The 72089-nt window shown below is 33.7% G+C and overlaps 1 protein-coding gene across 1 annotated transcript; it reads right to left on the reverse strand.

Moving 5' to 3' along the window:
• Positions 1 to 2335: 2335 nt before the first annotated feature.
• On the reverse strand, positions 2336 to 60263 carry LOC145672103 (ly6/PLAUR domain-containing protein 6B-like). The gene is made up of 5 exons (XM_081741371.1): positions 59653 to 60263; positions 16060 to 16180; positions 13600 to 13680; positions 10438 to 10568; positions 2336 to 6432 (listed from the first exon to the last, which is right to left on the reverse strand). The coding sequence occupies exons 2-5, from the start codon at positions 16160 to 16162 to the stop codon at positions 6253 to 6255; spliced, it is 495 nt and encodes a 164-aa protein (XP_081597497.1). The 5' UTR covers positions 16163 to 16180; positions 59653 to 60263; the 3' UTR covers positions 2336 to 6252.
• Positions 60264 to 72089: the final 11826 nt, after the last annotated feature.

Consider the following 72089-nt stretch of genomic DNA (forward strand, 5'->3'; position numbering starts at 1 on the left):
TGTGATATGTAATGGAAGTCAAATTTATAAAACACAATATAAGCATAAAAGTTAAGTGCATGGTTGTGTATTTGTGTATTCAAACTCATGTGTAGTTCATGAGTGCATTTGTGTATTCATGTGTAGTTCATCCTAGTTCCATATGGTATACGTTTCTTAAAAGTTATAGTTATGGGTGGAAAAATTAAAAGATGTGATATTTAAATTAAAATCTTCGATGTTGTTAAGTGTGAAGCAAGTAAGTTAGCACAGTTTTCATATATTACGTACTTATTTAATCTGCAGCATTGGTAAGTTGTAAAATTTACATATTATATCGCTATTGTTTAAAATATTTAATTTGTAAGATAATTGGGACCAATTTGCATATATTTTTTTTCTTTTAAGTGAGATGTAGTAACCAGCCCTTCAGGCTTTTTGTAAGGTCCTATTTGAATAAGATAACGCCAAAGTTATTGTTGGATCTACTCAATTTTGATATTTAATCATATAAATTTGTTATTAAATCACACGGATATAGTTTTTCTTTTTCCTCAATTAGAATCCACTGTGTTTTTAGATTTATAGATATATTTATGTATAATAATCAATTCACTTTGCAGTCTCTACGAGAGAACGGAATTTTTCGTATTTGCGATAGTTTATGGGGATTGGTTAACCCAGTTAGAATATATATATTCCTTTTGATAGACCCATACTTGCCTTTATTATTAATTATAAAATATGGAGGGAGTTTTAAACGCTCCCTTTCCCAGGAACGATACCGAAGTCTGAACTTATATCGGGTAGTAGGTACGTTACAGTATATATGTCTAACTTACGAGTGATCCATTAGTTAATCTAATCTACTGAGTGTCTAATAATGAATGTACCTCTTTATTTGTTTTCAAGGTACTAGTGTGTGTGGAGAGAAGTGTCGGTGGTAAGGATTTCTGTTAGATACTCCAAGTTTTGTTTGAAATGCCCGCTATTCTTAAGACCATAAATTTTTCAAGATGGTGCCCATACGAAAACAGAAGGCATTTTTGTACTGAGGAATACGTAAAGACGAAGTCCGTTGTCACATTCAACGCAACTTTCGGCGACAGTTTGGTATCGATCCACCTGACAAGACTCTATTAAGCCTCAACTTACACAACTTATGGAAACAGGTTGCCTGTACAAAGGCAACAGCACCGGCCGTCTTTCGCATTCAGAGGAGACAGCGGATAGTAGGTAGAGTTCGGCAATCCTTCCAACGCAGCCCCAAGAAGTCAGTTCGGAAACCGGTCCGTTGGTTACCATTGTCTCGTTCAACAGTCAGGAATAATCTCTCGGTCTATTTTGTTCGTATTTTTCAAGCTCAAGTGTATTTTCAACTTAATTTTAGATATTTTACGTTGTAAAAAATGTTTGGCAATTTCTATTAAAAGGGAGAATTACTAAGAAAACTAATATTTACTGAAAAATAGGAATAGAAAATGTCAGCACGATACAGTGTAAGACCCAGTTTTTATTTTTTCATATGTTTTAATATGTTTTTCATAACTTTTTTGTTTTAAAAAAAGAAAACAAAAGTAAAACATAAAAGTTATTATTCTTGTGTCAAATGTTGGACATTCCAGGATATGGTAATTTATTAATTTATGCATGACATAAACAATTACATTCATGATTCTTGAAGGCATTATTAATTACTAGTTCAAGGATGTTAGCTTGTGTTGTGTTGTATGAATAATTAACAAAGCCTGATTTACAATTACATGTTTCGTTTTGAATAAACCAATATTATTACTAAGTACTTTACGTTTTGGCAGGCACTAGGATTAAAGAGGTATTTCTCTTTATTATTTTTAATTTAGATTTGAGCCTGTAAAGTTTCTCCCACTTTTCTCGATCTTCAGCTTCCTTTTTCAACTCCGAATACTATTATCATATATTTTTCAAATCATTAATCACTTGTGTTCTTCTTTCTACTTTTCGCTTTCCTTACACCTTTTCTTCTATTTCGGTAAGAAGAAGATAATTTCTTCGCAAGATGTGCCCAATCCAATTGGCCTTTCTACGAAACACGTAGGCTTGAAGTGTCCCCTTCTCTCCTACCCGTTTTAAAACATCTTCGTTTATTACTTTCTCTGCTCATTTTATCATCTCCATCTTCCTCCAACACCATATTTCGAAGCTCTCTAAATACTTGTATAACTAAAAGATGGTTGTATGAGAAGAAGGGACGAAGTAGCATTACATTTATTTATTTGTTTGTGTATGTCTTAATTTTATGATGTAGTTAATCGTGTCACAAAATATTAGTACTAGTACTCATATTACATTTACTGGATTAAAGTAAATGTACGCATTCTTTTTAAAATATTTTATTACAATAAATTAATACATCTCTGTTTATGTATATGCAGTATACTTTGAAACACGAGGTTTACTTGAAAAAAGTGACTAGACAAATGAAACAAAATTACATGCATTTATAATATTATTACTTTTACGAGATATAGGTGAACTGAAGTGACTAGGCAAAAAGACGTTTCGAATTAGAAACACTGAAATATTTACCGTTTATAGAAAACAAAGTAGACGTCTACGCATTTGGCTTCTTGAGGTAAAAATCATACACACACAATTTTAGGAGTTGAAATTAGTCAGATTTTCTATGACTAAACAAAGTGTGGTAATTATGCTAAGAAATTTAATGATATTAAATATTTCCTGTCGGCCATATTTTCAGATTAAAAACTCTTGAACACTTTTTGTCATGTATAGAGTGACTACAAAATTAAACACACTAGTTTGTCTTTTTATATAGACATATAATTTACACATAATATTCCGAATTTAAATGAACAGAAATTTAAAGTGAAATGTAAACCCTTGTTCAAAAATTCTTGACCATCCAACTTGATTTAGAAGGCGATTGTTTTGGCAAGTGTACACAGGAAATTCTAATAATTTGGCTAAAAATAAAAATTTAAATTGGCAAAAAGAAATATGTATTTATTTGATTTAATACCAACTGTAGGTAAGAATTCAGAACTTTCCTTGAAGAGGTGGGTGGACGGGTTCTTTTAAAAAGACAAGACTATACTTAAATAGCAATCACAAGGAACGTGACCTATTTGTTTTACCCGCCCTGCTTTCTAATACACACATTGGTGCATGCTCAGAAGTACAGTGTAGCCCAATAATTATGTACACCAATTTGACTGACTGTAGTATTTATAATTCTGGACATAGAGTTTGGATATGGCAACGCGTGAGAGTGGAGATAACGGTCACTGTTGACAGCAAGATGGAGCAGCCCCACACTATGCCATACTACGAGAGTGGCTAAACGAAATATTCCAGAACCGCTGGATCGATTGACGTGGGTTTGTGGATGGGCCAGTTCGATCTCCAGATTTCACGTCACTTGACTTTCTCTTACGGGGAGTATTTTAAAGGACAAAATGTATGAACATCACATACGCAATTTGGCCGAACTACGGTAAGCTTTCACAGAAGAGTTTCACAGGATAGCAGTACGGGTCTGTCAAGCTGCTTGTGACAATGTTTCTCTTTGTCTCCAGGCATCTATCGATTTGGATGGTGCATTGGTGTATAATACCATGGAGAACAGAGATTAAAATTCTTGTATGGAAAAGTATGAGAATAATGTGTTTATGTTCAATTGTATGTCCAAGTTATGTTGTTAGTTTCTTTATCGCAGTCTTTGAAACATCGTATACATAATTATGAGCCACCCTGTAATATAAGTAAGAAGGATTTTCTTATTAATTTTCTCGTGCTAGTGGTACAATACGTATATTTTTTTTAAATATACGGATAACATTGTATAAACATTATATTTAAAAACTATTTTTGGCACAAAAATACTATTCTGAGCAGTCATGCATACAAATAAATACATTTTCGCATTATCACATAATTTCACACTTAAATACTTCTCTGGTATTCCACTTTAAACTTATCATTCACTTACTTTTTAATCTTAAAAAGAAACTGGCGACCCTATTTTTGCGAGGTCTTTTGTTAAGTCTTCACTTGCACGCATAAAAACTCGCAAATATATAGATATAAATTGTTAGAAGATAAGCACACATTTTCACCATTAACACATTTCGATATTTGAGAACTCTTCCTTGAGTAGAAATTTACACAAGTTTGAGAAAGGAGTGAGACATTTGTACCGTTACCACACTTCATGAAACTACTACTTTAATGAGATATGTTGTTTATGTCTTCTGAAGACAAAGTTTCTTAATTCCTTAGAACGGAATGACGCTCTCTTTTAGAACAGCATTTGCTTTCCCATATTGAAATTGATCTCGTACGCTCTACCTTATTTATCTAAGGAGGATAATGACTGACCATCGACACATCTGATTGTCAATTCGATATATTAACATTGGTAAATATGATACAAATATGTATTTTTGTATAAATATATTGAAGGATGTGCCGTGAAAGTTTCAAACTTATCCCATCGATTAGTCATGTCCACCACAGCTATAATTCTCTACAAAGTTACGTAATACCAAAAATTTCATCAACTAGAACTTCAGTCTTTAGCACATTTTTTCTTTCGAACTAACAAACAACAGGCAGATGGATTATTAAATTATTACTAATTAATCACCTCTATCATCGAATTATGTCTGATGCAGTTTCTCATTATTATTTTCATAAAACTCGTATATGTAATGAATGAAAATTTGAAACTTTAAGCAAATATTCCTGTAAAACTAAGGCGTAAATAATCTCTCCACTAGAATAGATACTCACAAGTCACAAGGAAGTATGCCAATTACGTGGTAAATTTAGGTGGACTTCTTTTATACTAAGATTAAATATACATTCATGCATTTTGTATTCTATACATATTTTTTTTTAATATTTAAAGAATTTCTCATATGATTGAAAAAATAGTTTCAGGTTTAGAGTTACGAAAACATGGTTGACAACAGAGAACACGAAAGTGAAGAACCAAAATGGATATCATAAGAAGAAATTTAGCTATGACTGGCAGCTCGTTTTCAGTAAGTTAGGAGTTCCTGTATTCTAAAGTCCTTCGCTAATCTATTCATTTCGCAAAAGGTTTTTTATCTTCAACATTTCCATCAATTTTAATAATCTTTCCACCCTTGTAATGTTAATTTCTGAAACATATTTTTTATTACCTCTCTAACAAAGCAATTTGTTTACAAATAGTATTCTTAACAGTTATTTTTCTCTTTATTTAACCATTCCCCAAACTCTTCTAATACATCTTTGTAATTTTTTTGTTTCACGCAATAATTTTTCTTTAAAAACATTTCGAATTCCTGTTGTCATATGTTGAAGTAATGTAATGTCCATCTGCCTTAACCAGTACAAAAGCTCACAGGAAACGCTTGATGAGTCTTGTCCATCAACTTTTTATATAGCAAAACACAAAATAGTTGCCTCTTCTTCGCAGAGGCGTAAATCTGATTATAAGATAATTTAAATAATTGTCATTTATGAAAATGTGGGTAATGATTTCTTATTCCTTTGCTTATATCGTGTGATTGTATGCTCAAGTAATATTCTTTAAATTTATTAAAACAAATATTTGAATAAGAATAAACTTTCTAAGTTACATATTCGAGCAAACAATCAGTTTGATGCATCGATCTCAATTTTGTTCAGCTTAAATGTACTATATGAAAACAGATAGATACCGTATTCGTACAAGCTTCACCTTTACATATAAAAGTTCTTTGTTTTGCAAAGAATAAGCGTTGGCTAATGTGTCTGTTTTAAGTTTTCTGAACTATCAAATATGGCATCAAATGCTTATCCTATACACTCTTAAGACCTTTGGTACTGTTTGACTACGTTTCTCTGTGTTTTTCAATGCAGAAACATTAAGCTTCAGTGCTAACCATTGAATTAACGCTCTCCCTTATACATTGGTCCTCACTATAGGAATAGCAAGTAAAAGCAAACCTGATAATAACTAAACCCATTCTGGTAACACTATCACCATAACTCAGGTAAGTAAAAAGAATTTGTAAATGCTGATTCTATACAGAATTTTCGCTTTTCATTTGTATAGGTTGAACATTTCGGGAACTGACACAGATATTTTATCAGAAATATATTATAATACAATAGCAACAAATAAGCTATTTCTTTAGCAATGTGTGCGGGATCTGCAACGTTGAACACAAACAATTTCTTTCTTATAGTTTTTCGCGCTAGGCATGCTACTAAAATGATTAGGAACTAATGTCCCTATTGTCACGTCAACTCATATTGTCTCCGCATTGTCCATATGGCCAAAAAAGTACAGGAGAGAAGTAACCATATATCTATGTGTTTCTGCTGACTATGTGAGTGAGTATTAATCAAAATGGCGTTGGAAGAATCTGTAGGGACTTCTTCATTACAATACTGTTCATCACAGCAGGAGGTGCAAATCTGAAAACAAAAGCAAAATTCATTATAGCTAAAAATTAAATATAATTACACATTTTATATACTATACTTATATGTTTTCAAGACTGTCTCCTAATTTCAAAAATGGGCCCAAAATTTTGAAAAATGAGAAAATGAAATCTTTAAGTTCTAAGTCCCACAGTTATGTTGTATAAGCTGTTAGAGATGAAACTTCATTATTTACATGGCAGAAAATACGAAATTCATTAATTTAGATTTACACCGCAAATTTTGAAACATCACAATCGATATTTCGACAAAGATTCACAAAAATTGACAAAACATATATATTCCTAAAAGCGAATTTTCAAAATAAAACTAGATAGAACAGTCTAAAAATATTGAAAATCGACAGGAAATGTTTAGATTATATAAAAATATAAAATATAGCAGTAAAAAGTATATGATCAAGGGAGGGGCTAAACCATATTTTGCCGTTTTATCCTGTGTGACGCAAGATTGAAGCCCATTTTATCCAGTGTATACCTGAGCGTCAAGGGGGGTCTATAGCCCCTTAGATCCGCCACTATATATATATATATATATATATATATATATATATATATATATATATATATATATATATTAAAAATTGCAGAACATAGTTTCATCAATTTTCAAAGTTTCAGCGGGATTAAGTTAATAATAATAATAATAATAATAATAATAATTATAAATATAAATAATATATATATATATAATATATAAATAATATATAATAAATTTAATTATAATATATAATTATAATATTATATATTTATAATATTATATAATTATAAATATAATAATAATTATAAATATTATTATTATTATATTATAAATATTATTATAATATAATTATAAAATTATATTCTAACCTTCGTCTTAGCTTCAGCCAGCATTTCTCTTATATTAGTACAAGAATGTGCATTTTTTAAAAATAAATAGGAAGTTGCATTTAGCATTGATGAAGAAGCGTTCTAAGAAGATAATGCACAAATGTTTTCTGATTATTACTTCTATTGTTAGTACACATTGATATCTTCAACATTATGAACTTGTCTTTTTATTTATTAACTTTTTATTTAACAAACTTCCGCATCAAGTCTCTAAAGCACAGTGGAATTAATCACTTACGTAAGAATCAATCCATAGAACTACGAAGTAGTCCAATGAGAGTCGATTGATCATTTTTAACATTTTTATGTACTACTGCCATATTAACTGGAACCACCAGGCTTAAAGACAAAAATTATCTCAGCCCGTTTGTGAGTGATTTTTGTGGAGCATCACGTGCCAATTAATGACTTTCCAGATGTTAGAGTAAACTTAAATATCTGAGAACGGATTATTCGAAAAGATTGCAACAAACACAATTTTATTCAGAACTTTCTGCTCTTTAATTTGGTCTTAATATGTAAATCCTTAATAGATACAAACCCTAATAAGTGAAAATTGCTTCTTAATTTTAGTATCAAAATTTAACAGATTTTTCTTTTTAGAGCTGAAGTTTACAATGAAGAAACGAAATATCAGATTTGATCCTTTTTATTATAATTAAATAGGTACTGCACTCACTGTACTCGTAACTAGAGCAACAGCACTGATACATGCTTCCTATAATGTTTATATTACTTGTAAGTTGAAATTTTGTAATTTTAGCAAAGTTTTAAGCCTGATAGATCTGGTGGGAATAAGAAGTTGATTACTTTGCAGAATATACATCTACAGAAAAACTATAATACAAGTTTCAACTTTGATATTGGACTAGAACACGATTATTAATATTAATATTCAAATATTGCACGGAAAACTAATCTTTACGCTACTACTGACCATTTATTACAAAACTAAATACTTGATCAACTTAACTCATAAAACACATTTTTTAATTTGTTATTTCTATTTTAATGAAATGAAAGCTTTTATGCCCGTAAGGCTAAGGGAGACACTAACTAAAGCAAGTGAATGATGTTGGAAGAATTGGTGGAATGAAAAGTGGGAGGAAACGGGAGTGCCCGGAGAAATACCATGGAAACGATGTTGTCCACCATAAACTTAATTGGCCGGGATCGAACCAGGGACCCCACGCCCTGAGGTGAGCACTCTACCGCTTAGCCATCGTACTCCCGTCTTCTATTTTAATGTTGCATTACTTACATACTTTACGATGAACTTATAAAACTCAAATAAAAGAAGCTAATTTTGAAAAATTAAATAAAACCGATAAGCATTACAAATCAAAATAATATGTTAAAGCAATGAGAAATAAATATAGCATTGGAAAACATGAAAATGGTTATTGTAAGTGAATTAAGAATAAGTCCCACAAGTAAAGTACCATGTCTCTGTACGCTCATGGCTTCTCGGATGAAAGTGGTAGCCATAATAATAAACCTAAAAAAATATCAAACACTCGCAATCAAAAAACAGAATTTGGACTAGGAATTTTTGCCTCTTGCCATGGCAAGAATACCTGCGATACGGTAAGACGCACAACAAAGGATGAAATAAGTACTGCCAGCTTACAAAGAATTCTCAATGTAGAGAAAATATTCAATTTCTGAAAATAAAACATTAAAGTATTACTACTTTTCTCGTCACACAAGAATAAATTGTTACTAATATGGGAGAACTTAAAACCAGATTCAAAAACTCTCTGCGAGTCAAACTAAGAAGAAAATATTAAAACGTTCATTGTATTCAGACATATACGAATACAATCCTAACGAAATATTGACTTTTCATTGTCAATTTTGTGTAACAAATGGAAAACGTTCAAAAAGTGATTTAAGCTCTGGACTACGCACCAAAGAAAATATGTATTATTCCCTATATAAATTCGAATTGCAAATATGGATAAAGGAATTTGCAGTTGTCAGCATCAGATGAAATTGATCAAGGCATGATAAGGGATGCAACAAAAGCTCAGAAGGCTTGACTTTAACTTTACTATTCATGAATGAGAATAAGTAAAATGAAAGGACTCAAGTGCTTTGAGGCTGGAATTCAGTAAAGTTGAAGAGTCATAAGGCTCAATTTAAACGAAATTTATAGAATATGAATGCACACGATTTTTACGATTGAAATTTACGTAAATGCAAAAGACGTTCGGATATTAATGAATTGTTAAGCTTAGGCAAACAATTCCAGAGTCATTCTTAAATCTTTCTCAAGAATCAAAATATTGAATTATTATCTATGTGAACAACCATGAATGGAAATCTCTGATGTTGATTCCTCAAATTCTGTCTCATTTGTTCTCATTTTTATATACTGTATATGGATGAGAAGCTAAGAGATAATAGGTGTTAAGTGTTAGTGAGCTTGGAATATATACAAAAAACTTCTCGGAACTCTTCTAAGAAATAGGAACGTGGGGTAGATGGATAATTAAAGATATTTCCTAAATAAAGATGGTTGCAGAAGTAGGCAAACGGCGGAAGCTTCGTTGCAAGTGATGATGACCTTGCAATAACCTTTAGTAAAATTACTGCTTTAAATTTGTTGGTGAAATAATTCTTTCTGGCTTCAAGCGTTACGATTGTGCACTGTGCGAGCAAAAGGGTAGCAAATGTATGTGCTTAACCCCTTCCACTACGATTTATTTTCTGAATTTCCTGCCCCTCCTTCCGTTGCATCAAATTTCTTGAAATGTAAGTTATAAAAATGTATTCTAAATGGTTTATCATTATATAACTTTCAAAACATCAATATCGTAACCCTATGTGATGCTACAATATTTTAAATTTTATGACGAGTGTAGCTCGTCATTGTGCGATTTGGCACTGGGAAGCCATGACGAGCTAGACTCGTCATTTCAGTGAAAGGGGTTAAAGATAGTAGAAAGAGTTCAGTGAAGATCTTGAGAAGAAAACCTCCAGAGTACGATGTTGTCTATCATACGCACACACACACACTTGGATTGAACTGATTCAGGCAGTAGAAGAGAACACTGTAATCACTGAGATGTACCCCATATCCCTTCATTTGTTTTGAGAGACTTACCGTTTCATTTTTGGTTGATCTGCATCCAACAGTCTTCCACGTACACTCCGATGCGAGAGCACACCTTTTGTTTACAAACGTGCTTTGCCCTGATGTGTCCATCACATGCACGGTATGGCAGAAGGCTGTTCCTGAAAAATTGAATTCAAAATAATGCATTGTTAAATATTTCGAAATGAAGAATTTATTCATTTATGAAGATAATTTCACAGTTATATGATCATGTTATTTTACGAGATAACAAATTTGTGGAAAAGATAGGTACTGGTTTATATTAAAAGATAACATGTTATTTTCAGTAAAATACCGTTCATTCCTGTAAATACAATTTGAATTGTATAGAAAGATATGGGTATTCAGGCACAAACTTTATTGTCTTCAACGCTACCCTAATAGAATTTAGACAGACAGACAAAATGAAAATACTCCTAAAACGTGATATGCAGGATAAGGGAAATTCACTTACATTAGGAAACGAGCTACGAGTGTTTAGCAATTTCTTATTTTCGCTGTTAAACGGCTTCGTATCACAAATACTCAAAAGAAGACCGCGAATTCTACGCTAATCCTTGCATAATTTCATGAAGTTTAACCCGGTTTATCGAATACTGTATTTCTTTGATATGTTAATGTGCTATGCAACTACTCATTGGGAACTCTAGAGAACAGTCTATTTGAATCCCCTCATTACTGGTCTTCCATATTTGCAAAGACGTTGGATAACAAAACTCTCCGGCGAAGTATCTTCTGTGGCTTAAGCATTCTAACGCACACAATCACATGTATAAACGTGTAGAGAAAGAGATGTGACAGGGTAAAATATACGTTTGGGAGAAGAGGGATAAACTATGAATAACTAATTGAGCGCAGGAACACCTTCTTTTTTCTCTCTGTTTTTTATAAGATTCCCATTACACACACCATACGCGCACAGTAATTAAAGCTTCTGTGTTAACGAAAACTAAAATGTGGTTAAGAAATAGTTGGAAATAAATTATAGGCCTATTCGTTTTGAGAAACAAAAAATAGAAAGAAATCCTATATGTGTTCTATTTTGGAAAACTGTATATGTAATTATCTCTTTCGACAGCAACAACACCTTACCTAAATAAAACACACACGCACATATATACAATATCAGACTATATGTACAAAACCTACATAAACAACTGGTAAATTAAACAACTCGGTAGCTTTTTGAATGAAATACTATGAGGCCACATTCCATTGGAATTGAGTATGAGATATTTCCTCTCAACTGCCTTCAAAAGAACAACCGCTCCCCTTAATAATGGAGCAAAATGGTATTAGTTCATGTTTGGCAATGCTGTTTTTCATTTGTTTTTAAACTTTCCTTGCTAAAATACGTAGAAATAAAATTTATATTGAGACGTTATATTAACTTTTTCAGATTTTTTCAGTAACTGAATCTGGGACTCATACCAGACCGCCCACAGAATTTTTTCAAATGGGGAAAGACACAGTACCGATTCTAAGGAGAGCAAAAGATATCCCAAAGCGAAAAGAACTGATTCCAAGGGGGAAGGAAGACTGATCCAATGGGCAAAAGGACCTATTTCAAGGGGAGGAAAACCGATTCCAAGGGGAGGAAAACCGATTCCAAGGGGAAAAATACCAATTCCAAGGGGTAAAAGATCTATTCCAAGACAGTAAGACCGATTCTAAAGAAGGTAAAAGACCGATTCGAAAGGGAAAAAGACCGTTTCCTAAGGAGGAAAAGACCGATTCCAAACGGAGGAAAAACCGATTCCAAAGGGAAAGACCGATTCCTAGAGAGCAAAAGACCGATTTCAAAGGGGAAAAGACCGATTCCAAGAGGGCAAAAGACCGATTCCAAAGGGGTAAAAGATCAATTCCAAGTGGAGCAAAAGACCAATTTCAAAGGGGAAAGACCGATTTTAAATGGGGAAAAGACTGATTAAAGGGGTGGTAAAGACCAATTCCAAGGGGAAATTGACAATACCTGGAGAGTCAAAGCAGTATCCGGCTGTAGTCACATTTCTTTCTCATCGCTTAACTAATAAATGAAATTCATGATGAACGAAATCTGGAGATTGTGATGCGAACAAGTCTTTAACCATACAATGCACCGCCCGAAGTCCTCCCTCCCAATAAATGACTGAGATGTCAAAAGAGGGTGTAGAAGGTAAGAGAAACGTCAAAGAGTGTGCCGAATGAGGAAAGGATTAAAATTGCAACTCATGAGGAGTGTTTACAGACCTTTCAGTGACTCATGATCATCAGTTGTCATGCAATATCAAGTAATCGGGATTGTTGGTCATTGGTAAATGCTTCCAGACAAGTTTGCGGCGCATTTCATGAAATTCAAGCACTTAAACGATCTGCAGTGGTGGTTTCGTCTCGGCCGAGAAAGACATGGTTTGATCTTGAGTTTAGCGTCCCTTTCAGTAGCGACGCTATATGAGACGTAGACGTACAGCTTAACGTGGAATCCGAAGCACATGAGATTCCGTCGGAAATAGAACTCGGGTCTCTCACGCTAAACAGGTGTACGCTAACCGCTTAGCCACTAGGGAGCTGAAAGATATGATATATCAGTACAACATGGAACACCATATCACTAAAACACCTTATGTGGGAGCTTCTTCTTGGTTAAATGTTTAAGGTATATGCCTTTGGCGTGGTTGACTCTGGTTGGATTCTCAGTGGCAGCTCATGTTGTTTGCTTCCCACGTTAAGCTGTGTCTACGTCTAGCCCTAGTGATGAAAGGGACGCTAACACCAATCCAAAGAAAAAACCCAACGCATTCTGCGGGATTTGAAAACCATCTAGTCAGTTTCCACTCACTGCTCCCAGCGTTTGCGATCTAGATATGCTTAATTCATATATATGCATTGGAAAAACACGGTATTCTCAAGAGTATATCAAGTATACAACATGCACGTGTGCTGACGCATAGAAATTGAATTGATTTTGAGTTTAGCGTCCCGTTAAGCAACGAGACTATATGAGACGTGGACCTACTGATTAACGTGGAATCCGAACCACATGAGCTCATGTCGGGAACCCGTGTCTTTTACGCCAAAGGCGCATACGCTAACCACTTAGCTACGAAGAAACTGTTGCATAAAAATTATTACAGAGCAAATAAAGAGAGATAGAGAGAGAGTAAAGCTTACCTTCTGGGCAAGGCCTGTCAATGGCGAACCTGTTACACACCTCATTATCACTAACGTTGACACAAGTGTAGCACGTGAGAGCTGAAACAAGCAAACAAAACCAAAATGGCATTATTTAAAATACTAAATGATGTTTACACAATGAAAGTTTAAAGCGCAATCACAAACATGCTAATTAGAAATCTCGCTACGACATAATAAACAAACAATGCATGTTAGAATACATTACAATCTCTCTCACAATGAGATGAAAAGAGGATGAAATTCATATAAAGACAGCAACGAAAAAGTTAAGCTTATTTTGGGTGCTACGACTAAGAATAATTAACTAGTAAAAGTAAGAGAAAGTTTATATATATATACTATTATTGGATAGTTTCATCGCTTTACCCCAGTGGTTCACAACCTCGTTTATCTGGCGCCCCCTTCGTCAGCCCAACGTACTTCGTGCTCCCTTTCGTAAACCCTACATACATCACGCTCCATTCCTTAATTCTTGTTCATCATACGTCTTATCTTTTGACCACTTCTATGATTTCAGATTCAGCATTAAGTTCTCAAATTTCAATAATATTAATAATAATAATAACAAGAATAATAATAATAATAATAATAATAATAATAATAATAATAATAAGAATAAGAATAAGAATAAGAATAAGAATATAATAATAATAACCATATGCTTACGAACTGATATTTATTTCCATCAAAGCTTCTGCATACCAATATTGTGCAGTATCATTCCTTAGCCGCTTTGTTTTTAATGAAACAATAGGCCTCATGCTTACGCAATAGTTATAATTTGATTGTGGAATGTTTAACGTTTCATTGTTACAACCAGTGGCGTATTTAGGGGGGCTTCCGGGCTTAAGCCCCCCCCCCGAAATCTTACTTACTATAGTAAAGTATATGAAATATCTTGCTGAATTTTCACATTTTCAGATAAAGTCCTCCCGAAAGTTAGCAAAAACCCCTCCGAAACAAAATCGTAAATACGCCACTGGTTACAACATTTGCAGTACAGTATTTATAACTAAGAATCAGAGGCGGATCTAGAAGATAAAAACTGGGGGCAGCTAGAACCCAGACTGTGATAGATATATGATGAGTTTACTATACACTTCCAAAAATATATAAATAATAGCTTAAATTGTTTTTGTTACTCAGAAAACTGGGGGCCTAGGCACCCCGGCCCTGGGCAGAATCCGCCACTGATAACAAGGAAAGGACATAAACCTGTCATCCAGACATCCGAATCAAACCTAGTCCATTCGATAAACATAACAAAGATATGTACATGCACAAAAAATTAGGTTCCATGGATAACATAGTAAGTTCCTGTGGCCCATTAACCCTATTCGTGGACTTACAGTGAAATAGCTATTGCATCAACACTGTTCATTGGAAAGTCATGGTTTATAATTCATTCTTTTCAGCATGAAACGAGGTTTCCAGAGGTACTATGCATTGGGGCCCCTAACGTTTTTGTCCTGTATTATAAAGGAGCCAAATGGTTAGAGAAACTGAATGTTTATGAAAGATTTCGTGGAACGACAATGTCGGTGGAATAAAACATGAACTCGATTAACTCTATATTCACGATATCCACCATCAACTCACATAGCGTCTTATCGAACCAACATCGTAGTTGTTTAATCTTTACGGAAAGAGAATTGCATATCTTAATTTAAAACTTAAATACCAAATGCATACTATGACTTAAATATTCACTTTCGTTATATTTGCAAACGTGTCCTTCTTATAATCTTAGCTAACTTAACTTAATCTTATAATCTTAATAACACGAACTAACTCTATGGCCTATGGAACCCATGATCAATTAGAAAAGCTCTCCATCGATTTCTGTCCTTAGCCAACTGGATCCAGTTTCTACTTTGGATTCCTATTTCTGCAAGATCTATCTTAATATTGTTCTCCCATCTGCGCCTAGGTCTTCCTAATGGACGTTTTCCGATTGGATTTAAGGTTAAAACTTCGAAAGCATTCTTACTTTCTTGCATTCTGGTTATATGACCTGCCCATCTGAGCCTCCTAGACTGTTTAACACTGCAACTAAAGTAAAATTCCTTCTGCTGAGGCATATTTCTTAAAATCACTAGTCTTGATATGCTAAAGTAAAAATTTTCTAAATCAGATATTCCACCATTGTATATAATATGACATCATAAAAAATCAAGGTATTAGATTTATTATTTAGAAATAACATCTATTATTATTCTAGAATGTTTATTTTACAAAGCTTATTTGTTTGAGAAATAGGACCCTGGTTGTAACAAAGTCGTTACATAATTGGGTAATCCTTGGATCATGAAAACATAGAAAAAGAGAATCAATGACAATATGCACTTACGATTGTCAGCCTCCGTTATGATAGATACACCTATGATTGAAGCATGCTAACATTTATATTCTTATGTATTAATGTAGAGTACTTACCCCATTTAGAGGATTCACTGTCTGTTGTCGTTGTTGCCATAGTAAATAAACATCCGAAGTACAATACACAAATAATCCACAGATGCCTCTGGCTCCAATCCATAACAGATGAATATTTCACCTTTGAAAGAAACAGAAAAAAAATGTTTTTTGTAATTATTGAAACGTAGAAGAGAAAATACTTTTTATTATTATCTATTAAAATAAATTTATAGCCTCTCAGATACGGTAAACTAAGTTTTTCTTTTCAAAGAATCCAAGTCTGTGGTAAAAGAAGTTTGGAGTCTGTAGTGCAAAAAAAAAAAAAAAAAAAAAAAAAAAAAAAACTCAACAGTCTCTACGCATTGAAGCTTCCTCAACTGCGTTTTGCACCACCCGATTATCAAGGAATGTCTTCCCTTCCAAGAAGTGATCAAGATACCAGAAGAGGTGGTAGTCAGTGGGAGAAATTGCCGGGAAACACGGTGAACGAGGAATCGTTTCTTAATGCAACTCATTGAGAGCCAGCCCCGTGATTTGTGGCCGAGCATTTCCGTGCAAGAAGAGGGCGCTATGATGTTCAATGCTGCATGTATCATATAATAAGTGGATCATCAAACGATAAGAGCATAAAGATTCTTCCATTAACATCAAATAATGGACAAGTGAAATACACGCATATAATAATATGTGCAATGCGAATATTTTACGGGCAACGAACGAGAGTGGAGATGGTGAACAGTCTTAATAATGACAGAAAGGCGACCGGGAATAATCAAAACAGCCTAAATTAATATTTAAAAAATAATGAGTATCTCAGTAGTCAAAACAGGCAAATATTTTCATCATGTTAACTTGGTATTAAACATCTTGTCATCAATTAGGTCGTAAAATCACCTTATTTTCGTTATAAGCATAAGAACATATTTATCAGGAATTTTTATTGGCTATTCTAAACTTAAGAATACAGTATCAAAAACTTCTCGAAAAAAAAAAGTTGAACAAACATGGACAATAGTGCATATAGAAAGACAGCTTTTAACCAAAACTTCATTCGGATTTTAACTCTTGATTGTTCTACTTTGTTCCATCTTTGTACATCCAGAACTTAGAAGTAGCAAAGCAATAGAGAAGTCTCTGGGAAGCAGTCACCAGGACTCAATTATAAAATTAACAAAAAGGACAACTAAGTGTCACAGCGTTGTACGGTATAAGTATGACAGTTTGAATATCTATTGACATAAAAAAAGTAAATCGAAAATAAAAGCAACGAAATAAAAATAAGAATAAGAATAATGTTTGCATAATGAAAATAATTAATATTCTGAATATAAACGAAATAATTACGTATAAGTTAAGCCAACAATCAAATAAATTACTGAAAGGAAGAGACATACACACACTACAAAAAAATATGTAAATGGCAATATACTAAATACATACGAAATATAGTAAATATCAACATGTACTGCATTTTTGCACGTTATAATTATGTAATTTATTTTAAATATTAGTTAAGTTCAAGTGTATTTAGTAACATGAAATTTCCTTGACATTAGCTAATACTGTATATTTTTTTAATCCAAGAGAACTACAAATTGAAGACAACTCCATTATATTTTAAGAAGAATTAAAAGAAAGAAGTACATCTATACGAAATACTGAGTACATTTTCAGTATTTACTATAAAATTGTAATAAATAAACTTTCAGTTTAGCGTTTGACGATTAAGCCCTTTAGGCTAAGGAAGACGTATGACTAAAGCAAGTGAATGATTGATGATGGAAGAATTGTCGGAAAATGAGAATGTGGGAGGAAACGGAAATACCCAGAGAAAATCCAAGGAAACGATAATGTTCTCCCACAAGCTTACAATCCAGGGACTCCAGGCACCAGAAGTTAGCACTCTACCACTGATTCATCTGCCTCCTTCTAGACTAAGCGTTAAATTAGGTACACATCTCCTGAAGTCTTTCGCACGGAAGAGTCCACTAAATCTTCGAACGTCCCGGGCTGAAGCGCTAGGCGAGGAAGAGCGTCAAGTTAGTTAAACCTTGAAGTAAGGTGGTGAGTCTGTTTATTATTATTATTATTATTATTATTATTATTATTATTATTATTATTATTATTATTATTATTAATAATAATAATAATAATAATAATAATAATAATAATAAACTCCATATCATATGCCGCGAAACCAAGACAACCTCATAACAACTTCATACCTTTGAGCACGAAATTGCGGCAAACTACCTCGTCTAGGATTCAGAAATATACAATATTTCATGAAGTCATTATGTAAAACACATTAACGGTGAACTTATTTTTAAATGTTATCCATTGTTGTCTAAAATTTTTCTATTAGTAACTGTTATTGAGTTTTACGTTCGTATGTTTTCCTTTGACGTCTAAATTCCTTAAGTGTTTCCATTCGTTTCTGGTAATCTAACTCTTGTGTTTAACATGTAACTATTATTATTATTATTATTTCCAGAAAAACAAACCGTTTTACGTCACACTCTCACTTGCTTCAGTAACAAATTATATAATAGACGATCAGAAATTGACTATTCCAATACGAGCAAATAACACTAAAGAGTATTGTATGAGTTTATTAGTTTCCATACATATTATAAAGACAGTTGCTTTTAATAATAAATATTTTTAGATTAGGCTACTTTGACTCTATTTCTAATAGGGTTTGGAAAAGAAATTTCTGATAAAGTGTCCAATTCGACATTTATGTAGATGAAACATTTTTTCGAAAGCTGCATACGACATATACATTACTGTTGCAGACATAATGTAAAGTACATTTCTCTTTATTTTGCCTGTAATTGCGCAAGAAAATAAAATTCTTCGTTTGTTGAACCAAGCACTCTTTTTTTTTTTTGCCTTAAAAGTAAGAAGAGTGACGACGTAAGTGGTCGACCTTGAGGAGTGATTCCCTTGTCCTTAGTAATGAAATGCATTTCAACCTAAGTCAGTATTCACTTCTTTAGTTTCTTGTTAAATATAAGGTCTAAGTGGATTAGACTATATTTAATCTATTTTTGTATGATAATTTTGTGTACTATTTAATTATTTATTCAAATGGCAGTTCTCAGAGTGATGCAAATATGAAAATCTATTACCTAAATATCTTTGTATTTCTGTTATTCATCCCTCAATTATGCAAACAGTCAAACATCATTCAGACATGTAATATTAACAGTCTATAAAGACTACTACTACTACTACTATTACTACTGATAATAATAATAATAATAATAATAATAATAATAATAATAATAATAATAATAATAATAATAATAATAATAACAAAATACAAGAAGAATATAGTATCATAAAAATCTGAAAGAAAGTAGAGGGAAAGGGAAAAAAACTGGCAGAGATTTGGTGAACCGACTTCTCTCAAGACTGTTAGGTGCCAACCGCTTCCGAAGATACTATAAACACCTTTAAGTTTGTGGACCAGGTGAAGTTGAAGCAGTTGAAATCAGTTACTGTTGGCTATAGCTCCATGAGGAGTGATATATGTGTGCTTCGTGTGAAAGTTTTTGTTCACCTATTTGTACGAGAACAATAGTGTGACTACTGGGAGATGTGTTATTAATAGTAGGAGAAATGTACAGTTTAGAGTTTAAAGAGCTGATATCAAATTGATGTTATTGCTGATTACCATTCGTTGGCTATAAAACATAAGGTTCGTATGTCCTGTAAACCGACATTCATGTGTTTTTTTTTCATCTACAGACTAACAAACCTTTGCTATATGTAATTGTACAGCACTTTAAGAGAAACCACTACTTCACAGTGCATTCACATATGAAGCAACACACATTGCTTCAGCGTTGCCAGGATTATCGGGTTTAAAATTCTCACATTATCACTGGTGAAAGAGATTAATGCATCGTCCACAAACGCAAGAAAGATAACGACTTGAATACTCGATAACTTTAAAATAAGATAATGGAGCAATGAAAGTTTAAACAAGATTTATAAACTATGTCAAATTCCTCATGTTTTAAAACCAAACGTCCATTATTAATTTACTCTGTAGACGTCATTGCTTCTTTTCTTATTTATTACATTCTTAGATATTCAGTAAAATTAGAAAAAAGAAAAATGCTGGCAAATGTCTGTCATGGGGAATAATACAATTTCCGAAGGTGGGGTATTTGCAGCGATTACATTCATGCAACATGTAAATCAACTTAGGATTTAGGATTTAGACTTCTGGAGTTTCGGCGTCTATAGTTACGGTATTTAGCGGGTAACGTGTAAGAGATGACGCCCCGGATAGCACACTATCCGTGGAAAGGGAAGGAAGAAAAGATTGGGGAAGGAAGGAAGCGGCCTGGGACCTATAAGTTAGGTACCAAATTTCACAAAATTAAATCCCCACGTTAAGCGGGTTTGCATATCCAGGCTCCTAACTATGAAAACATTTACGCTCAGTCCAACCTCAATCATTTCACGAATTCAACCTGTTTTACATATGTTATTAGGACATAATATCGATTGTAATTTATTCTAAAAACACTTTTATACATTGCAAGAGCTGTAACGTCCAAATATTTACTGAGAACTCATAGTCGTATCGGAATAAACAAAAGCGAGTATGGAACAGTAAACTGCTATAACAAAAGGCAAAAGAAGATGTGCAAAGGCATACAAAATGGTCGAGTGGTTTGGGTCGATACACTATCAATCACAGGTTTGTGAGTTCAAACCCTGTAGCAAGTTGTTTCTATTTTAAGTGTTTTCCTATTTTCGCCCGGAGGCTGAAAATATTTCTTTGAGTAACTCATTGAAAACTTCTTTTGTTTCAAATTCGATTAGAACGGAACATTATACGAATTGCGAATCTTAAATCCATAGCTAAAAAAATGAAGTATACTCACTACTCTATTATCCTCTGATTTGTAACGAAACACTATTTATAAACAGTGGTGACTTCAGAAAATTATCCTCGGGGGGAATTTCAATATGCGGGTGGAGGACAAACATTGGTAGTCCACATTGAGCACGATCGAATATATGGTCCTGAAGGCGGAAATTTCTTAGCTCGAGAGGGGTCTCAAATTCTCCCTCAGATCACGTCCTGAAAGCATCATTGCTTAAAAGCTTTTCGTAACAAATATAATATTACACTTGTTTCTCGTTCTACATTTAGAATTGGTAAAATCATAACTTATAGAGGATTATAATAAAAGCATAAAAATTACAATACCAACCATGTATAAATTATCCTGTAAGTTACCAACCTTGAGTCAGATTAAAACTCAAATATTTGTTTTCGGATTGCACTTAGAAGTAAGTCCTCTCTATATAATCCTGATTGGAAAGCCATGTTTAACACTAATTAATTAATCAATATTTATACGAATATTTTTTATTTTACTATTTTTACTATTCAATATTACATACACTTCATTTCCAAAATCAAAATTTCGAAAATGTATATTGCACGAGTGCAGACTCGCAAATAAATGATTATTTATCGTATATATTGGTCTCTATTCGAAATTGTATTTAATCGAATCCGACAAGAACACAGTCAGAAACATCGAGAACAGGTGAAAAAAGAGAGAGAGAAAAAGGCGTTGTACCCGGGAAGTAAGTTCGAATGGTGCTTTACGCCTTAGACCACTCGGCTATGGTAACAACTAGTGATTGTAGCAAAGCCTTCGAGTAGTATTCTTATTACAGAATAACATTTTCTATTGCCTAAAATTTAAAATTAATTTACTTTGATATATCTATTAATTTGTTACATGAACTCGTTCTTCTTACTTTGATGAATGATGTATGTTTTTGATATAGATTCTATTACACGTTCTTTCGTAAATATTATAGAAAGTATCAGGGATATTTATGATCTTTCATGGAAATTGACTGGCGCATGCGCAGTACAGAGACAGTTCAATTGGAAGGCGAGGAAGGAATTGCTAACACACTGCTAGAATGTTTCATCGCTGTGAAGTATAAAGAACTGCTAAAATGTGTTTTACGCTTGCGTAAAGAATCACCAAGTTAATGTTTGTCCAAGTTCTCACAAATCAACTGGATTCATGAAAAATAATTAATATTGTCATTACTGCACAATATGAAGAATAAAGAATGTATATTACACCAGGCCCGTATCCAGTGGGGGTCTAGGGGGGCCGGGCCCACCCTAAATTTTTGCGGGCCCCATCTAAAATTTCCACGGTAGGCTTGCAAATGAACTATCATATGGTGATGAACTATAATATGGTTGGTTCGGGCCCCCCTAACTTCAGTCACCCCCCTACACTTTTGGGCTGGCTACCGGCCTGTATTACACCACATTGTTCTCGAATTCGAACTTAGCTAAGGAAGGGACAATAAAAAAAATGTGATTTATTCATTCGAATTAAGATAATTCAATGAAACTAGAAATTACACAATCAAAAGGAAAAATATCGTTAAAAAAACAATAATACTTTTATCCGAGATGTGAAATAAAGTTATTAATTAACTGAAATGAAAGTAATATTGGGCATGATATAGAGTAAGAAAAAAAGTAAATGTATTCTTAGAAACGTTCAAAGTAAATTCATAAATACTTTTTGAAGATATACTACTCTTCCTTTACGTTTTAACGAACTAATAAGTAAACAAGCAAAGGAAAAGAATGAAGAACGAAAGTATTGCTCTTGAAAAAATATAATAAATAAATGAAACTTAAATAAATGTTTACACATAAAATAACACACTAGTACTTCGTGTAGTCACCTCCAGAGTCAGTAACTTCTTGAAGTCTGGAGGGGATACTAGATACAAGTCTCGAGCAATACGACGGTGTGTCACGAAAATGTTGCCACAGTTCCATAACATGATTTTGAAGAAACGTTTGGTCTCTGTCTTCACGTCTCTCTTCCCATTCTTGCACCATGTAGGCCCACAGATGTTCAATTGGGTTCAAATCTGGTGATAGAGGGGGCCACTCAATACAAATTAACTCTGGATGTTCACTTAGCCACTCTTGTGTTTGCCGGGAAGTGTGAACAACACTGTTGTCATGCATAAATATACATTCTTCCTGTTCGGGTAAGTTTCTTTCTAAGGACGGTAACAACGTTTTTTTCAAGGATATTAATGTAAACACTGCTGTTCATTTTCTGAGGCACCGCAACCAAATCTCCAGGACCAGCAGCCGTCATGTAACCCGAAAAATGTGCTGATATTCGTCCTGAACAAGAAGTTCTGATAATATTTTGTTCAGCATACCTGGTTCCGCGCGGTCTATACAATATAACTCCGCCTTGTTGGTTAGACTTGAAAACCTTCTCGTCGGTCCAGATGACTAAGTCCCAATATGACTAAGGTTGGGTTATGTTATTCTGTGCCCATTCCATTCGTCTGGCCTTGTGAGTTTCAGTCAGGAGAGTCTTCCTAGTGGGTCTTGAACAGTGTAGACCAGCCCCTAATAATCTTCTTATTATTGTTTCGTGAGAACAATTATATTCTCTGGCTTTGTCCAAGAGGATTGACGTGTGGCGTAGAGGTTTGTTGATTACTTCTGTAACTAAAGCTTGATCTTGAACTGCAGTTGTCACTTTTGGCCTTCCACTTCTTGACCGAGACCTGAACCATTCACCACCTTCTTCATGTCGCTGAACCCATTTCTTGATCGTTTTCTTGTCACATCCCAGATCTCTAGCAATCTGAGGCACAGTTTGTCCCATTTTTGCTCAGCCTATGATTTCTCCTCTCAGAGCAACAGACATTCTCCACAACCTTTAGAACGAGGCATTTTGAGAACCTGTTAGAAATTTGCGTTCTGGCGTGTATGACAAATGTCGGTAAAGTGCATCTTTCTGTTTCTACTGCGCATGCACCAGTCAATTTTCATGAAAGATCATAAATAATCCTTACAATTGCTGTAATATTTATGAACGAATACGTAATAGAACCTATATTAACAACATCATTCGTCAAAGTAAAGAATACCGTAAACATAAAACAATTTCAACAGACTATTACATCAGGCCAAAATAGGCTTAAACTTCAGAGAATACAAAATAAATTTCATACTGTAACAAAAGATTGAACATGAAACACGCTTACTATATTTTCAACTTGTCACATTAGCCGAGTGGAGTAAGGCATTCGGTTAGAGATTCTGAGGCACCATTCAAGAGTATTTCGACTCCCACCCCAGTACAATTTGGTTTTACCTCTTCTTGACGTTTCTGTTTGTGATCCTGCTGGATTCTATTAAATATAATTCCGTAATACGCTAAAATATAGGTAATATTTGAAGTTCTTAACCTCCCATTTTTACATTTTTCAAGCTCAATTGAGAAGAAAGAGGGAAAATGAAAGTACAAAGATTTACAATAATTACTTAGCATTTACTGTCATTGTAAATGTGGATATTTTATTTATGAAAATGTATAATGAACTAAAAGTATATTTAGTAGGTCCATTTCTCCATTTTTCGATTCTAACTTGAAAGTTACAGTTTAGGCGGTGACATATCGAAGACCCAGGGGGGTTGAGGGAGTTGTAACCCCTCCCATTGAAACTTTTATATTCTATTGAAATAAAAAGTGTTTCAGTTTATAATCTTGGAAAAGGAACAATCACTGTGTGTGGAGGACGGTTTATTTATACTACGATTTATCACTTCCAAATGTGTAGATGTGACTGGATATTGTGTATAATCATTCAAGAAATATAAGACAACGAAGGGACTTCGTAAAACCTTCACGCCACCCCAGGAGGACGAAGTGAGTCCCGCCGTCCCTCGGTTGGGAACTACTGCTTGCGAGGGAAACATTCTAACAGTGTGTTAGCGTTTCCTTCCTCGCCTTCCAATTGAACTGTCTGTGTACTGCGCATGCGCCAGTCAATTTCCATGAAAGATCATAAATAACCCTGATACTTTCTATAATATTTACGAAAGAACGTGTAATAGAATCTATATCAACGACATACATCATTCATCAAGGTAACGAAGACATTCATGAAACAAATTAATAGATATATTATATCAAAGTAAATTAGGTTTAAATTTTAGGCAATAGAAAATGTTATTCTGTAATAAGAACTACTACTCGAAGCCTTTGCTACAAACACTAGTTGTTACCATAGACGAGTGGTCTAAGGCGTTCGGCTTGTAAAGCACCATTCGAACTTACTTCGAGTCCCCGCCGATTATATCAAAGTAAATTAGGTTTAAATTTTAGGCAATAGAAAATGTTATTCTGTAATAAGAACTACTATTCGAAGCCTTTGCTACAAACACTAGTTGTTACCATAGACGAGTGGTCTAAGGCGTTCGGCTTGTAAAGCACCATTCGAACTTACTTCGAGTCCCCGCCGGGTATAACGCTTTTTTCTCTCTCTTTTTTCACCTGTTCTCGATATTTCTGTTTGTGTTCCTGTCGGATTCGATTAAATAGAATTTCGAATAGAGACCAATATATATAATAAATAATCATTTATTTGCGAGTCTGCACTCGTACAATATACATTCTCGAGATTTTGATTTTGGAAATGAAGTGTATATACTATTGAATAGTAAAAATAGTAAAATAAAAAATATTCGTATAAATATTGATTAATTAATTAGTGTTAAACATGGCTTTCCAATCAGGATTATATAGAGAGGACTTACTTCTAAGTGCAATCCGAAAACAAATATTTGAGTTTTGATCTGACCCAAATTTGGTAACTTACAGGATAATTTATACATGATTAGTATTGTAATTTTTATGTTTTTATTTTAATCCTCTATAAGTTATGATTTTACCAATTCTAAATGTAGAACGAGAAACAAGTGTAATATTATATTTGTTACGAAAAGCTTTTAAGCAATGATGCTTTCAGGACGTGATCTGAGGGAGAATTTGAGGCCCCTCTCGAGCTAAGAAATTTCCGCCTTCAGGACCATATATTCGATCGTGCTCAATGTGGACTACCAATGTTTGCCCTCCACCCGCATATTGAAATTCCCCCCGAGGATAATTTTCTGAAGTCACCACTGTTTATAAATAGTGTTTCGTTACAAATCAGAGGATAATAGAGTAGTGAGTATACTTCATTTTTTTAGCTATGGATTTAAGATTCGCAATTCATATAATGTTCCGTTCTAATCGAATTTGAAACAAAAGAAGTTTTCAATGAGTTACTCAAAGAAATATTTTCAGCCTCCAGATGAAAATAGGAAGACACTTAAAAAAAGAAACAACTTGCTATAGGGTTTGAACTCACAAACCTGTGATTGATAGTGTATCGACCCAAACCACTCGACCATTTTGTATGCCTTTGCACATCTTCTTTTGCCTTTTGTTATAGCAGTTTACTGTTCCATACTCGCTTTTGTTTATTCCGATACGACTATGAGTTCTCAGTAAATATTTGGACGTTACAGCTCTTGCAATGTATAAAAGTGTTTTTAGAATAAATCACAATCGATATTATGTCCTAATAACATATGTAAAACAGGTTGAATTCGTGAAATGATTGAGGTTGGACTGAGCGTAAATGTTTTCATAGTTAGGAGCCTGGATATGCAAACCCGCTTAACGTGGGGATTTAATTTTGTGAAATTTGGTACCACCACGGCATTTGATCACTTTCGGTCAACCATTTCTGGTACACAGTACCTAATACGGTTTCTGGGGTGCGGCGTTTCCAACGATTGCACACATGCATCATGTATGTCAATCAAATCATCTTGACGAAAGAAATCGATCGGTACCAAAATTTGTCATTTTCGTTACACTGTACCTAATACAGTTTCCGGTGGTGTGGTGTTTCCAGCGGTTGCACACATTCAACATATATACCAATCAACTCGTCTTCACGAAATAAAGCGACTGGTACTGGAAGTGGTCACATATATTGCATGTATGCAATTGCTGAAAATATCGTAACTCTCAGAAACCGTATTATTCCCTTGTGATGCCATGATGTTGCATTGGAATTCAAAGGAGTTCAGTTGATATTAAACCAAACATCGCTTACATAAAACGCTGAACTTCGAAACCCTTTATAGTTTCTTTTCGTAGATAAGAAAACGAGGTCAATAATAAACGTAGAAACAGAACTCAAATGGTTACGCCTGACTAACTTCTTTCCTACGCTAGTTCTCTTACGCAGCGTTATTCGGTGAATAAATACGCCTTATATAAATGAAAAGAAACCTTTCAGTTTAACGTCCCACGATAACGTCTTTTAGGCTAAGGGAAACGGATGATTAGGGCAGGTGACTGATGATGGAAGAATTAGTGGAATGGGAATGTAGGAGGAAACGGAAGTACTCCGAGAACACGACAGATGCACTTTCTGTGTATTGTTTGTTATTAACAATTATTCTCGATATTATATGTAGACTATCTCTTTTATTTATTTATTTATTTATTAGAATATGATTTCCATTTTTATCACAAAGATTTCATTAGGCCAAGCCAACAGCTTAAACTAAGAAGTGAACCAATATTTGGGTTTGTGTCCTAGCAACCTTACCGGGAATCCAACTCATGCCAACACTCATATAGAAAGCCCCTTGTATTAACATTCGTTACGAAGGTACATTCGTATTTTTGTGCAGGAGAATCTTCCCTCTTTTCCTTGCTACCACTCATTCTAGCTTTAGAACTTCTTGTATAGATTTAAAGACAAATTTTGACCAAAGCATATATTAACTAATAAGTAATAGCTTTAGAGTTTCGATAAATTAACTTTGCCTTCATCAATGTGTCTGATAAAAGGTCAGCATAATGTGTCTGATGAAGGCAGAGTTAATTTGCCGAAACTGTAACGCTATTATTTATTAGTTAATATATGCTTTGGTCAAAATTTGAATTTTATCCTTGTAAAATACATTCTAATGTTTATGCGTACTTGTGAAATTTCAGGGAACAATCCCAATTAAAACAGATTTTCAACTGTCTATTGTGTTATCGTCTTCTTGAGCTGGATTGTGATGTAGCAATGATGTCATAGCAGTAAATGTGTCAGTGATGCTTCTCAATTTTATTTCTACTGTTGTAAGAGGTAGCGTGCGAATTACTGTGGGGATGAGGGAGATATTCCTTTTTAATCAGAGTATGTCCGCCAAAAGAAACTAACTGAAGAATCAATGCCAGGAATTCTTGTATTTCCCTCTCAAACCATATTTAGTGATAAAAAAGGGTCGAGTATATTCTAAAATTCCACTGAATTTTCCCTTTTATGAAATGTCAATCTCTTGTCTGTATTCCCAAATGAAAGATGTAAAATTTCCGGGATCTATTGATAGTTGTTTTTAGCATCGCATTAATAGTTCGAGTATATGTGTGATGCTAACTTCCGTATTTAGAAACACGTTTAATGAAGTAAACAACGATTTATATATTAAAAATAAGACCATCCACGATTTCTCCGCAGTGTTGCTGAAATACATTAGGAGAACTTAAGTTTCAGTAAAGTAATTCTTTTTCTTCTTTGATTTCTTCTAATGCTCTTGGACAACGCAGCACAAAAGTTGTTGATGGTCTTTTCCAATCAATAAAGTATTTCTATATATAGAAGTTAGCATCAGTTAAACTCTTAACACGACGTTGAAAACGACTTTGTGTAATGTTCTTAATGTTTAGCTTCTAATTTCATACATCTACCACAATATACACTTTATTTTCCCTTGTTTCTCTGTCGTTTGGTTTAAGTAATTTATGACACCTTTAGTTGTCACGTCCAATGGTATCCTCATACCTTACAGTTCCTCGTCGGAAGTAAGTTTTGGTATCGTCATATCTTTCAGTTCCTTGTCGGAAGTGAATTTGGTAGCCAAATACCTTTCAGCTCTTCGTAGGATGTGAATTTGGTATCCTCATAATTTTCAGTTCCTCGTCGGAAGTGAATTTGGTATTGTCATACCCTTGACATCCACGTCGGAAGTGAACTTGGTGTTGTCATACCTTTGGATGACGATGCTACACTAGCTATATACGTATAACGAAGTCATGTATGGATTTACAAACGTCTTACATTGTACATATACACTCACACTCGTTTGAAAAGGTTACGTTCGGGTATCACAGGCAATATATAGTTTATTTGTTATTGCTACATTTATTGATTTAATAAATTTCTTGCTTTTTACTCTTGTCACATATATTTGTTTGTGTTTAACGGGGGGAGGGGGGCAAGCGTCGTTGTCTTGTTTTGAATTATTACACCTTCAGATCTCTGTGCCCTGGTGTCTTCATTTTACGCGTATCTTCCCCAATATGAATAAACTATATTCGCTCACTAGTATAGGAGAACCGAGAAATACAGTTAGGATGTACTTACTGGTGATAGATAAGTTTAGGATGCTCACTAAGTCTGCAACTGGAAATTATTCACTGACGAACTTAATTCTTGTCTATATTTGTTGCGTTGCGAACAATGGTCAGAGCTCCGCCCACCTTCTTTCCATCTCAAGAACAGTAAATATGCCAACTCATTGCTACCATAACCTGTTCCAAAAGATAAAAAGAAAAACGTGCTGTGAATTCGCAACTCGTCTGTAGCAATTTCCTCTCTTGTTTCTCTGTTGTAGAATCGGGTGGTTGATGGTGATGACTTGAATCCATGAACTGTTTCCCATTAACACTTCTTTATTCTTTATGAACGATTGCTGTTGTGCTTAATGAATACGCCTTCCTGGTCTATTAACCCAACTTTAAAGCACATAACAGAACACTAAACAAGTAATTGGCGTGATGCACATTACCGGAAAATGAATGGGAGGAGTGTAACTTGTTAACGGCTGCACAACAATAATGACGATGGATAGATACAGTGTTATAACAGCCGCTAAAGTGATCGGTAGAGAGTTTTAGAAGGAATTTAAAGAGCGGGATTCCATTGTTGCGGATTGACAAAATACTTCTAAACGTCTAGTGAAAATTATGTTTTTTCTTCACACCTCTGTCCCTGTGTACCAAGGGTTTCAATTCTTACACCACAGGAAAACGTTACTATTTCAGTCAAAGCTTTGTCTTAAGTCTGTCTTGTTTTGACATTTTAGTACATGAAATCTTTATTTAAAAAGTAACGAGCGAATGTTTTGAAGTTAAAAAGAGACGGAGAAAGGAAGAATTAGTGGAATGAAAGATACCCACACGATGGCTCGACTCACGTCTCGCAAACGAGACCAGGCATCTCTGTTTAAATTCAAGACGGTGGCGGATCTAGTTCGAAACCGTGGGGGGGGGGCTAGGCCCCAGTCTTTTGAGTGACAAAAATAATTCAAGCTATTATATATATATTTTTTTTAAAGTTTATAGTAAACTCATGATGTAACTTCATAGCCTGCGTTCTGGCTGCCACCCTCCAGTTTTTACCTTCTAGACCTGTTACTGACGAGACGAGACGAGATTCAAACGAGACGGGAAATTTCTAGAGTCTCGTATGCAACACTATTTCACCCAAGATCTCGATCACTGATTTATTATTTAATGACTCAAAATTAGGGTTGCCAATTCTCGAAAATTAAAAAGAAAAACGGCACCCCTCAAAATTCCCTATGATATAGGTCTATGTGTGAAGTATCTCTGTTCGGACCCATCCATGGGAAGGAAATGTACTATCGTGAACAAAAGTACATTAGCATCTGTATTCTGCATATCCTTAATGAATCAAGGTGACCAGAATTTTTACTTGTAAAAACGGGATGCATATGAATCGGCGAAGGGGAAAGGGGGTGAAGGGTAAATATCTGTCAGCCAGATGGCAATTTGGGACTCAGCAGTGTTTTCGATTCACAGAATATGCAAGCAAGAGTGATAACACAGCGTTACTACCCAACTTAAGTACTACCCAACAATACTTTTAACTTCTTAAACACTCAGAATTCCCACTCAATTCCCACTTGAACCACAGAACACTCAATTCCCATTTGGATATTCAGAATTTCCAGACACGGCTGAACCTTGCCAATGAGTATTGGTGCGGAAGAGTGTAGAATTTGCATTGACCATTTATATTTTAAATAATAATTACGGGGCACCTGGGGCATTTTTGTTTAAAAACGGGACATTAAGATGTCCCGTTTCAGAATTAAAAAAAAACTGGATAACGGTTGAAAAAATGGACTGTCCTGGCTAAAACGGGACGTCTGGTCACCTCGTAGTACATTCACTAATGAGCTGAATAGATACATTATGCTACAAACAAGAAACTGAAATCGGCATTGATCATTTTAATACATTTACTAGTAAGTGTCACTTCTTTAAAATTATCGAAACAGATGACCAAAAGTATATTAATCTTTACGTGACAATTTTGGATTTGGAAAACGAAATTTATTCTTTAAACTTATACTTTAATTACAGGAAATTGCTTTATGAAATTCTTTTTCACTCTCAATAAATGTATAAAATTCCTTACAAGTAAATTCCAAATTTTTCCTGATACAGTCAATGCCATCTTTTTAAAATTATCTAAACAGATTAACAAAATTATTAATCGTTGATAGATGGTGAAAGGTGACAGTTTTAGATTTACATAATGAAACTTACTTTTTAAATCTATACTTTGAAGCAGATGAAATTGCTTCAACTAGATACAAAATTGTAAAAACTGGTCACAAAGGAGCTGGTAAGAAGTTTGTACCGGTTACCGCATTTCATCAAAATAACAGCAATATTTCCGGCCAGGCCGGTGAAAAAACGGTCAGTTGGCAGCCCTACTCAGAATATAAAAATTGTAAGTTGATAAAGTGATGGTACGAACACAATGCAGAGAAATTATCAACGTTTAAATATACGTAAGTCATTGTACAATATGCTCCAATTACAAAAATGGTTTAAATCCTACCCTTCCTCGACCTCTCGTGACGCTAAAGGATTGCGATTAACTTTAAACGAAATTTTAAAAAGCAGACCATAAACTTTGTACATAAATTTACAAGAAAAAATACGAGAAAAGCGTTTCCATAATTGAGACGAGACGAGAAAGATTTTGGAGAGAATGAAGACGAGACGAGATTTGTACAGTCAGCGACAAAATTTCTTTCCATTTGGTAACATTTATTTTGGGAATAACGGTGGTATGACTGGAACGTGCAGAAAAATATATTCTTTTTAATTTACTGACAACTATACTCAAATTGTCCTTCCATTCTGAAGTTATTTATGAAACAAATTTCATCAAACGGAGAGAACTTTTGACGCTGACTGTACAAAACTCTGGAGACAGAAAGAAAAAATCTTATTCCTTGTCTCGTGAGAAGCACTAATGCAGGGTGCTAAAGGAAACGGGAGAACACAAAAGAAATTCAAAGGCAGAATGTCATCTCCTACAAATCTTCAGTGTTTGGGATTGAGCTCCAGATCCTTCGTACTTGAGGGGATAATTATTAACATTAAGCATCATGTCCCCTCCTGGTTCAAACTACAAATGGTTAATCCAAGATATGCTCCAGTGTAGATGAGTGCTGGTCTACATTGCAAATATAAGAGCTAAATTTTGGGTAGAGTTGCTTATGTAGAATGTGAATCTCCTTCTCTGTCTTCGCCTTTTCCATGTTATATGAGGTCGACGTTTATGTCTAACTCATTTCCTCTACTTTTCTCTATCTTGTAAATCCTCTATTTTCCATTGCTCCCTCTTCAAATTATCTTTTCCTTCTATCCAATCTTCGCTCTTCCCCTCTTCCTTCTTTCAGGTACTTCCAGCTTCTCAATTCTCTTTCTCGCATAGAACTCGTTTCTCCGTTCTACATGTCCCTGACGCCTCAGCCTGGATTCTTGAAACTTTGTGAAACTTCAGGCTCACTTCCTATATAAACTCGTTCTTAGAAACAACATTTAATGCCTTTTTAAATAAAAACTATATTGTATGGACTTTAAATGTACCAATTATTACACTTTTTATAGTGCTGTGTTATTTTTATATTTATCTCGACGACAGAAGAAAATCTTATGGCTGACAAAAAAAACTTGAATTCGAGATTGCAATAAATTTACACATTTCTTGGGCAACACATTTCCACCTTCCATGGCTCCGAATACCTATTAAATAACTTCACAGACGAATGAATGGCTCTTAACCCGCCATTTTTTCCTCTCTCTAAAAGCGACATTATTGAATATTAATTTATTTTTTTGAAACCTAGTTTCAAATTTTACTGCCATATTATACGTAAGTCGGTATCTTGAATAATTACGTTCGTTCTACCATGCTTTCATCTCACTCCCTGTTTCATACGCTAATGTTTGCACTTATACAGAGAATGAAGTGTGTATGCATGTAAAAAAATGTCTATAGTGTTATCACCCAATAAACCAACACACAAATGAGCCTTAAAAAGTAAATTTCGAAGAGAAAATGTGACCAAAGATTAATGTGATGATGTTCTTTTCAAGTTGGCAACGTTAGAGTGATCACTCATGCTTCGCTGTTAGACACAAAACTCCTCTCCGTGTTATGTTACACAGTGATTTACATTTAAAATGACACAAATAGGCTTCATCCGTTACGCTAATCGCTGAAATGTTTTTGCAAACCTTCTACTGTTTGGAATTAATGTGTGTCTGTGATGCGAAATTCAGAGTGCCGGAAATTTAGTAGACTCACCGCTGAGTATCTTATTAGTAGAGGAACTGTACCAAACCCGGGCCCGGGTCCATAAAGCGGGCCCCCTCAATTGCTGCTCCGGGTATTGGCGTATAATGCTAGAAATAAGCTGAATTGTAGTTTATCGTTGCTGTTGCATGCAGCGCTAGTTCCTGTGTTGATCAGTTATTCCTTTGTTCTGCAATGAACATCTGACGAGTTTTCATGCAGTGGAAAGTTTTGAAGCTCCGATGAGCAAGCATTGTTTTCCATAGTTAGTAAAGAGATAATTGAACCAACTATTTATTTATTTAATCTTAATGGTAAGAGGTATGTTCTATGTAATTAGCTAGTAATTTAGACGTAGGAGTGACAAATTATTTGCAGCGAAAGTAGAAACATGTATGGTCGTAAAGTGGGCCCCCTTGTCAATCCTAAAGCGAGCCCCTACTATGTTGTGCAAAATTAAAAGATATATTTCATACCAAATTCTCATGATTCGTGCAATTTATTTACAATCTTCAAGAGGTCCAAAATGCCCAAAACAAAGCCGAAACTAATTACTCAATATCGTGGTCGAGGACATGGTAGTGTCAAGCCATTATCAATATCCTATGATCCAGAAAAGTAAAAGATACCGCTGAAGGTGAAAGGAAGAGCCAAGGAAGACGATTCTGATTGTGGCTCAATCTCTGATAAAAGGAAGCATCAACAATATTCTCAACTTTAAACGTTCCACCGGGTAAAACATCGTCCATGGATGACGATGCCACCTGCACCTTCTGCACTGAAACTTTTTTGAGTGATACGAGAGTTGAACTCTGGGTCCATTGTATCATGTGCTTTTAGTGGGCCCATGTAGATTGTGAGGAGACTGCCAAAGTCGTTTATATTTGTGACTTTCGCCAGTAGAAATCTTAACTTTGTGAAACATTTCATTTATCACGTTTAATTTGGGTGTTTTGGTTCTGAAGTTTGAGAAATTTTTTTTAATGCCAAATAAGTAGGTTGCAGAAAGAGAGATGTTTAGATTTTTTATTTCTACCAGTAGTATTGAATATTTCAGTTTTGAAAGTTTCAGTCAAGTTTAGTCTATTTGAAAGATTGTTCTACAGCTTAAAAAAGAAAAAAAAGACTTTTTGATCTGCTATTTCCGCCAGTAAAATGTGGAATATTTAAGTTTAGACATTTTCAGTTTACAAGTTTAATCTAGAATGGAGGTTGTGCTGGAGTTAAGAAAAAGACTCTCAGATTGCATTTAGGCCACTAGAATGTAGAATATTTAAGTTTTAAGTTCAATTTTAGTGTGCTCTTTACTTTTCGGAATTTGTTTCAATTTCTTCTAATAAAGTCTTTTAAACATTCATATTTCATTTTATTTTAATCCCCAGTGTTTAGGATGTTGTTTTTAGCTTAAATGCGTAACTCATTTAAGTAATACAGGTTTTCGTTTTGTGTAATTTATCTAAATTTAAAGGGGCCCGGTTTTGGAACAGTTTTTTCGAATGCCGAAAATGCAGTCCATATGAAAATCCATTTTTTCTCAACCTATTTTTTTCTTGATTGTTATGGGAAGAAACAAGCAAAGCAATTACATATCGTATTATTTTCAGCCTGAATATCACTTTTTTCTGATCGATATTTTCTTAGATATATGGAAAAAACAAAATGGGGGCCCACTTTTGGTACAGTTCCTCTATGTGTGTTGTTCCTAATATTATATGTATAGGCAATTCTGGTAACTTAATTGAAAGTAACGTGGATTGTGTTGTGGCCTTGAAATGTATTATTGTTGTTATCGTTACCATGGAAATAATGATAGTTGCTCAGTCAACCATTCTGTAGGCTCACCTCTGAAAATTATCCTATGATTATGATGATACATAAAATTTCTGTCTCTTTTTGCCATTATCATATCATCATTTCTAACTGACTCTGCTGTAGCTTTTAAATGCATTGATGATATCGTTACCATGGAAATAAAGGTATTTTTGTTATTGTTACCGTCAGGCACTTGTAACAAAGCAGTCAGCGTACTCGCTTTTCGTGTTGGAGACCCGGGTTCGAATTCCGGCGGGAGCGTCGCTAATGAATTGGACGCTAAACTCAAAATGAAATCAAATCATTTGTCATCACCATGACAAGAGATTTATTCAGGTATCAACGATTCTGTGAATTATATATAACACAATATACAATTCGCTCCGTGAATAGTTGTTTACAAACATTATTTTGTGTAATTTAACAATCATGATGAAACGCCACCATAAATCTTAATAAAACATACAAACATTGTAAGCAACCCACCTTCAAGACAAATACATTGAAAACAAAATTTGCCTTATATGAGTATGTCTCTCTAATGTATGAATATGCCTAGAGTACACTGAGAAAAAAAATTGTAGGTGGCGTACTTAAAAAGATAGGTTACATGCGTAATTCCTGTAGTTTTTGGACTTAACTTACAACAGACGTATAACTGAAAACGCATGTTTTGTAATACTTTCTGTATAAGTGTTCCATCTATACGTACTTTTCGTATGGAACAATGTAGGCGGTCAGGATCTCACATAGAAATGGACGTGCATAACATATAGCTGACGAAGGTAACACAAGTATATGCATGTGATACACGGAAAACTGTTAGATGTCAGACCTCCTGCAACGGCATGATGTAACACCTAAGGGCAGTGCCTATGTAGCATACGGATAACGTATGCTCCGTACTGATTTCTATAATAAGCAAGAGGATATCGTATATGTGTACAATATACCGCTGTCCGCAGAACGGATTTTTCTCTGTGTAGGTCTGACCAACCAACCTTTTAAAAATTCATAGTTACTTGTCATTTCAAAAATCACTTTTAGTCTGCTTATGTTTAGAAGTGGAAGAACATATTGAAAGATGGAAATATGCTTTCTCTTACGATTCGCAACGTCGTCGAACCTGAAGAAGAATGATCGGTCCACAAATAGCCCCTTAAAGTTATGTACTTTGGTCATACACGCCACAATGTGATACACTGGAACCTGTTTTCTCACGAAGACAAATATTGCAAACTCAAGATGATAACAGTCGTTGCTGATTGGGATCTCTAGTACGTCATTGATACAAATCGAATTCAAATGGAATTCGATAGACGATCGTAAATTCCAAACAAACACGTTTACCCAGTGGAGAAAAGGGACACGCTGAAACCACAACGCAAAAATGACTTTCTATTATTATTATTATTATTATTATTATTATTATTATTATTATTATTATTATTATTATTAGTATTAGTAGTAGTAGTAGTAGTAGTAGTACGATTAGTATTATTAATATGAGCAGTATGATTAGTAATAATAATATTAATGAGAAGAAGAAGACAACAAATGTATTGTTGGGCCCATTAAGTAACCAAGGTGTTCGGCCCGTCTTAAGTGTCCTCTAGCACTGCTATAAAGGTTTTAGAATCCACAATCAACCATGCCCCAGTCGGGATTTGAATTCGGGACCCTTGAGTCGCTGGCTTGACGCCTCAACCCACAGCAACACGAGGTATGAAAGAAGAAGAAATAGTTTAGGACTGGGTTTCTCAACCTGGGAGTCGCGAAGATAAGCGAAAGAAAGAAATATAATTAGAATCTAATACCGGAAAATATTTGTAAATAATTACTATTTTGAATTTTGCTCTGATAGACAATTTTTACCTATTTGTATACATACTGTCAAGAAAAAAATGATCTACTAAACATTTTCAACAGGTGCACAGTTGGTTAAAAATTAACTTAAATGAAAGAGGTACGATATGAAACTAATGAGAACTGCATATTGAAATAGCAAAAGAATGCAAATGCACTTTATCTTTTTTATCATATGACAAAAAATTAAGGGAATTATCAAGTTTAAAAATTTTTAAACGGCCTCCATTTTGAAACAGTATGACGGATCGGATTCCATATTTGCAATATGAATGAACGGACCAAATTTGGTTTTAATCTATTCGCTTTGAGGGAGGTTACTGTATCCACTATATACAAGAAATAGATTCTATTATTGTAGAAATAATATTGAGATCTCCGCAATAGGTATATTAAAAATCAGACGCAAGCTCATTACAAGCCACAAATTATAAGGGGTCGCTGGCAAAAGGATGTGATAATATGGGATTCGTGATCTGAATTAAATTGAGAACCGCTGGTATAGGGTTATCATTATTATTATTATTATTATTATTATTATTATTATTATTATTATTATTATTATTATTATTATTATTCCTTTGTCGTCTTCTTCGTCTTATTGCCGACCTAATGTTCGTGTTGGTTGAGGCGTGAAGCCAGCGACTCAAGGGTCCTGACTTCGAATCTCGGCTGGGGTATGGTTCTTTGTGGTTATACCGGTGCTAGAGGACACTCAAGAAAGGTCGAAGTTTTTTTTTTACTTAACGAGCCCCCCAATATAGCCTATTTCTTGTCTTCTTCTCATTATTATTTTTACTCATCATACTGTTCATATTAATAATGCTAATCATACTACTACCACAACTCCTCCTCTTGATCCTCCAACTACTAGTACTACTACTACTACTACTACTACTACTACTACTACTACTAATAATAATAATAATAATAATAATAATAATAATAATAATAATAATAGAAAACCGTTTTTGCGTTGTGGTTGAAGCGTGTCCCTTTTCTCCACCGGGTAAACGTCTTCGTTTGGAATTTAGGATCGTCTATCGTATTCCATTTGACATCGATTCACATCAATGACGTACTAGAAATCCCAATCACCACTGACTGTTATCATCTTGAGTTTGCAATTTTTGGATTCGTGAGAAAACAGGTTCCAGTGTATCACATTCTGGCGTGTATGACCAGAGTACATAACTTTTAGGGGCTATGGTGGACCGATCATTCTTCTTCCGGTTCGACGATGTTGCGAATCGTAAGAGTAAGCATATTTCCATATTTCAATATGTTCTTCAACTTGTGCAAGTTTTCTTTTCTTGATAGCTTTCCTTGTAAGTATGATTTTTTAAGAGCGTTGTCCTTTAATTACCGATGTAATGGCATAAAATAGAGTATGCTCTTTGCGTATCTGCGCTGCCGTGAAAACAGCTCATCCAGTTATTCTCTTTGGCAAATAAAGAAACAAAACATTCTGCAAGGTTTTCATATTTTCTGAACCATTTTTCAACAGTTTGTTCTCTCTCTAATTCATTCGCAAAAAGAAAGCAAAGTAATACATTCATTTTATGACCTAGCTTTCAGGATTAATTTCGGAAACATACGAGCCTGAGGTAATGAATACGTAGTGAAATTGCATGTTACTAATATAAATAAATAAATAAATAAATAAATAAATAAATAAAAGGAACAAGGAAGAAGAAATACAAAATATAAAAGTTGGAGCCCAATCGTAAAGATGAATCACAGTGTAACAATTAATGCAATAACATTTATGGAATAGAATGGAAGAATTCAGACAAAATTCTTGAACACTATTTTACGTACAAATATGTTTATCTACCATCATTATCACACGACGTATCGAACCAAAGACCTCTCACAACACAGGCAAATATGTGGTCTATTTCTCTTCAGCATTTCCCCTCACAACTAAGAAATCATAAATAACAAGAACTGAGTATGGGATGTTTTACTGACAATATATTTCGAGACAAAATTCAAAATCAACACACGTAATTCCTTACTGGAGAGATAGATACATGTTTTGAATAATAAATCACATTTTCTTCTTTCATAATTTAATTGGGTTTAGGTTTCTAACTTACTAAACGTTGAAAGCCATGGGAGCATAAAGAAATGAAATCTTATGTTTGTGAATATATGCTCCGAAGAAGCGAGGTTTTGAGAAAGCTTTTGATGTTCTCTCACCTGAGTTTATTTTATTAGTTAGTCTCTGTGGGTTAATCATATGCATTTCTCAAGAAAACGCTGTTTCTCTCCCAAGTTCTAATAACTCTCCACGTACTTCTAAAGCGAAAAACGGAGAAGTTTTCGAACTTTATTACAGCAGGAATATCTTTTAAAAAATTTTCATAAACAGATTACAGAAACTTGTATATTTAATATTCATCCACCTGCCCATACTTATATGAATTTTTGGAATTTCAAATTCGTGACAGGAGGATAAAAAGCTTGTACAAAGGATTTCATGATTACACAAAGGACGGTTGCTTATTCAACGTATTGGTAGAAAATGAAAACTGAACACCACGAAGGACGGATATAAAAATATCATATTCAGGCTTAATAGAGGCTAACGCACAGAATGATCAACAGCACCATGCCTTAAACAAAGGGTAAAACTAACTACAGACGAAACAACGAATAAGTCGTAGTAAAGTTTATCATCATCACAGGTATTCTGCCGTTATTGGTAAGTTACTTGCTGCAACTGCCAGCTTTCATGCTCCACAGTTTTCCGCTAACCTTTTCGTCTTCACCTACGAATTTTTTGCTTTGATATCGTCCATTAATTGTAGTCTGCTTCACTCTCTCCCTCTATTTCCTGCCAACATACCATTTAGCACCTCCTTCATGATACAGTTCCTTCTTAGCCAATGTCCCAACCAGTTTCTCTTCCTCTTCTTAATAATATTTAAAACTGTTCTTTCCCCCCCACCATTTCTAAGACAATTTCATTCGTTTCCTGCTCGACCCATCTAATTCTCTCTATTCTTCTTCGCACCCACATTTTGAAAGCTTCCAGTTGTTTTAATTTTCTGTTATGTCCAAGATTCTCGCCTAGACAGTACAATACTCCGCACGAAACATTTTAAGAGTCTTTTTTCTCAGTTTCTTATTCAAGGTCTCACAAAATAGTATTTTCTGTCTCCTACAAGCTTCTTTCGCCATTCCTATCCTACCTTTTACTTCACGTTCACATTTCACACCATCACTAATAATACTACCCAGGTATCGAAAACTAGTCATCTGTTCTATTTTCTACTTTTCTAGTTCTATATTTGACACCGACCCCTTCGTTCGAATCACCATGGCTTTTGTCCTTCTATCATTTATTTTCATTCCATATTCTTCACAGTCCCTCTTCAAGTTTTCTAACATCTTAATTTTCTCTTCAGATTCTGTAACAAGCGGCATATTATCTGGAAAGCGTATACATCTATTCATTCTATCTGCTACCGAAATGCTGTCTTCGTTTTGTAGGCTCTTTTTTACTATCTCTTCTAGATAAATATTAATTTAAATAATGTAGGCGAGAGACAGCATACCTGTCGAATTCCTCTTCCAATTGCAGTCTCTATCCATTTCCTCCCATATTCAAACACTTACTTGTTGGTTCACATGTAAGTTTCTTATGAGTCTTCGATTTTTCCATTCCAGCTCAACCTTTTATAGACTTCCAACAGTTTACAATTCACGCGGCCAAAAAACATGTTCTAGATTAATAAATACCACACATGTCTCTTTTCCTTTCTCTATAAGCCTTTCACCGATCACCCTTAATAATGAAATGCAACTCTTGTGCCCTTATCTCTCCTGAACTCGAACTGTCTCTTCTCAACGTTTTAGTTTGTTCTTCCGTACAAAATTCTGTTCAGAATTGGAAACAAAATTTTTGCTGCATGAGATATGAGACTAATAGTTCTATAATATTCATCTCTGTTTGGGTTCAATTTCTTAGCCATTGGTATGATAATCGTCTTCAGAAAGTTCTTTGGCCACTCTCCTGTTTCATATACCTCATTGCACAGTCGGAAGACTCCTATCTTGGCCTTGTCTCCCATATTCTTAATGGATTCGATTGGAATATTATCTATCGCAGTTACCTTTCTATTCTTAATATCGGATACAGCTTTTTCAAACTGACCCCGATGAATACTAAACCCTTTATCATTCTCGACTACTTCATTTTCTACTTCAAGATCTAGGCCAAATGGTCTATTCCTACTCTCATGTGAGCAAGATATTCTACCAGTTATGAAATCTAAAAATATATATATATGTGGGATTATCCATATCCAAAAAGCATAAGTAGCATTTGATTTCGTTTAACTCACTTACTGACTAAAGATATGACTACGATTATTATTATTATTATTATTATTATTATTATTATTATTATTATTATTATTATTATTATTATTATTATTATTATTATTATTATTATACTGTTATTGCTAAACTATAAAGTTCAAGACATATCGATCCAGATTTACATAAATTAAATAATTTATTTACGAATATGATCATATGATCTCGTCCATTATACATTTGCAAGATTGAATAGTAAAAGTTACAAATAGATATATTTGTAAAAATATTCAGTAATTGATTGGAGTTAAACATGTGATTCCACTGAGGATTATAACGAGAGGACTTGCTTTAAAGTGTAATCCGAAAAGAATATTCTAGTATTAATCCGACTAGAAATCGGTAACTTACATGATCATATTTAAATGATGACTTTTACATTTAAAACAGTAGAACGAGAAACAAATGTAATATTCTATTTGTTAAGAATACCTTATAAATAGTTATGTTCCAGGGGTGATCTGCGGGAATTTGACACGTCGCCTTAAGCTAAGAAATTTTCCCGTTTGGTGCCATATCTTTCATTATGCTCAATATGAACTATAAGAGTTTTTACAGTACTCCCTTCTCCTGCATATTGACAATCCCGGAGAAATCACCACTGCTTATAGTTTTCAGTTCCAAATCAGAGAATAATTATGGAATAGTGTACATATTTAATATCTTGTTTTCAGCTATAGATTTTGGATTTGGAATTTGCATAATATCCCTGTCTAATTGATTTTAAAAGCAAAAGAGATGCCGAAGAGTTATAACAGAAATGTCGTCTCCGTGTGAAAATAGAAACAAACTTTAAAGCAAAAAGTGACTTTCTACAGAGTATAATACATAAATAAATAAATTAAATTCGATTTTACGTTCCAATAGTTTATATAAAACAGATTGAATTCGTGAAATGATTGGAGATGGAGTGGTCGTAAATGTTTTCATAATTAGGAATCTGGATATGTAAACCAACCTTACGTTCGGATTTACTTTCTTGAAATTGATACCTAAGGATAACATATGTGTTATTGTAGTAAACACCAAGTACCATGATGCTCAAATCTATTCTTCTAATTACAAGCGAAAACCAGAAATTATTCTCTCATTCTGTTATAATAAGACAAAATCTGGTGTGAACAATATGGGCAAGATCACAGGCACCTATAGTGTGTGAAACAACAGACTTGTGGGTGGCGTGTGGTTTTATGGTTCAACATGTTAAATGTAACTCCCAATGTGCATATTTTGTTTAGTGCTCTCAATAGAAACTACAACAAAAACGTGTCTTATCAGAGAGAGATTGTATCACAGACAGACTCACTATTATCTGTATGTTTTCTTTGTAAATGTACACAAAGTTTGTTAGTATCTAGGCTAAATAATACATTTTAAGTGCTATTTGTGTTAATAAGTGTTATCTATGTTAAGTGCTATGTATCTATATTAATAAATGGTTTAAATAAAATATTAAAATATCTTACTAAACTCAAACTCAAAATAGATATTGAATAAATGAGAAAATATAAATAAAAAAATAAACTTTTCTTCAAAGTACGGCTCTTAGTAGACTTATAACATTGAAATTGACTATAAGTAATATATGGTCCATGTAATGGAAAGCAAAATGAAGTTTATGTTGTGCTATCTATGATTAAACACCTACAAGAAGTCAACATCTCTATCATTTGCGGGGAAATCATTAAACTATCATTGCTTGGCAAAGAGACATGAGGCTCTGTGTATTGCAAATCAAATGAGCTTAAAAGAAAGAGGTAACGTTTGACGAAAGCCGGCCTACCGTACTCCTCGTGGATCCGCCATTGGTCTGTAGTTCGATGTCAGGAACGTACCACTATTACATATACACAAATAATTCTGTTATAGAACTGTCAGTCGTAGAAGGAAATAATGCATTGAATACAGATACGTCTCCTTTCTCTGTGTTATGAAACATAATAATAATAATACTGAAATCTGTATTCAACTCTTCCAGTAAGATAGATAAATTTCTCATTATTATTATGTTTAATAGTGAAATTTAAGAAGGAAAACCCAGGAAACATTTGAGTGTACAGTTGATACATCAATCTCTACTATTTGGACTATGAGTGAGGAATGCAATATAACCAACTTGCTACGGGAAAGGCTTTTATTATATGTTTATTAGAGTGTCACACAAAGAGGAATCGTAAAAACTAAATAAACAAAAAAAGTAAATTTAAGAAAATTCATCTAACCGTTCATTTTGAAACTTCCGAGAATATTATTATTATTATTATTATTATTATTATTATTATTATTATTATTATTATTATTATTATTATTATTCTTTTTTTTGCGGTTATTGTGTTATGCAAGTATTTGTATTTTTCTTGCAGCGTTACACAAAATGCCTTTCTTACAAATATTTACATATATGTCTCACTAGTCACACATATTAGACAATATGCGTTATCAATTCGAATGTTCGTTACTCGAGTTTTCGAACACAAATAATTGTTGATTAATTGCTACAGCAACATACAATTATTCTTATGTCCCTTTGTGGCTAAGTGAACAATGTGCTTTCTGTGACAAGCTACAGGTTCAACACAAGTTTTAAATACAAATTTGTTATAGCTTACTGTATTCTGTATAATCTTCTGGAGGAATGAGAATAATAGCAAAAGGATTTAGAAGACACAGAGTTAAATTTCTATTTATGAACAGCATTTCAAGTCTTGGCTTAACATTGTGATTGAATCGAAAATGTTCTTGAATTTAGAAATAATGAACTCCAGCGTAGAAACCCAGAAGTAATTATATTTACAGTCAATGTGTTGCGTACTACCCAGATGAATAGGCGTCGCAGATCTTCATATATTGTAGTGATATGAAATTATTTGGTCTAGCAAATGGGTAAATGCTGATTTTCGGAGCACCTGATGTGTTTCATTACTATCTCTTTCTTTTTTAAATTACTTTAGTCGTTTTTTTTTTTTTACTTGAATATTACTGTTTCAGTATTTCACTATGTCTACTGGGGTTATATTTTCTTTTTCTTTTCTTGCTTTAGTGACTACTTGATTCGTTGTCTCTCCTCCTCCATGTCTTTTTCTTCTTCCTGAGATGGATGTGTTAGATGCAAAATTATAGTTTCACACATACTGACAGAAAAAATCGAAAATAAAACGCATATATTCCTCTCCCCTTCCATTTTTAAAAAAAAATATTATTGGTTTTGTTTTGAATTTTTGTTATATGTACTATTATTCATGTTTTTCATGTGTTTATTTCTATTTTTTGTTAGTGGTCTAGTTTTATATCATTTTCTCGTTTCTGCTAAGTAGTCTCCATACAATCTCGAAGAGTATACTGGTACTTTTTATATTACGAGGGCTATTTTTTTTATCTCCGTTACGTCGCAAAGGCAGAACCATGTGAAATGACGGAACGGGGATAAGAGAAATTGCTTATTAGATATAGCTCATCTCCCACACAGACAAATAGACTCTATCGTTCAATTATTATGTAATAGCAAACGTGGAAACATATCAAGTGCAATGGGAGAGTACGTTAAATGTAAAACTACATAATATAATTGTATTTCATCCAGTTTCCGCTGAGTTTCCTCCAGTTTCAAAATCAGACAGTTCAGAAACCATAATCTGATCCTTATAGCCAGTAATAATCCTTACTTACTCAACGAAGAATTGTGGCTTTATTATGTCATTTCATCTGGAGAAACCAAATTCCGCCATATAGTTCACTGTTTGCGTTTTTTACTTTTTTTTTTTGTACATATATTTTCACTCCCGCTCCTTGTCAATGATAGAATTTCAGAGTCTCTCCATCGGTGTGAGAAACGAACTAAATTCAATAAACTACTTTGCTTATGCATGTTTAGGCCTATATTTTGTATCAAGGAAATGACTAATATTATGCTTATATGAGTATATTCAATGTTCCACTGGGAACGGAATTCAATCTTTAAAAGTCCTGCTCTTCCACCGTTCAGAATGGCAGCAGATGATAAATACCTGCAGCGTTGGAGATGCGGAGCTGAAGATTTGTTTTTATAACAACCATGTTGACAAGCTAGAAGATAACACAAAGGTGAATTTTGTTTTTGCAACGCTGGACCTTTATCATCTTCAAGCCAAGTCAGAATGTAACTTACGAGCTAATACATAATTCTTGTAAACACTTTAAAGTTGCAGCACTAAGTAGAATTTAAATGCCAGAGTTACACTGGAAAAATTTCAACAGAATATTTTAAACTTTGCAATTGGTGTTTCTTATTGTATAACTCGCCGTAACATTCAACCAACACTCTTCAAAATAAGACGGCTATCTAGACCTGTCCACTGTTAAGTCACAACCATCAACTAGAAATTGCAGACTTGGATACAAAATATGACATTTTAAGGCCCTTCAATACTAGTATTCCTGGATTTTCATGGGAACATCCTTGTTACTACTTATCATAAGAGACAATATAACATTTAAACAGAATGAGAGAAATTAACAGAAAAGATGTCTCAGAGGTCAACAAACGAATTCAAAATAAGAGATTTCTTTCTCAAAATTTTACTCAAAATTTGAGTAATTTTAGTAATATTAACGATGAACTCCAGAAACCTACTCACGTCCCAACTACAATTAAAAATTAAGAAAACTTGTTTCCATTAAAATAATATACGTGAAAGAAGAAAACGAGAGGCATACTGAAGTCACAATATGGTACAGTAGTTACAAAAAAGATAGAAAGAAGATATAATTTTCCTGGACACATTAAGCGACTCTTATGAAGATAATTAATCTTAACGCAAAGGAAGTATTTCAAGCAAGAGCAACGCTGTTGGTGGTACTTCCTAGATTTTAAAGATATGCGCTTTTTGTTATTTCTCCCTCTCTCTCTCTCTCTCCCTCTCTCTAAATGTACAGCGCTGAAACTTAATTACTCTTGAGAATGCAAGAACAAGTCTTTAAGTATCAGAAGAACCGTTGCGTAATGCTAACGGGATAAGTTCTGCCAATCTTCAGCTCTATACGCTTCACCAAAGTCTTACATTCTTTTCCAACATCTCTGTGTCTCTTTGCTTCTTATTTCCTTTTACGACTTAAGGTTTGCGACGCGTAGCAATTTCAAGTTCGCACATCATTCAGCCATGTTTTGCTAATACTATATTTGACTGAAATCGAAGAGGGCGCATGCTTAATTAGAATGTTAATGACTCAACTAATGACATAAGCATTCGCAGAAGACTAAACTTGTTCTTTCTTAAAGAAGATTAGAAAGAAGATGATGCTTCCATGTCATTTTCCTCTCTTTTCCCAAGAAGGAAAGAAAGAAGAAAATATTTCTAACATTCTAAATATTTAAACATTCTAATCTGCCTGTCACTTTCAGAGATCTCCTAATATCATGTCACATGCAAAATAGACAGTTAAAATTCTCTGTAGTCATACTTTACCTCATTGCTTATTTCGCTTGGTTTTGACCAAACAATGGTCTCTCTTCCGGTATTTATAATTTCGTATAGACCATTCCATTGCTATGCTGGATGCAGGATCCAGAATGCAGAATGCAGAATCCGGAATGATTTTTAGTTGCAAACTTAATAATTTTATATGGACTATTATCCTTGTTTACCATAATTATTTTTTCTTTTTACTTTGCCAAAAGTCAATATAAAAATTTACAAAATCTTAGGAGTCTTAGTTCCATTTTCTGAAAAATATTGTTGTTATTTAATGATGTAAAAATAAGTATTTTTGAACTTTAATTTATCTTGAGGTTTGATTTCGTCTTTTTCGGGATTTTATCCGAATTGTTAATTACTAGTGGCAAGCACTGTTATTTGACTACAGGTGATTCTTAACTATTTTGCTTCTGCTTCCATCGATTTCTTAATTACAGATACTGTCCTTGTGATTTTTAAAAACAATGTGATGCACGTATCCATAGGAAACAAAAAAGGTCTGAATCATTTCGGGACTCTTTATTTATTTATTTATTTTATTTTATTTTACTTTATTTTTTAGAGCACAACATGCTTCCACGCGACCTACTTTTGTTCACCAGTCACAGTCGCGGCATGAATTTGGCAGTGACTCGTTTCATTGCCAAATCTTCTTTCAAAATTCGCTGCGCCGCATTCCAAATCACTCCCAACAGCTCCACAATTTCTTCAATTGTCCGTCGTCGATCTTCGTTGAGGATTTCACAAATTTTTTCAACATTTTCGTGTGTTCGGGCCGTGGAAGGACGAACAGAACGAGGTTTGTCATCAATTGACATTTTACCATTTTTGAAACGGGAAAAAAAAAAAAAAACACTCAAACACTTGAGATTTCCTCATAGCATCGTACTTCTACTCCGTTTTTAACATTTCAAGAGCTTCTGTTCCACTTTCTCTGAGCAAAAAGCAGAATTCCATCCCCGCACACTGTTCAAGAAAATCAACCACTGCAACTATGACGATCACACAAAACAGTTGCCACTATAAACTCTCCCGAAACTAGCCCTGACCTTCTTTATCGACGTCACTCGGATTACTGACTCAGGAGCTTTCGCTCTATGCACTCCTAACGGCAAAACGCGGTACTACAAAAGCTGTACCCACCAAAAAATTAGTTCGGTTTCTTTTAGGTACCCTCTCGTGAATGAAATTAAGGAAACAAAATCGGGCGTAATTCTTTTATGTAAATTTACAAAACAAGACGACAAGAAACACTAGAAACCCTCCACTGGAAATTGAAAAGAATGCTTCCACGAAGACATTAAGAACTCAAACAATTTAACCACATAATAGTGTTCATTAAATCGATTAACATAGGACAAGATTAGCTGCCAGGCTTTTATTTGTACCATTCAGGTGTACGATATAAGAAGTCAATGGATTACATCGTGTATCCTAAGTATTTCTTACGTGTTAGATCTTTTGTTAATATTATTTAAACGATTAATAAAATATAAATAATAAAATTACGGGTCACCGCACTAAACTTTGTTGCTCCAATTTCTTAAACTAAATCATATTACGATGCAGTTATCAATAAACATTTTCTTGCGAAATAGGAAGTAAATTATAAGGCGTTTACGCAAAATTTCACCGGAAGTAAACTCATATTCAAAAGTAAAGAACTGCTTATAGATGTTCTCAAGGAAAAACGACTTAAGCTATATATTAGGATTATTGATAAAATATTTGTTTATAAAATAGCAATAAAGTAGCAAAGTCGTATTTGATACCCTCTCCCAAAAAAAAGGAGAAAGAAAAAAGAGAGAAAAGAAAGTCACAACCCAGACTGAACTACTTCTTCTGAATATTTTCCTGGAAATAATTTATACAACACTATATAGCAATAGCAGCAAAATACATACATATGAATATATATATATATATATATATATATATATATATATATATATATATATATATATATATACACAGGGTGTTTCAGATAAAACGTCCAGTGCTTATAAATCCGAAACGGCTGAGAATAAAAAGATGAAACAAAAACTGAAATAGGAAAATGTCATAGGGCGCATCACATGGTGTTGTCGTGGAGACCCCCAGGGCCCTCCTTCAAGGGGGCCAACTTCAAATTTTCAAATGGGAACATGTATTGAATCATACCTCATTCAATAGTATTTGAAAAACGAAACAACTTTTGTAGGAAACAATTTTCGATTTGGGCCACCGTTTTCAAAATGGCCCCAAAAAGTGGGTCCTGTATCAGATAAAACGTCCAGTGCTTATAGGCCTAAATCAGAAACGGCTGAGAATAGAGAGATGAAACAAAAACTGAGATAGAAACGATGATAAAGCATATCAAGTGGTGTTGTTGTGGTGACCCTCAGGAAACTCCGTGAAGGGGACCCAGGTGCCAACTTCAAACTGATACAGGTCTTTTTGCGGCCATTTTGAAAACGGTGCCCCAAATCGAAAATTGTTTCCTACAAAAGTTGTTTCGTATTTCAAGGACTATTGAATGAGGTATGATTCAATACACGTTCCCATTTGAAAATTTGAAGTTGGCCCCTGGGCCCCCTTGAAGGAGGGCCCTGTGGGTCACCACGACAACACCATGTGATGCACCCTATAACATTTTTCTATCTCAGTTTTTGTTTTATCTTTTTATTCTCAGTCATTTCGGATTTATTAGCACTGGACGTTTTATCTGATATAGGACTCACTTTTTGCGGCCATTTAAAAACGGTGGCCCAAATCGAAAATTGTTTCCTACAAAAGTTGTTTCGTATTTCAAGTACTATTGAATGAGGTATGATTCAATACATGTTCCTATTTGAAAATTTGAAGTTGGCCCCTGGGCCCCCCTGAAGGAGGGCCCTGGGGGTCACCACAACAATACCATGTGAAGCGCCCTAAGACATTTTCCTATCTCAGTTTTTGTTTCATCTTTTTATTCTCAGCCGTTTCGGATTTATAAGCACTGGACATTTTATCTGAAACACCCTGTATATATATATAATGCTAACAAAATCGCTTTAGTTATTTTTGAAGACCATGTCAAAGGGAAAAGAAACCTCAAATTACCCCTTATTGATTATATTATTATTATTATTATTATTATTATTATTATTATTATTATTATTATTATTATTATTATTATTATTATTATTATTATTATTATTATCATTATTATTAAAATGACTTATGCCACAATATAGAGTTGTAGTGACATTTTAACATAAAAAATTCAAAACAAAATCGTTATTCGAGCTCTTTTCGAGAAAATTGTATCTTTTTTCTACTCTGAACTAAACCACCCTTATTTTTGGGTAGTAATAAAATTCGAACACCACCCCTAGAGAGTTTTACGGAAAACTTAACTTTAAAACTTGTGTACGCATTAAACGGTATAGCCTCTAAGTGAGTGTACACACACACACACATCGGAACAAACAAGTAGATGGACATATAACAAACAAAAATAACTTTTATGGTATAGGGGCCATTAAATTTGTAAATCCGTTCAAATTTCGAATTCGATGTTTTTATCACCAGGTTTTCTTCTCCCGTATTGTTGCTTGAACGTAATAATGATCGTAAGGAAATAAATTATTTCCATGTTCACGCATTAAGAGTCTAAATGTGAATGTAGCGTCTCTGAGGTCTCTCACAATGCTTTCTCAAATGTACAGGATAAGTTAAAATAATGGACCCGATCTCAGAAATGTATTCTGAGAAATCTAAGAAACATATGTTATCCTAAGACATGCGCTTCGAAAGATTAACTTTCAAAGTTAATTTCCATTTTCTATCTGGTTGCTTGCATTCTTGCAGATATTCACCGCAACATGCTGCAAAAGCTATGGCAGGAGTTTGACTACCAACTTGATGTGTGCCGTGCTACGGGAGGTGTTCACATAGAACACTTGTGATATGTTTGAAGACATTTCTTAACACATGTCTCACAGTAACATGTGTTTATTAGGTTTCACAGAATAAATATCTGAAATGGGGTCCATCACTTTGACTTACCCTGTATTTGTTCATAATTATCAGTATTCAGCGAGGTAAAGTATACTTTCTTGATTGTCTTAATACACTATTCTTCTGCAGTGTATAGATACTCGTATAATCCAGGAAGTATAAAAATATTATTTATTATTTTTGATATAATCACCAGGTAAATAGTGGGAAGCAAAAAATGAACGTTGTGGTTTTTAAAGAAACCTGTTTTCGATGTTTCAGATTAGCTCATGCAAGATTCCGTTACGGTCCATGGGGTAGAAAAGCAAACCACATCTTTATATACACTCTGTAAAGAAAAAATAGCGACACCTCAATTCTCAAGGTAACTTACACAGAAAACCATAGTTGCAGCCGGCTAGAAGAGGAATAGAAGGAAATTATGAGTGTGATAATTCATTTCCACTATCTGTGACACCTATGGTGTTTTGGCGCTTACTAATTATTTATGTATCAGTAATATTCTCTCCAGATGGCACCTGAGAGCGTCTCGCAAATTATTGGGGTGAGAATTCTGCATTGCATTTGTGATGTTTAAGCCCAGGTAATTAGCATTTTGTGATTGTTCTATGCTTTGTAATTGTTTGAACAGTGTCAAGTGGCAATATTGTTGTTGTGCAGTGTTGTTTTTGTATGAAATTGATGCTACATGTGAACTGTAAACAAGTATGATTGGTAAGAAATGTAACTTGTCGTCACGTGAACAAGACATACTTCTTACTTTGCACAGCTAAGTTACATCTCTAAGAGAGATGGCTGGAATACTCAGAATTTACCATTTGACGGCAGAAAGAGTAATTCACAAGCAAAAATAGTATAAGAAATCATCCCTTCGTCAACAGTGAAATAGAAAAAAGAAAGCATCACCCAGAGCTGATCGCCAAATAAAATCAATGGCACTGCAGAATTAAGGAATGACTTCCTCAAAAATCGTTTTGATCTTGGAACTGCAGTCAGTCGTACGACTGTATTGTCTTAACTGTATGAGGAGGATATTACGAAGAAAAAACCGCCTGGAAAGTCGAAACTAGCAAAAACACTGAAGACTTCAACACTTACGTTTGTGAGGCCATATGCTACTTGGACTTATGACAACTAGAAGCATGTTGTTTTCTCCGTTGAAAAAAGTTTAGAATAGTTGGAAACGATAGTTGTGTGAAGTTGTGGATACAAATGAGCGAGAAATTTGATACGGATTTTGTTTAAGAGATGCAAATATTCAGTTACTGAGTGATGGTATGGGCTTGCTTCACTGTCAAAGACGTCAGAACAATGGATATATGTGAAGAGTAATTTGATGTACAAAAATGTCTTCAAATTCTGGTACGTAAAATTCTTCTAACAGCTAAAGATAATTTTCCTGAAGAAGATATGGACTACTTCATTTTCCAGGGCGTAAATGTTTCATGTCAATGAACAAAAATCGTTAATACGTGGTGCAAGAATATGACTATTCAAAGACTCATGTGGGATCCAAACTCACCTGACATGAATCCAATTGTAAAATTTGGGTCGATATGAGCAGAAGACTCAATAGACAACTATCTCGGATAGAATGGAACTCACGGAACAGATAATCCGGGAGTGATTCCATGAAATCAAGGTTGCATTTTGCAATAGCCTTGTCACCAAAAGGCCTATACGATTCTCCTGCAAGTCCTATAGCCCATGGTCCACATACGAAATCTAATTTGATGTATTGTACCTCTCAATGTTTGTACACAATATGTCTTACTCTTAAGAAATTACGGTTTTTGCTTTGTGCTATTATTGTTGATTTTTCATACTTATATGTATAATTCTTTCCACAGCCGTTTTTGCTGAAAACACACATAGCTACTAATATATGCATATAAATTCATTATATGCATATAAAAAACCTGAAACTGTGGAGCAAGTATTAAGAATGAACGGCTCATTAATAATATGCGTTGAAATATTATCAGCAATTCATGTAAAAATTCATATTGGTTAATGTATGTTGTGAAAACTATATCCGAGCGAGTGTCGCTATTTTTTCTTTACAGAGTGTATATAAAAATTCTTTGTTTGAGTACTTGCTTCTTTCAGTAACAAAGCTTTGTTTTCGTGGATTTCAAACAGACTGATAAAGACCATAAGGGTCTTTGGTAACGAAGTATTATATCTCATATTTCATACAAAAATATAACAAATGTACAGTATATGACTTCATTGCCAAGTTTCGTTCTTTATAGCTATTGCAATAACTATAATTGCATCAATAATACACTGTTTATTACATGATTACAAAAGCACCCAGACATCTTATAGTTCTATTATGGATCTTTATATTTTACACTTCACCATGACATGAAGATGAATTTAATTAATATAAGATATAAATCTTCCCACTATGAACAAATAATACATGTCCACATCTGCAAATAAGATTGTTTTACTCTGTATATTAGAAGTATTTAGACATCCAAATTGCTAAGTACATAAATTATGAAATGTTGGCAGTATCAGTGCCGGCTGATTATATAAGTAGACCTATTTGCTCTTATAATAATGAAAACCGACCCTATCATAGTCATATCTTCTGTTTTGGCAATGTCCGTTGGGCAGGGAGAGGCCAGTGTTAAAAGACAGCTGGGAGTAATACGGCGTGAAATATGAAATGAAGGGGAAACTTGGAACAAGCTAACCGTCATCATTTAAACCTTGATTTAGTGGGCCATGTCACATTTCTTCCTTCTCTTTGTTCTCTTCCTCATCCAATCGTCTTTTATTTGTGTTCTTCTCCTCCGATCCCAATTGAGATTTCAAGCTTCTGTTCAACAGCACCAATGTTAGATTTTGCTTTCATTGGTAAATCAATGTAGACCCCTAAAGAGCTTAAGAATTTTTTCCTTTGTTGTTTTCCTTTTCTTTTTTTCCTTTTTTTTCAATGGCTATATTTTTTTTCAATTGGCTGTATCCATGGTTGGATACAACATACAATTTTTTCTATTATCTTTTTTTCTTAGTACGATAACGAGATAAATAAAGGTTACACATCATCGCACTACACTTTCCTGCTCTGCTTTATTAAGATAAATCATGCTACGATATACCTAATACTGAAACATTTTATTTGTGAATTACGAACAAAATTAGAAGGGATTTCGGGAAAACTTCGTAAGAAGAAAACTTCCTCAAAAGTGAACTATCTCTTGCGAATTTATTCATGAGAAATGGCATATGTCATACATTAGTGTTATTGATATAATGTTAGTTTATGAAATATAACAAAATCGCATGAATCGTGTTTGTAGAAATAGTCAAAACAAAAATTCAATCCAAACAATAAACTACACCTTCTGGATACTTTCATAAGAAGTGATAGGGTTATTAATAAAATATGTTTAATGAAATATAAACAATAACGCCTGAATCACTTTTGAGAAAATCGTTCCAAAAGAACAAACCTGCAAGAGTAAACTACCCCTTCTGGCTTTTTAAAAAATTGAAATGAGTTATAGCACAGTATAGGGTTGTTAACAAAATATCGATGTAGGCCTATGAGAGTAAACAAAATTGTTGCAGCTTTTTTTTCTTTCTTGAGAAGACCTTCATTTTTACTCTTTAGTAAACCAACCTATTTTTAGAGTAACGCAAAAATTCCAAACAAAAAGCCTGGAGAATTACGTATATGAAAACCTTAAATTTAAAACTGAATGTGGTTAGGCAAACAGATATTCAAAAATCACTTTTTCCACAAAGAGGGGCCATGAAAGGTACAAAACCGTTGAAATCTAGAATTCGATTTTTTTTTTTTAAATCACCGTAATTTCTCCTCCCACACCGTCGCTAGACGTTAAAGGAAAATCTGACCTCTACTAAAGGAAATTAAATAAAGTTTCTAGCGTCCAATATTTATGCCCTATTGGCTACAGAAGACAGTTGATTAATGAAAGTGATTGGTTTAGAGTAATTTGTGGAATGAGAATAATGGAGGAAACGGAAGAACCCCAAAGAAATCTACGGATACGATGTTATTCTCCACACACTCACATGGTCGGTTATCGAACCAGAGTCTTTTCGCACCACGAGCGCTTCCGATGAAAGATTTAGCGCTTCTGAATGTAGAAAATATTGTGCTTAACACACTTCTAGGTGCAAATAAATAAGAAAAAGAAGGAGGAAAAGAAAGCAACAAAACATAGTCGACATTTTAATCTGCTTAAAAATCTAATGGATACCACCTCCCAGACATACATGTCAATATACAACTTTTGTGTCGTATTATTATGTCAAACGATCCTCGGGAAATTTTATTTCAAGATTTCGTTTTCTGATTTTATTGATCTAAGCTACTAACAATTTATACTCTAGTCGTAGTAAGAAAGAATAAATGCAAATAATTACTTATGTCTATATCATTTTTCAAAGCAATTTTCCTTTTTCTGCAGGAAAGAAATAATTTTACAAGCGTCATGTTTTAAAAAAGAAGGGAAAGAAAGATTGCTCTCTTAAAAGAAAGAATTTGTATGACTTTCAATCCCAAAAAGGTAAATATGTAATATTTTTTGCCTTACATCAGAATTCAATGAATGCCTTCGAAGTAAGCCCAAAGTCGAGTAAAGAAGGGAGCCACAGTCAGCTTCGCTGCCACTGATTCAACGTTAATAACAACAATGATAGTTTGTACAGGGTGTTTTGATGGAACGTTGCATTGCCAGTTATTCTCTTCCACCAACATTATTTTCCATACGAAAAAAATGTAGCTGATTCTACAGCAACTAAATATCAATTTGAGTTAGTAATTGTCCTGCAGAGAGGAAGATCATAATTAATTATGCTTTAATAGTGTTTTATTTGTCTGTTTCTGAGTGTAAAAGTTTCTCAGTCTACATACAATCAATGAAAATTTGTGGTCATATTTTCCCACTTTTTACTATTTCTGGTTGGTTTGGTGTTTAGCGCCTCTTTCAGTACCAAGGTTATAGCACACGTGGTGCTAGAGCCTAAAGTGGAATCCAAACTACGATAGTTCTCAGCAGGAATTGAACCCGGGTCTTCCGCACCGAAGGCGAGGAAGATGATAATACAGCCACGAGGAGGCTCTGGTAGTGGATTTATTTTTTTCTTCCTTTTTCTTGCAAAGTCTTGAGATTTCCCCCTTGGTCTCTGTATAATGTCTACCAGTCTTCCTTTCACCTAGACTGGTCTTTGTAAATGGAAGCAGGATTAGAGAGGTTGCTAAGGGAACGGCCGTAGGGAGCTGCCGTTAACAATACTCTGGAACTATTCTAGCCGCACCTTTCTTTGCAGTCAGGGCCGGCGAGAGGGGAGGGCAGGAGGGGCCAGAGCCCTGGGGCCCGGGGTCCCAAAGAGGGCCCGGCGGCCGAGGATAAAGAATTACTAAATGTTGTATATTCTTGCTCAGTTCGCTTCCAATCAGTACGCTCTTTGTGTAACAATTTTTGTGTACTGTGGTCTTGCAAAGAAATGACAGGTGACCAGATCCAAGAACAAGCAGCTGCACTAGTCCAGCGATACCCAAAAGATTTAGAAGATGATCTTTCTGATGAACTGCATAGCCTGAAATTGATATATTCAGCCAATTTTGGTGAGAAAACGCTTTCACCATGGGATATCCTAAATAACATCGAAACTTTGAATCTAGAAACTTTATTTCCAAATCTGACAGTGGCCCTTCGTATATTCCCCACAATCCCTGCTACCGTTGCTAGTGCAGAGCGCTCTTTCTCTCTGTTAAATAGAGTAAAAAATGTTTTTCGCTCTACAGTATGTCAAGACAGATTATCAAGCTTAGACTTGTTGGCAGTGGAGACAGAACTTGTCAAGTGTACCAAACTGGAAGCTATTATTGATAAATTCGCCCTGAAAAAGACCAGAAAGGGAATTTTGTTGTAACTATACGTAGAAAAGGATACATTGTAACTGTAACAGTTGTCTAGTATTAACACATATAATAAATTTCTCCTACAGACAATTACTATTAATATCACATTATTAATCACACTATAGTTAATTTGAGCAATATTTCATTGAAATAACTAAATTAGGCCTAATGCCTCACGTCTTTAATTAAGAAAGACTAACTGCATAGCTTACTTCTATCTAATTATTTCTAGTAACAATTTGTGCAAAGATATTCATAGTACAGGGTAGGTTAGATGGTTGAGAACATTTACTTTCTCAACTTTAACTATTTAATACGTGCTTTTTCTATTTCCTCCACAAATTAGTTTGTTTTTGAGCATTTGATTGAGCATTGGGGGAGAACTTTTGCTATTACAAATAGATAAGTTACTTTTTTCTCTATTTTGATACCGTTGTATTAAATATATTATTTTTTTATTCATTTTAGTTTTGAAGCCTTCAAAAATCTTAGAACCAACAACTATAGGGTCTAAACAAAATCATAAATAGTAAATAAATGAGGTTTTTGTTGTTGTTGTTTTGTTTTGCTTTCAGCGAACAGTGAAAATAGGCTAGGTTCAGAGTTCTTATTATTCACTTATTTGGAGATATAGCAATAATGTTTAGCATGTAAATTAAACGCATTAATGGTCTAATAAAGAGTTCAAACTAAGCCTTAATGTTCATTTTAGTTTACCTCCGTCCAAAGTGGTAAGTACGCAAAAGGTTATAAGGGAACGTGTAAGGGGCCCGGGATTGCTCAGCCCCGGGGCCCGCGACCGTTCTCGCCGGCCCTGTTTGCAGTAAAGGAAATGGCTCACGAACATACTCGTAAAAAAGGGAGCAGTTGTTATATTTATAGAGCATGGATAGATGGAAGAGAAGGGGAGTTACTCAATGGTGATATCGATCGGTTCTGAGTCATCAAAGAGAGCAGGGCAACACTTCTTTACTTAAAATCGTTGAGTTATCCCTCCCTAGAAGAAACCAAAGCGGTCTTTGTAAAATGTCTTAATCAAACGTTAATTTATCCTTCACTGTCTATTTGACATACACATAAAGTAAAGGCCATAAATTAACGCAATAGAAAATGTAAATAGTGAAAATTATTTCTGAAATAGAGATTATGTTAACCGTCAAACTTCTTCAAATATGAAAATGTAGTTTGCCCTCTCCCTATACTCCAAATTTTTTGAAAGTTTATAATAAACTCTTGATACACCTATCATAGGGGGTTCTGGCTGCTCCCCTATTGTTTAGTATCTTCTAGATTCGCCATTGGAAGGGGTGCCCACTTTGCCAAATTTTGAGTACAAATACATTTTCACCTAATCTAATTGCGTAAACAGATCTAATAAAAAATAACTAGATTTAATCATTTTTCCATTCAATTTTGAGCTCGAGGGAAGATTGATAGAAGGGTCTAAAATTTATGCACGTTTCTGGCAGTTTATAAAACGCCTTGTTTGTATGCAACCAACAACACCTATTTGTTACAATGTTTTACATAACAGGATAGGATAAAGAAGTTGCACTTCACTACTTATTTAATTCACTCATTTTTTTAATATGAAATATTTTGCATAAATCTTATCTACCCGGGTGAAAAAATGACATTTCGTATAGTTTTAAAATAAATACCACTCAGTTCTTCATATCAGGCTCACAGCTAACAGTAAGGGATAGCCGAGTGAAATCAGTCACCTTGAGATGACCTTCGTCCTCCATTGAATCTCCAGTTGTTCTTTGAAATGAATGTATGCTTTAAAAACGGATAATCAGTTGAGAATGCTAGGTGAACTAAAATCAGCACCTACAAATTATCTCGTTTCCTTGCCTCGTCACGGACCTGCTTCATATCTGGAACACGAAATCCAAACAGGTGTTTTCAATGTTATTCAAAAATGGGACAATATGACGATAAAACATACGTGCAACTCATTCAGGGCAGAATGAATTGGATATTTGGATCGATATTTCTAAGAAGAGGATCAATTGATATTTTTACCCTTGCACGTATGTAACGCACAAACTAATTTCAGTTACTTCATTCTGGAAAGAACTTTCTGTTTCTTCCTTTCGTTCAACCCTATGAAGAGATCTGATAACATAATGGAGCGGATCGCTTGAAAAGTGGCGTTACTAGGCAGAAATTGATATTCTTTTTAAGGAACGCCAAATGAGTTGACCAGATGTGTTTGGACAGCTCATTATTGCAGTAAGTGATTAAATATAATCGTTCATGATTGACTGAATAGTTAAGAAATCATCAAAACTTCTTTATTACAATATGTAAGATTATGCGTTTTACGCTTCTCATGTGTCAATTCTCTAATTTAGCTTTTCTTTAGTTGCCAGAGCACTTCCCGCTTTGTCTAGTGGTAACTGCCTAAATCTTTCTCCCACGTGGTCTCGGGTTCGACTGTTGGTGGAAGAACACGAAAACGTAATTTTACAATCATTTACTTTCATTCACCATCCGTCCTATTTAGTCTAAATGGTATAACTAAACGGCGTTGAACCACAAAGAAAGTGATCATAAATAAAGATTACTGCTTAATTTAGCAATAATAATGCGTATTCCCTTATTATTAATTAAATTACTTACCTACAGAAGAGGAAAGTTTCCTTATCAGAATATGGATTTCACTCACATCAAATGAAAAGAAAAAACACTCATATTACGACTGTTTTCACTGTCAACACTTGAAAACATAGATAATTTAAAACTTTCTTCTTAAGATTGACAGCTAAATTAAATATTAATATATGTTTGTCATATGAGATAACATATCTCACATCAAAGCACACAAAACACGAATTTGCAGAGACTACATAGTAAATGAAGACAGCTGTCACGTGTGTTTGGCTTCACGATATCAAACCGCGGTGGCGTTTTTAAAATGTCGCTCTCTGGGTAATGAGTTCACTGCATATGCATCCCTTCACTCACACAGATTTCGCACGGTAAAATAATAATGATCAGAATTGCACATCACTTCACTTCAATACTGAAAAACACTTCATTGCTTTCACACATTTTGACTTTTCTTTTCTCTCCTGGATTTTAGAACAAACTTAAATAGATGGAGAATGTTTCAAATGTTCTTAATAACGTCGACACATGAACTCGACACAATATACGACCCAAGTGTTCTCGTTCCGGCAGCGGTGATGCCAGCGCCACTTCAACCTTTTGCGGCCGAAGCCCGCTCCCAACTGATCGTCTACTGGTCTCTGAATCATCTTTAAAAAGGAACGGGAAGCTCTTCGGTAAATGCGAGTGGAGCCACCGGTCGGAGGGACTAATCAAGGCGCATTGACTTTTCACGGAGAGAGGAAGGGTGGAGAAAAGAAAATGAGAAGAACACGATACATCGTTATGTATAGCATTTGTGTTGGGAATCCGTTCCTATACAGAACTGACAAAATATTCGCACTTTTTTTTTATTTTCGTCGTACGAAAATGCTAATCGTATTCTAATGACTTCAATTTATCATTTTCTTCAATAAGTTCCCTGTCACTTATAATAAATTGTATCCCATTTCTTTCATATGGTTACATCATTGAAGTTATCTCAATTTTTGCCGTACGTTCTGGTACTGCATATACTTTAATGGAAGTTAACTTCATGTTTTTAACCGAAAATTCCAAATTCGAATCCTGTAGATGACTCATGACAACAACTCCATAGTCTAAAATCCATGAAAATTGGACATTGTTAAAACCAAAGCCTCTTATTCGATTTTATCATCTGTTAATCTAATCCAATCAGGGTCCTTACTATCAACCTCTCTAAGCTATTTTCTCAATTATTTCTATTGGCAATCCAAACACCTCTCCCTCAAGACTTCAACTAAAACTATGCTAGCATATGTTTTGCATGGGAAAGAGTATTTCCAACTATAAGAGACATCTCCACCTTATTATTATTATTCACGATACTTGTCAATTTATTTCTTCAGGAGGTTCTAGGTACTGCTGTCTGTAACTCTACAGTGAAAATAATAAGCAGTGAAAATTGAGACGGAAATGGAGAAAGTCGGTAAGAAAGTAATTTACAGGCACTATCCCTACATTCATCTGATGAGACTGAGGAAAGAACCGTGCCAAGATTTCATTCTAGATGTATGGTCGCAGGTGTTGAATCCGGGACACCTATTCTGAGAAGCTAGAACTCTAATCTTTCACCTACGTTCCCTCGTTACAACATACACCAGGTGGCTTAATAGGTTCAATTTCAGTTTAGCGTTCCAGCAAGAATCTTGTCCGCGTCGCAGGAGTGTCTTCTTATCAAGTTGGCTGCAAAAACACTAAGCAGGTAAGCTGCCTGCTTTCTAGCCTTTATTATGAATTAATGTGAGTTTTGCAGTAAATGTTTCCTATCCTTAATGTAATTTTAACCTTTTCATTAAAACTTCGATTTTTATTGACTTTCATATGTTTTTAGTAGGATTGGTGATAGTTTGTAAACTACACAACTATGATATATGTGGTCATAAAGGTTCTAGAACTTAGTGGTTCATTCTGGTGTTATTCTTTCGAAGTTTGTAGGGCCTGGTGGCTCAGTGGTAGAGAGTAGTGATATTGGATTATCTGCTCAAAACTGGGGGTGGTAAACACAATAGAAACCTATTGTATTCGTAATAGTGAAGCACCAGTGGGGCGCCCGGAGACAATGGGTAGAGAGTATAGTTGTATAGAAATACAGTATTGTTGAAATGACATATGATGACAGTTAATGGTTGTTGTGCTATTGTATGTATAAAAGTTACACAAAAGAGAATAATAAAAGATGTCAAAGTTGTAAAGATAAATGATTTTTAAAAAAAACTTGGAAACTTGTTGAACAATGGGAAGCTTGTTATAAAGAATAATAAGAGAGAAACCTCGCAGGTGTATGTTTAAAATAATAAAAGAGAAACCTTGTAGTTGTATGTAAAGAGAAACCTTGCAGCTGTATGCGTTAAAGAATAATAATTTAGGTGCTGAACAATAGCGGATTGTTATAAAAAGAGTTTTTAACCCGGCGGTGGCGGAAACGCGGACGCGGCGCGGGAAGGCGCGGGGGCGCGAACGGAAAATATATGCGTGCGCGGGCGCGAGCGCGTGACGTCATTTGAAATTTTTATTTAAATATTGGTTTTAAAAAATAGGCATGTATAGTTTTGTTAGCGATGGAGAACCGTCAGTTTGTAGAAGACATTGATGTGAAGCATAAGTTAGACGCTGAGAATGAATATCCAGATTCTCCAGATTGTACATTTGATGAAAATGAATTAGAAAGATATGAAAACGATAATATAAAAGTTTATGCAAGTGATAGTGAGGCGGGAATAGATAATGAAGTGTATGAATTTTCGCAAGATAACTCAGATTTTGAGGCGGAATCAAATGACGGAGTGGTATCAAATGTGGATACGCCGCCATGTTCACCTGATTTATCAGAATTAAGTTGGAACTGTGAATGTGGTGTTAATTATGTGGATGTGAACTGTGTAAGAGATTGCATATTGAAATGGAAACCAAATGATTATTTAATATGCTATGCATGTTATTGGCATGATACATGCGAATGGTCTCATGAATGTTTTTATTGTAATGACGACGTTTTAGACATTCGTGTTTGGTCTGTGTTAGTGAATCCGCGTGTACAGGAGGAATTATTTGACATTTATGCAGAAACACATACAGTTATTACAACATTAACAAGAGATTATTTTAATATTACATTTGGTGAACTATCAGTGGATGTGAATGTACGAAAAGAACTTTTAAGTATTTTTCTTGAAAAAGACAGATCGAACGACTATAGTGAAGTGTGTTAAGAAAACGTACTGTACATAATGTATTTCGAAAATAATTTTTGTGTATCATGTAGTGAAGAACATATTAGTGAAGTTTGTGTTTTAAAAACTATAAGTGCATACTTACGCTTTAATAATAATATTTCTTGTGAACAATGCTTGCTGCATCTTGAACATCAATGTTTATTTCACGATGATATTGGAACTTTTGCTGTAGGATATTTATCCAACGATATAACTCTTATTGATTTATTTGAAGTGTTTGAAGAACATCATAGTGAAATTTCAAGTATAAACTTTACACGCAAAGTGCGTGATTGTTTAAAGAACACTGAATTTGTTGGACAAATTATACCATTTTTCTTAGAACGTAAACATAAAATTTCAGCATGTGTTAATGAATACATTATTGACATACAAGGTTTTAAGATTTCAAATAATGAATTTATTATACGTGAATTTTGTTTAACTGCGTGTGATGATACAGTAAATTTGCATTGTTTAATAAAATCACCAGTAGAATACAATATACTTCCATTAGGTTGTCAAAAACAAATTGAATGGTTAACATTAAACCTACATGGATTAACTTGGAATGATAAATGCGGTTATACTGTATCACACATACGTAACCTTATATATCAACTTTGTAAACAAGATGCAACCTTTTATTGTAAAGGTGCAGAAAAAACACTTTGGATTAAAAATATTTTTGCACTAGCTAATGTTATTGATTTGGAAAGTAAACAGTGTCCACCATTAAACACAATGCAAGCAAACGTGTGTAATGATTATTGTGCTTTTCATGAACAAAATATTAAACTTGAGAAAAAATCAGGATGTGCATTTCGTAATGCACAACAATTATGTTATTGGTGGAAGTTTCAACGTACTATAACATTAACTAATGCATTTGCAAAGTTGTAAAAAGGATATGATATGTTCTTGTAAATAAAAATACAAGATTTTAAATTGTAAATAAAAAAAATTTATTAAACTAATCTACTTGTTTTTCTTTTTCATTATATTGGATACATGATTGAATACAATTTTATCATTTTGTTTAAGATTATTTTTTTTGAACAAATTTAAACATTCGTTAAAGCTTTTCTTTCGTACAATATGATGCAGAAAGTACAACACAAATTGTCCACACAAGATTGAATTATCATCTTGATATGCGGAACTATTTGTAAAATATATTTTACAATTTTTATTTAAAAAAGTTTTTATTTCTTTTGGAAATGGTAATGCTAGGCTATCGAAATAGTATCCTCTTTGATTTTCATCAATGAATACACACACCCAATGTGTACCACTTGAAGATGAATTGCTTAAATTTATAATAAGTCCAGCCGGTGGTTGCACAGTTTTTGGTATTCTATCAATAGGATAAATGCCATGTACATTTGCACCAGTAACTTTATCACGAAGTAACACTTTTATTAAATCATCCGTGTACATAACTTTTGTTTTTTAAATTCACATCACTTCACTTCACTTTATACGCGTATATGTTGGAAGACCTAGTGGAGTATATGGAATATTCTCATAAAACGAAATAACATGTTTAAAATATTCATGACAGATTTTTTTATAACTTTTCCAATAACGATGAATGGTGCTAACGCATAAAAAATACTTTTGAGAAACTTCATAGTATGATACCTTGCAACTCTGAATAATCAAGCACAAATATTACAATATACAATGTTTAACGCACGTTGTACCAGTAGGACACATGTAATTCATATGCTTAGAAGTGAACAGTTATACTTCTTTTATTAAAATGATACTTTTAAAAAGTATTATCAGTATATATATTTCTATCTTTATCAATTTGAATTAAAGAATCAAACTGAGCGTAAACAATACATGTTATAGGCTCAGTTAAATTTTCAGAAAAGGAAACTTTAACATTTACAGGCGCATCACGCACAAGGTCCCAAGTGCAGTCGTCTAATGTTGCTGTAGGTGATAGAATAAATGCATAAAGAGTATAGCCGTGTGGATATTCTTCAGGAGTAATAGTATGTGCATCATCTTTATAATATAAACCAGTACCGGAAAACAGGGAATGGTAACTTAGAAGGTACAAATTGTTTTTAAAATCAGGGGTGAGGGGACTGGGAGGAAAAGATTTTGATCCAACTTGTAGCTGCAGTTTGTTAACGTTAAAGTGTTGAAAATGAAATGGATTTAGTTCAGATTTTCCATTAAATGCCGAATTGGAAACAAACCCGATAACAACACCTTTAGGTACGTTACCCAGAAAAATATTATCAAGATTGTATGAATTAACGTTTGCAGGAATAGTATACGATCTTGTTTGTACTCTTGTAAGGGGATATTTTGTTGTTTCATGATTCATATTAGTATTGATTTCCATTGCCAAATGAGGTGCAACATTAATGCGACGTATATGTAGAGTAACATCTTCAAGTTTTACTTTATAAGAAGTATTTACAGGAGATAATAAACAAAAAGCATCTTTACTACGATGTAATTTTATACGAAGACCTACTTTATTTACAAGTGCTCTTGGTAATCCAGCAATATCTGTATACAGACGACCATACATCTCAAATGATTTACTATTTTTAATATAATTAGCACGTTGTTGAAAACCTATATTAGCATTACCTATGGTATCAAATTGTTTAGCGGTATCTTTATACCACATACCTAATTTCAAATGTGTATCAGAAGCATCACGGGAATAATTTAATAATGTTTCAAGGTATGCACGATAAGGATAAAATCCTGATGAAGAAGTAATTAATTTATCATTTAATGAAATGTCAATTTGACTAAATAACGAATGTAGGAAATTATTTGTTGGTGCTACAACATCAGTGTCAGCTAATGGTGTATCATCAGGTTTTGTAATTTTACAACGTACGTAAAGATAAAAATATGCAGTATGAATAAATTCTCCTGTTTCACCGGGAATAAAAAATTCAATAGGTCCATCAGAACTTAATGTTGAAATTGGACGGTATTCAGCATTAAAGCAAGATTCAATTGCAGTTTGTGTCATTGGAGTACTAAATAAATCGAAATCATTGGTACAACATTCAACACTGTTTGAATTAAGTAGTGCCATTATGAAAATATATCTGTAACACGACTTATTTTTCTTTTTACTTTTCTTTTGCTTTTGCTTTTGTTTGTACGCTTACGTTTAGTTGGAGGTCCAAAACGAACAATTGCCGGAGCTTTACGCTTGCGTGGCCGTCTCTTACCACTTCCAGTTAATAACTGACCAACTTTGTTAGCAGCTTTTGTCTTTAATGTTTCACCAGCTTCTTTTACACGTGCACGAACAGATTCTTTAAATGGTTTATCTTCTAATACATCACCCGCTACTTGTATTCCCGTTTGTAATGCTTGTCGACCTAAAGTTTTTGCACCCTGTTTAAGAAATGGTAATGCAAAACGAAATAATCCTTGAAAGAAACTACCTATACCATGTCCACGTTGATATACAGGTCCTGAAAAGTATGGGATACCATGTCCGTAATGTCGTCTAAATTTCATTTTTAAAATATAATTAATTAATTAATTTTTATTAGGAGAGCGCTTAAAATGAAGTGTAACACTTAGTGTCCCAGAACGAAATGGCAAATTTCGTCCTGCATGGTCTTTTAATAGTATTTCAATACTGTTAAATGAAAACTTTGCAAGTGGTAAATAATGAATATCTTGAAATGTTAATGTTTTTACTTTACCGTATTTTACATTTGATATTGTTGCAATACGTAATAAAGGTGCTTTTGTATCACCTAGAAACTGATATTGTATGATATCAGTATAAATAAAAATTTGATGAGGATATCCAATATCAACATATGGTTGTTTAAATCCACGTTTATACAAAACAAGATCTTTATGTTGACGAAGTCCTAATTGCATTGCTAATGTTGCTGATAATAAGGCATATTCAACACGATCACTACAATCTACCTGTACAATATTTGATATAGAAAATTTTATATCTTTTGATATTTTATTTAATTCATCAATGATATGATGTGCAGAGTGATAATATCCACTTACAATTTTACCTTTTTGTGCTTCTTCATTTTTTATTTTATACCACATAACATTTTCTCCATCGTTAACATTATAACATGTTAAAGGAACATGTAATTCACTTAATCCTACATGCCAATCGGTTTCTGATAATTGAATATTATTTTTTAGCTGATTAATAAAATGTGTTGGACTATTTGTAGGATATACATCAGTACTTGCGTTTGATACAAGTGTAATGTAAAAACTATCATCAATACTTTCAGAAATCATTTTCGTTTAAAGTGAAGTGTTAAGTTTGAAGTTCCAAATTCAAATGGCAATTTTAAACCGTGCTCATCTTTTAAGTTTACTTCAATCGTATTAAAATAAGATTTTACAACTTTAACATATTGTGGTGTGTGAAACAGAAAACATTTTACATCTCCGTGCTCAATATTATAGGCACTAACTTTACGAAGTACTGGTCCAATATTTTCTTGTTGTTTTACAATATCAACACAAACATTAAAAACGTTTGGTATATTATATTCTAAATTGCATGGAAATTTTGCACGTGTTACGGTTGGAATATCTTCATTAACTGGTTTTACAAAAACAGCATCTGTAAACTCTGTTGTATTTTCATTTATAAATCCAAGTAAATGTTGCAATCCGCGTGTCATTCCAATAACACAAAAATCTTTCAATTTTAAAGAATGTCTAATTCCAACTTGATTTTTATTTTTATAATATTTTAACATTCGTAATTCTTCAGGAATCATTTCTAAAATGGATGAAATTGAAGTATAGTATCCTGGTGTAATATCAACATCTACAATTTCAAGTTCATCATTAACGATGGTTTCAATTACAATTTTTTCATTTTTACCTACATTATAAAAACTAAAAGGAACATTAAGTTGTGTTAATGCAACATACCATTCTCCTTCACTTAAGTGAATAGGTTGTGCTAACTTTACTATAAATGAAGAAGTTGTATTATTAGTAAAAATTTCACTACTAGCATTTGAAGGAAGAGTAACATAGGATTCATGTTCTATCATTGAACTCATTTTGAAGACTGAACAGAATTTGTTTTAATCCATGAATTCATACTTGATGGATATCCTAACCACTTTACATACATCATATCTTTTTTTCGTTTTAGTACTTTTTCAATTAAAAATGTTTTGTTTGAATTTACATTTACTTTTTGTAATTCTTCTGTGTAAAATATTCCTTTAATTTCCTCATCATTCCAATCTTTTAATTTATATGTAATAGGATTTGTTGGAATACATTTATCAACAATAAAAATTTCTTGTGACCATTTTGGTAAATATCCCTTTTCTAATTTATGTTTATATTTACTAACACGCACATAATCACCAGGCTGAAATTTACATGTTAATTTGTTTTTATTCGTTTTATCACCGTACAACGTATTCAAAACTTGATCAACATTAGAGTAATTTACATTTGCCGGTGCCATTTTAATACTACTATGATACGAATGATTATAATTTTTTACAAATTGATCTAAGACATCTATATAACGGTATGTATTTTTAGCCGTAAAATAACGATACAATTTTTCTTTTAATGTTCTTATAAACCGTTCAGCTAATGCACATTTAATTTCTGAATGTACACTATAATGATTAATTTCGTATTCTTTAAATAAACGTTTTACATGCCGATTATAAAATTCTGTACCTAAATCCGTTTGTACATTAAACACGGGTAGTTTAAAATTTTTTAAAATTTTTTTGATTGCTTTTGCCATTTCAGGACCTGTTTTTGTTTTTAAGGGAACACAATACGCATACCGTGAAAAAATATCGATACAACATAATATATACTTATAATTTTTGTTATACTTGGCAATATTTTGCATATCTGCTAAATCCATTTGTAATGTTTCATTTGGTGCACTAACATAATATTGTTTACGTTCAAACACTTTACGTGCTGGTGCATGTAATGTATATGCATCTTGAGATGCTAACCAATTTTTAATTTTCTTTTTTGATAATTTTGTTTTTGTTTGCAATGTTTTAATACTTGATAAAGAAGCAGGATTTGTATAATCATAATATAATTTTGACAATTTTCCCATTTTTTATTTACATTTTATATTCTTTCCAGTTTTTAAAAATATTTGTTACTAGTGTTGGACTTTGTGATTTTTTAACTTTGCTATGTGATTTCACTATAGGAGTAGAAATAAATTCACGTGGTACATTAAGATCATCCAATAAATTTTTAAACTCGTGAATGCCTATCGGATTTCTTGAATATTTTCGTGTACGAACAACATCATTTATTAAATCAATAATATTAGAACCTGGTATTATTTTTCCTTGAATACGTACTGTTCCTGATTGATCCCAATGAATTTTATCAGAACTTGTTAACTGTTTTAATAATAGATCTGTTTTCCTTCGTTGTGTTTTTGGTACTGATTGTAAAATGTCTGATACAAAGGGTAAAATAGAATTATTTTTTTCTTCTTCTTGAGATAATGATGATGATGATGTTTGAGGAACATCTTTTTCAATAATAGGTAATGTAATTGGATTTTGTGAAACTGATGAAGTATAATTTAAATATTGTTGTAATGCTTGCTGATACAATTTCCATTTTTCTTCAATACTAAGATTACGACGTTGTAAAATACTATTCATTTCTTCATCTAAACGCGATTGATGTGAATCTATTGATTTTATATTGGCATGCATTTGTTGCATTGCATTTTCAGGTACTAATATCATTTTACGAAATTCCGACATACTTATCTTCCAAACAAACTACTTGCTACTGCACCAAGTAATGGTCCTAAAATTAATGGTAAAAATGCCCCACCTTTCTGTAATAAAATTTTCTTTTTCTTATTAAGTGCTGTACGTTGTGCAGATAAAGCACGCAAGATCTTTTTATGTCTACGTAAACGTTGCTTCTGACGCGAATTCAACGGAATGTTTCCTTTTATTGTGTTTTTAGCAACTTGTGAAATAGTACGTATTAAATCACCAGATGCATGTCGTATAATTTGTTTTCGCTTTGCGCTTTTGCATTTGCACAAAGCACGGAGAGTATCAAAGTGTTGTTTCACCTTCAACATCTTGAACTAAACTAAACGTAAACGACTGAATTACTGTCTTTTACATTTGCATATACATGCAGTGTTTCATTAGGAAAAATATTTGTACGTAATCGTAATGCATCATTTGTTTTTTGAGTTAAGTCAAATAACAAATAAGTGTGAGGTTCACGTGTTACATCTTCAAACACATTCACAACTTGTTTACAATATCGTGGCATAATTTGTCTTGCTAAATATTGTATTTGTAATTTATCACGAGGATTTTTAAATACGATAATATAATGTGCATTTAAACTTATATCACGAGCATGTTTTCCTTTTGGAAATAAATTTTGAACAATAAATATTACTGTTAATTTTTTATGATGTGCATATTTTGTAAATAAGTTTGCAACATCACCATTGGTTTCAGACATTAAGTCATCTAATATTAATAATGAATTTTCTTGTATTTCAAAATTATTCATATCTGGAATTCCTTCTATAAATCGAATTTCTGAACTTGCATCTAAATTTGGTATGACTGCACCATAACACCAAACAATTTCATTAAATTTCATAGTAAACATTTGATCACGTTCATTTAATAATCGATTTACAAAACATGTTTTACCGGCACGTGAAGGACCAGCAATTAAAATGGTTGATGGATGTTGAAACTTTAACATCTTGTATTAAACTGAATGCATACAATAGATACTTTACTTTATATACACTCATTCACACAATTAACAACATAAATTAAAAATAAATTAAGAATAAGTTAAAAAATAAATATTAAAGCTTGAAATGACTAAAATATGAATGAATGACTAGAATAAATGAATGACTAGAATGAAATGTATACTTTGGTTTACAATTTATAAGTTTGCACAGCAAACGATGGAATAAATAAATAAATAAAATAGTCATACTCTAATGTTAAAAAATAAATAAATAAATAAATAAATAAATAAAAACAATCACTTATAAGCCAAGCTAAAATTATTATGATACATATCCATGAGGTAAACTTTTTGTCTTTGGTATTGGTTCGTCAATTTGTGTATCGTCAATACGTTTACGTTTTTTGTTTACCTCTTGGTGTGTTTTTGTCTCTTTACGTGAAAAGATAGTGAAGCCCTGTTTCCGCACAATACTATTTGGATTTTCTATAATTGTACAATTAATATTTCCTGTCACTAATCCATAGAAACTCTCAAAGTTTATTCTTTGAGAGGTCCTATCATTTAGTGTAATTCCCCGAATTTTGAAAATATTCCGAAATTCCCCTGCGGCATTTTTAAGCCGCATACTATAATTTTTTGGCCCTAATCCTATAAACGTTACAAACTCCCACCCTTCTTCAATTTCATCAGTAAGATCACCCAAATAGCTGCCAAGCTTCAACGGAGGTTCCCTATCTTTTTTACACGTAAACATAATACTGTCTGTGTCACAATAAATTACGTCTTCAGGTCCTACAGTCACAAGTAAATCATATAATTGTAGCCTGTCCCATGAAGTAATAAAACCAGCAAGGATGACATTGGAAAATTCCAGAGGTACATTTTCGGTTTCCAAGTCTTTATATGTTAGAATAAGATGTTCATCACCAACTGGAATAACACTATGAACCTCATATCTCGGTGTAGCAAGGTACCTATGGAACTCTGCCCCACTATCAATAATTACACACTGTGTCATATCTGTACGCTGTCCCCATTTTCCGTATAAGGAATTGAGGTACAACTTCGCGCATTGTCTAAGTCCAGGGTTCGACCTAATATTATCTTTATTTAACTTTATGCCTTCGTGAGCATAGTAATCGTCAATATATTTATTTTTGTCTTCTTCAGTTTTACACCAAGCAGGATAGCCTGAAGCTTCCTGCTTCATCTGAAGAAACGTATTCACATAGTCCCGGAATAAACTAGGTGAATTCCGATCTTCAGAACCCATGAGTTCAAATTCCCATATTTCATAAATTTTGACGATTTTATATCCGTTTTCAAGAGCACGGTGAAGCTCTGGTGTACAAAAAGTTCCAGTTAATGCGCGTTCAGTATCACTATGTGTGCAATTATCAATAGTTTCTCCTTCCATACATAGCCTACAAAGTCCAAATATTAATC

The sequence above is a fragment of the Thermobia domestica genome, chromosome 15, assembly GCF_964235325.1.
Source record: "Thermobia domestica chromosome 15, izTheDome1.hap1.1, whole genome shotgun sequence".
In the NCBI taxonomy this organism is placed as follows: Eukaryota; Metazoa; Arthropoda; class Insecta; order Zygentoma; family Lepismatidae; genus Thermobia; species Thermobia domestica.

Bases quoted from the DNA above. Each gene is read 5' to 3' on its own strand.
- LOC145672103 (XM_081741371.1), bottom strand. From the start codon at position 16,162: ATGGATTGGAGCCAGAGGCATCTGTGGATTATTTGTGTATTGTACTTC. The intron at 13,681-16,059 runs GTAAGTACTCTA...TGCTTGTTTCAG, and splicing joins CAGTGAATCCTCTAAATGGG to CTCTCACGTGCTACACTTGT. The intron at 10,569-13,599 runs GTAAGCTTTACT...TCAATTTTTCAG, and splicing joins TGACAGGCCTTGCCCAGAAG to GAACAGCCTTCTGCCATACC.